General features: G+C 41.8%; 1 pseudogene; it reads right to left on the bottom strand.

Moving 5' to 3' along the window:
* Positions 1-26,358: 26,358 nt before the first annotated feature.
* On the bottom strand, positions 26,359-54,596 carry LOC127576969 (immunoglobulin heavy constant gamma 1-like; annotated as a pseudogene).
* Between the last annotated feature and the right edge of the window lie 6,212 nt (positions 54,597-60,808).

Raw genomic sequence — 60,808 nt, 5'->3', positions numbered from 1 at the left:
TCCTGTCGCTGAGATGTTTTTCCAGTACTACTACAAACAGAAAGAATGAGTACATTATCTAAAGTTCGAGAAGATGTTACTGAGACCAAAAGGCTGAAACATGCACAGACAAAATATGAGGAGATGAGGTGTTTTTATTCAAGCTTACATTTGGTCTCATTGTAGCAGTACAGGAAGCTAAAGTGGGAGTGGGATGGAGATTTAAGGAGCAAGGTACCCGGAAGCTCTGTGCAACTTAACATGAGTAAATACAGGTGTTCCGCAAGAGAACACCCAACCGCCATTTGGTGTATCCAACACAGAGGAGACCTAAATGTGAACATGGAATATATGGAACTAGATTAGAACAACTGCAACCGAATTACTGCTTAAACTGGAGAGACTGGGTCTCTGGATGGTGGAAGGGAAGATGGGACAGAACAGCCATTGCATACTGCAGTTGCATGGGAAAAATGGCATAAGGCGCGGAACTGTTTCTGGGGTGAAAATTGCTGCCCATGGAGCCACTGAGGACGATATGGGGATGGGAGCAGAATTGTGGAATCTTGTTGGTACGCGTGGAAATTGTGAAGGATGATCCGTTGAATTGGATGGTTGTGAGGAACAAAGTAAGAGCCAGGTTGGTTTATCTCTTGAGATGGAGATGGAAAGATCCAAAAAGAAGGGAAGCTTTAGAAATGGACCACATGAAGGTGAGAGCAGGGTGGTGGTGGGGGGGGGGGGGGGGGGGGTGGGGGGGGGGACGAAATCTGCTCGGTGTCAGTGAGCGCAAGAAGCAGCACCAAAACAGTCGCCGAGCTGCAGGGATAAGGGAGATTGGACTGAAACAAAGGCTGTTCCATATATTCCATGAAAGGACACGTGTCGCTTTGGCCCAAGCAACATCTTTTAGCGGTATAGAGTAAGAGGAGTTCAAGAAAAAGTTGTTCGATGCAGGACGATTGCAGCCACGGGAATGGGTGTATTGGTGCAGGAAAAAAGATGACTATTGATCCCGAGTACCCCAAGTCGGACCATGAACACTCTTTGACTTTTACATGACCGCTTTAATTAGGTTGAAGGCTGAATGAAAAAATGCAATGGTGTAACGACATTGATAGTCTTGTGTCCTTTCAAGGTGCTTCGGCGCCAATTAGCTATGCTTGCTGTGAGGTCAAACGAAGTTGCAGCCAAACTGCTTAGAACATTGCTTCCACAGACATGTGCTCCAATGCAATTTACTTGGAAAAACAAAATTATTCTGGACATTCAGTTTAATTTCGCCAGCGTTCGTCTGAACAGCCAATATGGATTCATGTTAATGCTCCTTGGAGAAGATTTTTTTTTTGCAATATGACATTGTTCCTTTATTGCGCAACAGACCGGCCAAGATTGGAACTCAAGTTCCTGGAGATGTATTTAGACCCACATGATTTTGTTTCGTTTTCTTTTATTTTCTTCCATCATGCCAGATGGAGAGTTGTAAAATGAGAGAGGAAAAACACGATGTATTACTCATAATTTTGCCAATTCACATTTTCAGAATTAACTGCTTATTATTTGACGTGTATCAGCTTATTGACATTCGACAGAATCATTATTTCTGTATGAAGTACTCGTTCACTGACAGCTGTGAACAATGTGGTGTAAAACTAAATGTAATTCGTGCAAAAAGGAAAAATGCGGGGAACATGCAGCCGGTCAGGCGGCATCTGTGGAAGATGTTAATTGGTTTCAACATAGCCTTGCAACTTCTTTCCCAAAACCCCTTTGAATGTTGTCATTATTTCTATTTACACCAGCCCCATGAACAGTGAGATCTTGATTATTGAATTCCTCTGCATAAAAGTCCTCGCGCTCTTCTTGTATCCTTGAATAGGGGAAAACTCCCGGAATTTCCCATGCCTTAACGCACCTTGATCTTCCACGCCTCTTTCAGGTTCCTTTTTATTTTAGTGGCTCCAAGAAGAACAGAACTTCTCCATTTTAACACTGAAGCTGAAATCCCTCATCCACGGACTACTTCTTGCAAATGTGCTAATCATAATTGGACACAATACTCCATATTTGAAGTAATAAGCGTTTACAAATATCTAAAATGACCTCCTGTTTTTGATTGGCCGCCTTTATTCCCAAAGTCCAGAATCCAACAGGCTTTATTAACTGAACTTTCAACTGCAACTTTCAGGGAGTTACTCACATTTGTACTCGTCCCTCTCTACATGCACATTCCTTAGTACTCTGTCAGTATTGCTTCCCATCTCTTCATCTGTTAAAATGTATCTCTGAGCACTTATCCGTAGTAATTTTCATCGACCATCTATCGATTAATTCTGCCATCTATGCCTTTTTGCAATCTTTTGCAGTGCATCTCACTTTTAAGCGTATTTAAAAACCTGGTTTCATCTCTCTGTTTGAAACTTTTCCCCGTAATATTCTTATCCAAATCCTAATACACAATTAGTGATCCCTGCACCAACCACTGTGGGGAACCAAAGACGACCATCCTCCAGTCTGAGAGTCAAATGTTTCACACAACTCGCAATATCCGTGCCCCAGAACGGGGCTGAGGTGTTGTTCCTGAAGTTTGCGTTCGACCTCATTGTAACTGTGAACTTGCACTGTTACAATGCTACTCATTGTACTGTTACAATGACGCCCACTGCAAGAGTGAGGAATAGGATGTCGTCTTCTATCTGGACATGTTTCAACTTTCTGGACACTATATTGAATTCTACAACTTCACGTAACTTGATTTCGCTCACTGTATAGTAGCCTGTTGGTAATATTGTCTCAGGCTTGTCCAGCCACAGCCCCCTCCCCCTTTCTTTGGAAGGGAGGACGTGTCCAGCGCAACTTGTCGGGCATATCTTACTGCACTGTATTTCGGAACGGCCACAACCATTTTTCCCAAGTATCACCCTCCTTACTTATCAGATTACAACCCGTAGCCGTTGTGTCCCCACTTATCACATTTCAGCTTCTGTCTCCACCTTTACCCTCCCATCCGCCAACTGGCTCCATCTGTCTTTTCCTTTATTTTATTCCTATTTCCCCTGTTTGCTGCCACCTATCAGCCAGCTCACCTCCCGGGCCCTGTCTTAGCTGCCCCTCTTCTCCTCACACTGGCTGTCTTCCCTCTGCACTCCCATTAGTGATGTATGGTGTCGACCCGAAACGTCGGCAATTCCTTCCCCCTGAAGAGGCTGTCTGACCCACTGAGTTGGTCCAGCAGATTTGATCCAGATTCCAGCACCTTATGTCTCTTATGGTCCATTATCTTGTCCATAAAACCATAACGCATAGCAACTAGGCCATTCGTCCCATAGACGCTGCTCTGCCATTCGATCATGGCTGATTTATTTTCCCTCTCAATCCCATTCTACCACCTTCTTCCCGTAACTCTTAATCCCCCTACCAATCAAGACCCTATCAACCTTTGCCTTAAATACACCCAATTTGCTGGCCTCCACAACCTCTGTGGAAAAGAAATGCGACAGATTCAACATCCTTTGGCTGAAGAAATTGCTCCTTGTCACAGTTTTAAAGGGACGTACCTTTATTCTGAGGCTATGTCCTCGGATCCTAACTCTCCTATTAATGGAAACATCCTCTCCACGTTCACTCCACCCAGACCTTTCAGTGTCCGGTCGGCTTCAATGATTTTTCCCCACAACCTTCTGAACTCCATCGAGTACAAGCCCAGCGATATCAAAAACTCCTTATCTGTTATCTTTAAATCCTGGGATTATTCTTGTGACCCTCCTATGGACCTTCTTCAGGGCCAGTACATCCTTCCTTAGATAGCGCCCCAAAAGTTCTCACGATATTCTTAATGCGGTATGACCAATGACTTATAATGTCTCGGCAGTACATCCTTGCTTTTATATTCTGGGCTTCTTAAAATGAATGTTCACAGTGCGTTTGCCTTTACTACGGATGTTCTTTTGTTCTCACGTTCTCACTCGCTGACTACTCCCATTCCATCTTTGACCAGACAACATTATTTACACGTTAGCCCCATGGTCACTCCTGTTTTACCCCATCAGAGTTAGCACCCTCCCCCACCCTCCATGCATATTAGCAAGCTTCTTTTGTCTCCTTACCACTCTGAGGAAGTGTTTTTTCATTTGAGCTCTAATCTCCTGACGTGGTGCTGTCGTCCTCGTATACACAAACAGCATTTTCAGAAGGATTATTATATGTTCCAGTTAAACACATGGGACACTCTACTTAAGTCCAAAATTACATTGTGGAGACAATATTGCGTGCGACAAGCTTGCGTTGGGATGCTTAATTCGCTACCTGTAACCTGATTACATGTGAAATACACATAAAACATTCGAATCGATTTGCAGCATGTCCATTGTATTATTGAAAGTCTGGCAGTCTTTTGGTGGCACTGTTATGGACTCAGTGAAAGTCCCTTTAAGGCAGAGAGTGTGTGTGTATGTGTGTGTGGGGCGTGCTTACGTCAATAGAACATAAAGGACGTAATGACGTTGTTGAAGAAATAAGAAGAAGAAGAAGGAGAGAGAGAGAGAAGGGAGAGAGACACCAGCCTGCTTGTTTTCTCTATCGATGGATGAGGAACAATAACTGTGTTTGCCACTGAAATCCATGTATGGAAGTTGGAAGTAATCCGGTGGAGTTCACTTTGTTGCTGACCTGTAGAAGGAAACAGTTATTTGTGTGTGGACGACCACGGTTCGGATGCTTTTCGGGGTGAGGAAGTCACTACCGAGTAAACACTGGAGTGTCGTTTGGGTTCCATCGTGGAACATTTGGATTTCGTATGTACTCTCTCTATGTTTTTCTACATCTACATCTTATCTTCAGACAACGGTGGTTGTTGAAGAAGCCCTTGCTCATTTTTCACCTTATGGCTTGCGGAACTGAACTTTAAGAACCGTTCCGGAACTGGGAGTTTTGGACTTTGTCACACACACACACGAAGAGTTTAGTTTTGGGGTTAACGTTCGAGGTTTAACATTTTTGAATTCTAACATACTAACATTTTTACTTTTATTTTACGTATTATCATAAGTAGTGATTAATAAAATAGTTTATTAATAGTTTATTAATAAAAATTTTTGTGACAAAATTGGGGGTTCGTCCGGGATAGTTCCCAAGGTTAACGAGATTCGTCTGGGATAGTTCCCAAGGTTAACGAGTGTCGTCTGGGATTGTTCCCCAGATTGACGAGATTTGTTCGAGATTCAATCCAAAGATTTTTGAGGGAGGTATGATAAATACTTTTGAATTGGCTTGTGTGTGTGGAAACCAGCAGCAATGGATATTAAGGCATTTTTGGAGTCACCAACCCAAAAGGGATTGGAGGTGGCGAAAAAGGATGATCTGATAAAGATTGCTACAAGAATAACCCTTACAGAAGTAAAGCAGTCTATGAGAAAGGCAGATATTCAGAGACTGATAGCTGGCCATTATGTGGAAAAGAAGGTGTTTGAGAAGGAAGTGTTAAAACAGTGTCCTGGCAGTGAAATAGCAATTTCTGAGGCACAGGTGCAGCTGGCAAAGATAGAGGCTGAACGAGAGCAAAATTAATTAGATCCCGGACGAGCCCCCAATTTTGTCACAAACCAGCAACAAAACAAACACACTGTGCATGATTCAGTGTTAAAAACTATTTTATTAATCACTACTTATGATAATACGTAAAATAAAAGTAAAAATGTTAGTATGTTAGAATTCAAAAATGTTAAACCTCGAACGTTAACCCCAAAACTAAACTCTTCGTGTGTGTGTGTGACAAAGTCCAAAACTCCCAGTTCCGGAACGGTTCTTAAAGTTCAGTTCCGCAAGCCATAAGGTGAAACATGAGCAAGGGCTTCTTCAACAACCACCGTTGTCTGAAGATAAGATGTAGATGTAGAAAAACATAGAGAGAGTACATACGAAATCCAAATGTTCCACGATGGAACCCAAACGACACTCCAGTGTTTACTCGGTAGTGACTTCCTCACCCCGAAAAGCATCCGAACCGTGGTCGTCCACATACAAATACCTGTTTCCTTCTACAGGTCAGCAACAAAGTGAACTCCACCGGATTACTTCCAACTTCCATACATGGATTTCAGTGGCAAACACAGTTATTGTTTCTCATCCATCGATAGAGAAAACAAGCAGGCTGGTGTCTCTCTCCCTTCTCTCTCTCTCTCCTTCTTCTTCTTCTTATTTCTTCAACAACGTCATTACGTCCTTTATCTTCTATTGACGTAAGCACGCCCCACACACACATACACACACACTCTCTGCCTTAAAGGGACTTCCTCTGAGTCCATAACAGCACTGTATGGAGTAAGTCGTATCTTGGCTTTTCTCCGCTTACCTTTTAGCTCTTTATGCACCAACCTTTACGAAGACTTCTACAATACTTTCACGAGTATGATTTTGACTTCTAAGTGTCGGAATGAATAGCAGAGCTAAGGCTGGAGCTGACAGCAAGGGTAACGGAGACCCTCAACTCACTTTGGAAGCTATCTCCAAACCGGATAAAAAGCTTGACCAGAGAGCTGCCACTTTGGAAACTCTATTAAAAGATATGGAAGACCGGCAGACCACACTTATACAGGAGAGTGTTAAACAACAGTAATTAATTGCTGAACTGCTTCAAGCTGGCAAAGAGAGAGGTCGCAGGCTGGATTTTCTGGAACAAAGATTTTATGATGACCAAACAAAGACTGAAACAGGAATGTCAGAGGGTTATTGATTTAGAAAGTCTCAGGCGGAGGAATAATGTGAGAATTATCGGTCTCTCAGAGAACGCCGAATCCGGTAATCCCATTGAATTCTTTTCTAAACTTCTGAAGGATGTGTTTGGTCCTGAAGTTTTTTTCTACAAGCCCTATACTGGATCGTGCACACCAAGCTGTAAGGCCAAAACCACCGGCAGAGCAAAAACCACGACCAGTAATATTGAGATTTCATTATGTCAGCACCAAAGAACATTTGATTCGAATTGCTCGTCGTCGAGGAATGATTCAATATAAAGAATGATTGAATATTACACCGCAGAAGTTATGAGAGACAGCTTTACAAACCGATTATGACGCATCTTTATCAAGAGAATTACCAAACTGCATTATTGTTTCCTGCCCGTTTGAGAATCTCACTTCCCGATAAATCACGCCAGTACTTTAATTCCGTTAAAGAAGCGGAAGATTTCCTTTAAGGTTAACTTTTTGTCTCCAGATGGTCAATAAATGTGCTTTTCTTTGACTTAATACTTAATTGTTCTTCTACGCAATGCGTCACTTACAGTTTTAAACGGTTATTATGCCTGGAGATATTTTCCTGCCCTTAGTTAATTTTTTCGTGCTTAGTTCTTGAACATGGATTCTCTCTCTGTATTATTTTACTTTAACATTTTTAATTTTCTGTTTGGGTAATAATTAAGAATTTAACTGAGTAACTTATTGGCTTTTTCTCTTTGGAATTAAAAAAAAGACTGTATATTTTGCAAGTCTGTTTATAATTTGAAAAATTATTTTGGCTAATCTATATTTTGTTTAGTCTATAGATGGTGTCTTGCATTATTTTAAATTTTCAGATGTGCCACCAAAAGGTCGGGGTTAAAGAATAGTGGGTAGCATTCTGGCTGTCTATTGGCCAGTTTTAGGGCTTTGTTGGGTGGGGGTGGGGCTGTTTTTAGCTTCGTTGTTTGGTTTTCCCTCTGGACTGACAAACTACAAATATGTCTGAAACGTCGTCATATCCGGCGTCTCCTTGAACTTTTTTTGCTCTTCCTTAGCAACGTTAACCCTTTACATACCATTTTTTTGTCTATTAAAATTGATTAAATGATTAATTTTGGTACAAGGAATACAAACGACTTGAATAATCCAATTAACGTAAGGAGACCTTTAAAGTTTTTCAAAGACTGAATACTCAGATTATTTTTGCGCAGTAGACTCATATCAGGAACGAGCATAATCAGCGCTTTTGTTAGATTTTGGAGAGGTCAAAAGTTTCATTCTAACTCACAAGCAAAGGTGAAAAGAGTCTCTATTTTTATAGACTCCTCAATTTCATTTGTTCATCATGAGATAATTTCAGACCCGAATAGTAGAATTTTAATAATTACTGGCTTACTCATAACAAAAAGGATTTTTATTGTTAATGTTCATGCACCTAATGTGGATCATCCTGAGGTTTTTAAACATTTATTTGCATTTTTTCCTAATTTTAGCGAATATACGTTGATTATGGCTGGAGATTTTAACTTTTGTTTAAACCCTTCCATAGGTAGATCTGCGTCGAATCTTGCACTTCCTAAAAAATCTGCTGTTTTTTTTTATCAATTCCTTTTTAGTTGATTCTGGAATTTTAGAAGTTTGGAGATTTCTACATCCAAATGATAAAGAGTTTTCATTCTTTTCTCATGTTTATCATAATTGCTCAAGGATTGACTATTTTTCGATGCACAATTCGTTCCACTTGTTACTAACTGTAAGTACGATGCAATTGCCATTTCCGATCATGCGCCATTGAAATTATCAATTAAATTAGTGGACGTACCCTCTGGTGCTGGACAAAGGCGTGTCAATCCTTCTTTATTGCAAGATTTAGAGTTTGTTCATTTTTTAAAGAAGAGATTTCATTTTTCTTCTCAAATAATGTTACTGAAGAAATTTCCAGCAGGATGTTATGGGATACTTTTAAATCTTATATTCGCGAATAAATCATTTCATACTCTGCTGGACTAAAGAAAAGAACTCATAATGAATTGTGTATATTGGCTGATAAGATTAAAGAAATGGATAAAAAATAATCTGATGTTCCTAGTTTGAAGCTGTATAAAATGAGAACAGAACTTCAATTACAACACAGTTTATTATTAACATTTCATCTCCAATTGAAAATCAACAACTCAAAGCCAAAACTCAGTTTTTTATACATGGTGATTAATCTGGTAAATTGTTGGCCAACCAACTGAAAGCTGTTTCAACTAAACGTCAGATTATTAAAGTTCGTAAAGGAGATGATAACTACATGGTAGACCATGATCAAATTAACAAATCTTTTCAAAATTTTATACTTCTTTATATCAATCAGAATCTCCTGTGGATTCTACAATAATGTACGAATTTTTAAGGAATTTGAAGACTCCGAAATTATCACATAATGAACATTTATTATTAGATGCACCAATCTCGGAGGAAGAAATAAAGAAAGTAATTTCTTCAATGAATTCGGGTAAAACACCCGGTCCTGATGGATATACATCTGAATTCTTTAAATCCTTTCTGACCTCTCTCCCTTGTAAGGTTTTTTATTTAAAGACGCCCTATCAGTGGGTACATTACCACATTTTTTTTTAGAAGCAACTATTTCTTTAATTCTTAAGAAGGATAAAGATCCCACTGAATGTGTACCTTACAGACCTATTTCTTTATTGAATGTGGATTCTAAAACTCTTTTCCAAAATATTGGCTACTAGACTGGAAAAGGTACTTACACAAATTATTCCTTATGACTAGACAGGATGCATTAAGAATCGTTATTTGTATTATAATATTAGGAGGTTAATGAATATTATATATACCCCTTCACCTATAATTCCAGAATATGTTATTTTGTTGGATGCCGAGAAGGCGTTTGATAGAGTCGAATGGGAATATTTATTTTACACGCTTGAGAAATTTAATGTTAGTTTAAATTTCATATCCGCGATCAAATTGATTTATAGTACACCTATGTCTTCAATATTTACTAATAATCAGAGATCCCCCTTCTTCCGACATTTTTCGAGCAACTAGACGAGGTTGCCCATGAGTCCTTTATTATTTAATATTGCTTTGGAACCTTTGGCAATTGCAATTCGGGATTCTTGTAACATATTTGGTATTACTAGTGGAATGGGGACTCAAAAGATATCCCTTTATGCAGATGACCTGCTATTTATACCTCGAACCCGGAGAAATCTCCCAGCAGTATTATCACCACTTGCTGAGTTTAGTGTTTTCTCTGGTTGCCGATTAAATCTTCATAAGAGTGAAATTCTCCCATTAAACATGGAAGTCCCAATTTATAGGCAAGTACCATTTAGATTAGTGACTGATTTTCGTACCTGGGTGTTAAAATTACCAAGACACACAAGGACTTATTTGAAGTGAACTGTTTATCTTTAATTAATTACGTTAAACAATTATTCACTAAGTGGTCTCCATTCTCTTTATCATTGATTGGCCGAATTAATGCAGTTAAGATGATATTTTACCAAAATATTTGTATCTATTTCAGGCGATTCCAACCTTTATTTCGAAATCCTTTTTGGACACTATTGATTCCAACATTATTTCTTATATATGGCAGAATAAAAACCCAAGGTTAAGTAAGAAATATTTACAAAGATTAAAAAGGATGGTGGTATGGCTTTGCCTAAATTTAGATTTTACTATTTGGGCAATTAATATTAGATAGTTCATTTTCTTGGGAGCAAGATTTACATGCCACTCAATGTCCCTGAGTGTGAATCAGTACAAGGATTTTCATTAGTGTTTATTTTAGGAGCTTCATTCCCTTTTGCACTTACTAAATTGAGTAAGCAAGTGACTAATCCAATAGTTAAACATACAATACGGATACGGTTTTAATTTCGCAAATTCTTTGAATTGAATAAATTTAATTTATCAAGTCTTATTCAATATATTGTTATTCTTTCACCGATTTAGAATTGACTCAGCTTTGCCATTACGGAAATTGAAGGGTTTTACATGTTTTCGAGATTTATTCATTGATAACTTTTTTTTAATCTTTTGAACGGTTTTATAATAAACACAATCTACCAAGATCACATTTTTTCGATATTTACATATTAGAAATTTTTAAAAGGTTACTTTACCTTCTTTTCCGATACCATATAAAATTGAAATTACCGGAAAAAAATCAGGTTTTAATCCTTATCAGAAGGGCCTGATAGCAATAATTTATGATCGGATCATGAAAATACGTTCAGAGGAACTTGATAAAATTAAGAATGAATGGGAAAGAGAACTCCATATACTTTTACCTACAAAGACATGGAAGAAAATTCTTCATTTATTTAATACATCTTCTCTGTGTGCTACACACTCTTTGATACAGTTTAAGGTGGTTCACAGGACCCATATGTCCAAGGACAAGTTAGCCCGTTTTTATCATCATATAAATCTTATATGTGACAAATGTAATTCGAAGGTGGCTTTCCTCACGCATATGTTTTGGTCCTGTCCCCTTTTGGAAAAATATTGGAAAGGTGTTTTATCATTACTTCATCTGTATTAAATATTTATTTATAACCTCATCTTATTACTGCAATTTTTGGGTTAGCAATGATGGAATCTCGCCATGTGTCTGCTTCTGCTAGTCGTATGATCGACTTTGTCACATTAATGGTCAAGCGATCCATTTTGTTCAAATGGAAAGATACAATACCTTCCACCACTTTTCAGTGGTTTTCTAAAACTATAGCATGTTTAAACATAACAAATAGGAGTGGTACTGTTGAACCTTCGCTTAAATTTGAGGAAATTTGGAGTCTATTTATTCAATATTTCCATATGATATAAGCTGAACTTTTTCAGACCCTTTCAAAAACTCTTGAATGCAGAGGAGTGGAGTTGACGACATAGTAATGTTTCTTTTTCTTTTTAATTGAAGAAATATCAGTCCAGCTTTGTTTTTGAAGTTTTCTTGTGTTATATAATTAAATTTTGTTTCTTTTCAATCTTTACTTTTGTATTTGTTCATTTAATAAGAGAACGGGAGGTCGAGGTTACTTATTTTACTCCTTGTGACTACATATTTTAACTGTTATGATTGCTATCCTGATCTCTTAGCAACATATGTATATTTACTGATGTTATATATATTATTTTGTTCTAATTTCAAAATTACTAAAAAGATTGAAAGAGAAAGAAAGTCTGTGTTACCTTAATAGCCGTTTTAAATGCACTATATATCATACTGATCATAAAGAGAATCACGAAGGTGATAAGTGTAGACGGAGAACTGACATCCTCATACAAACGTTCTAATACCTTGTCACCTGCTGCGTCATCATCCGTGTCTTCCAGGATTTCAGGGAGTTTTGGAATCGTTAAATGAGTGTTATAGATGAGTTGCGGTAAGCGGAATAGACTAAAAACCATTGAAAGACAAAGCGCCAATATAGAGGGACAATCTGCAATTGAACTGTGCCAAAATACGAAGCTGACCCATATACAAAAACCGTTCTATTGATGAAATTGATTCTCAGCGCGGAACAGAGACTCATATTATGTGACAAACCAAATGTAAGGCAGAAGATTGTTTTAAATCGTCACATAAATCGATAGTTACCACGAACCAAAGCGTTAAGACTCTGAAACTGATGTGTAATTAAAACAGATTTCCGTCCAACATTTGAAAGTATCAGCAACAATGAGCACAAAAAATGGACTGGTCCTCTGGTCAAAAATCTCGCAGATAATATCCTAATTTAACACGAGAACTCATTGGTGAAATGGCGACAGGGTAACTTTATAGTTTACTGTTCTGCATTGTCTGAACAGTTACGGTGAACTGCAAAGATCGTCAGTCATTTTGTATCCGAGGATTCTCAGGGACCCAAACAAAATATGTTATTGTGCTTCAGTCCGTTATGATGAACGTGTTTTATATCATTAGCCAGGGGGTGACTTTGGAGGCATATTTCTGTTGTAAAATTGGATCTTGATTCTCGCGACCACATTCTGAACAGAAGGCAGAAGGACAGGAACGACAGCCTGTTCTGTCATTAGCTACAGGATGACCCAAGAGTCTTCGACCTATTTGCCTTGTAAAATGTGGATATCCCAGCATTCTCATCTTCTGGATTAAATCTGAAAATTGACACAATCGCATGTTTTTACGGAAAATTCCAAGCTTAATTCCCTGTTTGAATGACCTGCCTGGCTATACAATGAACCAAAGAGGGGAATTGGTTCTGTGTTGACCTTGTCAATTCCTCTTGATATTTTTGAATAATTGATTGCGACTCCTCTCATGTCCATTTCAGATAATACAATCCCATTTCGTGGAATCGCTCTTTCTAGTTCAATCCTTGGTAGCTGGTCGCGGAGGAGGATGGGGGCCTGGTCTGTGCGTGTTGCTATATGTGGTAGAAATGTGGAATTCTCCTGTCACGTATCGGAAGTTAATTATGTTTACCTGTTGATGTTCAGTCCCATTGTCGTAACTGCAGCTAAATGCATGGAACTGAGGTCAAATCAAAGAGAAAACTGTCATCAGCTTCGGCCGTGGAGGGATGGATGAAACATACTCACTCCTACTTGGCACCCTCTGGAACCCAATACAGCAAACGGGAGGTATAATTCCAATAAATACCCATGACATGCCTTTCCCAAGTCCAGTAAATATTTCTTAAGGGAATACACAGCGTGCTTTGCTTTCCATTGTTGTAGCATGCCTTCCACCTCCTTGTTTTCCATATACAAACTTACATTGTATTGGATTGGTTTCTGCTTTCGTCCCTGACATTATAGTAATCTGAATTCACAAATTTCTCTTGTCTTTTAGGAATATCTACTGCTTCTAACATTTAATCATTTGAAAACTAATTTCTATTACCCTCTACAACTGAGCGCTTGACACCTTACAATATTTGCCAGAATTTTGCCCATTGTCACGAAGCAGTAACAAAAGAAACACACTGAGCATGATTCAGTGTTAAAAACTATTTTATTAATCACTACTTATGATAATACGTAAAATAAAAGTAAAAATGTTAGTATGTTAGAATTCAAAAATGTTAAACCTCGAACGTTAACCCCAAAACTAAACTCGTCGTGTGTGTGTGTGGCAAAGTCCAAAACTCCCAGTTCCGGAATGGTTCAGTTCAGTTCCGCAAGCCATAAGGTGAAACATGAGCAAGGGCTTCTTCAATAACCACCGTTGTCTGAAGATAAGACGTAGATGTAGAGAAACAGAGAGAGAGTACATACGAAATCCAAATGTTCCACGATGGAACCCCAAACGACACTCCAGTGTTTACTCGGTAGCGACCTCCTCACCCCGAAAAGCATCCGAACCGTGGTCGTCCACACATAAATACCTGTTTCCTTCTACAGGTCAGCAACAAAGTGAACTCCACCGGATTACTTCCAACTTCCATACATGGATTTCAGTGGCAAACACAGTTATTGTTTCTCATCCATCGATAGAGAAAACAAGCAGGCTGGTGTCTCTCTCCCCTCTCTCTCTCTCCTTTTCTTCTTCTTCTGACTTCTTCAACAACGTCATTACGTCCTTTATCTTCTATTGACGTAAGCACGCCCCACACACACATACACACACACACTCTATCTTAAAGGGACTTTCACTGAGTCCGTAACACCTCCCACCTAAAAAAAGTTTCCCAAGAAATTTGTAACCGCGCATACTGTTAGTAATGCTAATAATTATCATGCTACACAACTACAGACTATCAGATTAGTACAGATACATGTTTCCCATTTAACATCGGGAAGAGACAATCAGCAAGCACATTATCTTTGCATTTAATGTGAGTTATCATGAGATCAATCTCTTGCAAAATTAAACTCCAGTTTAACAGCCTTCTGTTCTTGTTTTTGACTCGGCTCAGAAACACCAATGGGTTATGATCTGTATACACAGTCAATGGTTTCTGAGCGGTGAAAACATATACACTGAAATATTGCAAGGCTAAAACAAGCGACAGTAATTCTTTCTCTATGGTGGAATAATTATTTTGATGCTCATTAAATTTCTTTGAAAAGTAAGCTACAGGATGGTCAATATCATCAAGGTCACCCTTCTGCAACAACACAGCTCCTGCAGCTTCATCACTGGCATCTACCGCTAAGGAAAATGGCTTTTCAAAGTCAGGTGTTTCGAGCACAGGATGGTAGCATAAAATGGCTTTCAACTTCTCAAATGCTTCTTGACAAGAATCTGTCCAAACAAACTTTACTCCCTTCTTCAGAAGATTAGTTAGGGGAAGAGCAATATCAGCAAAATTTTTACAAAATTCTCGTAATATACAACCATTCCCAAAAATCTTCTAATAGTCCTCATACCTGTGGGAATAGGAAACTCAGATATTGCTTGAACTTTTGCCTGAACACGAGCTTGCTTGCCTTGACCTACAACATAACCAAGAGATGTCACAGTGGCATGGCCAAATTCACTTTTAGCCAAGTTAACTGTAAGGTTAGCCTTGGAAAGTCTTTCAAACAACCTTTCTAACGCAGAGATGTGATCTTCCCAAGTATCATTCCCAGTCACTAAGCCGTCAATGTAGGCATCTGTAAGTTTTAACCCATGAATCACTGAATTAATCATTCTTTGAAATGTTGCCGGAGCATTTTTAATTCCAAATGGCAAAACCTTGTATTCATACAATCCAGAAGGGGTTACAAAGGCTGAAATCTCCCTTCCTCTATCTGTTAATGGAACACACCAGTACCATTTTAATAGGTCAATCTTTTGCCTTTCCCACTCGATCTATGCAATCATCCACCCTAGGAATAGAGTAAGCATCTGACTTTGTTACAGCATTCACTTTCCTGTAATCTGTGCAAAATCTAACAGTTCCATCAGGTTTAGGTACAATAACACAGGGCGAACTCCAATTTGAAGTAGAATGTCTAATAATATCATTTTCCAACATGTATTTGATTTCCTGATCAACAAGTTTACTTTTTTCCACATTCATTCAATATGGGTGTTGTTTGATTGGTTTTGCATCCCCAATGTCAACATCACGGGTAATTATCGATGTTCTGTTTGGAACATCTGGGAACAGATTTTTAAATTTTGAAATTAATTCTCTCATCTGTTGTTTTTGTGAAACTTGTAAATGGTCCAACTTCGTTTCAAGGTTCTCCATGATATTTCGTTTTTTTTTACTTTCGATGGAACAATATTTGGTCTAAATTGGCATTCCTCAACAACAACATCAGGCATTCTAGAGAAAAGCTTTACATCATCCAGCAAGGCCACAACTGAATCCCTCTCATAATAAGGCTTTAGCATGTTTACATGACAGAGTTGTGTTTTCTTGCGTCCATCTGGTGTTTTGATTATATATGTTATTCAGTCACTCGAGATTGAATTACATAGGGTCCAGAAAAACGAGATTGCAAGGGATTATTTTGGCTAGGGCAAAATACCAACACCTTTTGCCCCACTGCGAATGTCCTAGGCCGAGCACGTCTTTCAAAATATGTCTTCATTCTTATCTAGCTGGTTTTCAAATTCTCCTCTCGCTAGCTGGCAGACTCTCTCCAACCGAGTTTTAAATTTTTGGACATAGTCCAACAGACTCAAGTGCACTTCCTCATTAACCCATTGCTCTCTTAACAACTCCAAAGGTCCTCTCACCCTATGTCCAAATACAAGCTCAAACGGCCTAAATCCTATTGACTCCTGAATTGATTCTCTAACGGCAAACAAAAGTAAATGAATACCTTCGTCCCAATCCTTTGTGTTTTCAAAGCAATAAATCTTCAGCATATTTTTGAGAGTAGAATGAAATCTCTCCAGAGCTCGTTGAGATTCTGGGTGATATGCAGATGATACAATCTGCTTTGCTCCCAGCTCATAGACTATTTGTTGAAAAATTTTTGACATAAAATTACTACCTTGATCAGATTGTATTTCTTTTGGCAAACCAAACAAGGTGAAATATTTTATAAGAGCCTTTGACACCGTCTTGGCCTTAATATTTCTAAGGGGTATTGCCTCTGGAAATCTCGAAGTGGCACACATGATGGTTAACAAATACTGATTTCCAGTCTTAGACTTTGGTAATGGACCAACACAGTCCACAATCACCTTCTAAAAGGGCTCCCCAAAAGCAGGGATTGGCTTCAAAGGAGCCACAGGGGGTTTTTGATTTGGTTTATCTACCATCTGACATGTGTGACAGGTTCGACAAAACATCACCACATCTTTTCTCAAACCAGGCCACTAGAATTGTTTCAAGATCTTCCCTACAGTTTTATTCAGACCAAAATGACCACCCAAAGGCTTACTATGGGCCAGGTTTAAAATCTCATCCCTATAAACTTTTGGAACAACAACCTGATGAATAACTTCCCATTCCTCAGTAACAAGAACATGAGGAGGTCTCCATTTCCTCAGTAACACTCCATTTTTGACATAGTATCCAATTGGCACTTTTCCATCTCCACACATGAGAGTGCTTTTTCTTTCAATTCTGTCAACTCAGGGTCCTTTGTCTGTTCCACCATAAAATCCTTCCTCGACAAAGACAAATCTTTAAATTCAGGCTCCCTACAAGTATGTTGATCCTCCAGTGAAGACAGAAAATTCTCAGATAAGGCCTCATAATTTTCTTCCTGTTTAGGACTGTCTCAAGGCAAGACATCAGACTGCATCGGACTGGCTGTCTTGGCTAATTCTCTCGCTCTAGCTCGAGTGACCGCACATGATGGGTAAACATCTGGATCATTCTCAGACTCATAAATCCTTGGTTTGGTTGTTAACCGTACCACAGGAACAATTTCTCCGTCTGCAAGGTCATTTCCCAATAACAAAGAAACTCCTTCCACTGGCAAACTAGGTCTTATCCCTATCTCGACTGGTCCTTCTACGAACTTTGACTTTAAAATCACCCTGTGAAAAGGGACAGACATGGTCTCACCTGTAACGCCTCGTACTAGATTTACTTCACCAGTGTCACTTTCTTCACCAAAATTTAAAACACTGTCCAGCAAGAGAGATTGACTAACCCCAGTATCTCTAAGAATTTTCACTGGCACCTGCGGTGATTCATCATTCAGTGAAACAAAACCCTCTGATACATACGAATGGAATTCTTTTCTCACCTCCTCCAACTTTTCCGCTTTTCCCTCTTGCTAGGACTGATCTTTATCAGCATCTCCTAAACCTTTTTGATTTTTAATTGCCTGAAAGCAAGTATTGGGCACAGCTTCCTTCTTTTTCTTCAAAAGGGCACAATTAGATATCACATGGCCAGGTTTCCTACAGTAATAACAAGTACGCCCAACATGTTTCTCCAGCCCTGGCTTCTTTTCATCTTTTCCTTTTTGATTACCTCCCAATTTAATCTCCGCTTTACCTGGATTGTCTTTGTAACTCTTTTGAAAGGTTTTGGAGTGTCTCCATTTGGATTTATGGGTTAAAGCATAATCATCTGCCAACCTAGCAGTTTCTTGTAAAGTTGCCACTGCCTTTTCATTTAAATATGTTGTTAATTCAGCTGGAACACATCTTTTAAAGTCCTCCACCAGTATCAATTCTTTCAATTTATCAAAATCCCCATCTACATTTTTAGCCATGTACCATCGTTCAAAACATATTCTCTTGCCATTGGCAAATTCCATACAAGTCTGATCTGCAGATTTCCTCAAGTCTCTAAATTTTTGTCTGTAAGCTTCAGGTACCAATACACAGGCCTTCCATATAGCTTGTTTTACCTTGGTATAATCAGCTGCATCCTCAGCAGACAAAGCAGAATAAGCTTTTTGAGCTTTACCTTTATTCACACTCTGTACCACAAGAGCCCATCCTTTCCTTGGCCAGTTTGAACTCACAGTAACCTTTTCAAAATGTTGGAAATACTGATCAAACTGATCTTCCTCAAACGGAGGGACTAATCGAACCTCCCTGCTGGCTGAAAAACCATCTTCAGAATCAGATTCCAAACTCCTACGCTTCATTTGTAACTCATGCTGCCTCTGTTTCTCCTTCTCCTCACTATCCAGCTCCATCCTCTTCAATTCCATCTGCTTCATTGCTAGATCAGCCTCTATCTTCATCTGAGTTATCTTTCGTTCGGCCTCTAATTTCTTTTGTTCTCGTTCAGCCTCTATCTTTAACTGGGTCTGTTCACAATCAGCCTCTATCTTTGCCAGCTGCACCTGTGCCTCAGAAATTGCTATTTCACTGCCAGGAAACTGTTTTAACACTTCCTTCTCAAACATCTTCTTTTCCACATAATGGCCAGCTATCAGTCTCTGAATATCTGCCTTTCTCATAGACTGCTTTACTTCTGTAAGGTTTAGCCTTGTAGCAAACTTTATCAAATCATCCTTTTTCTCCACTTCCAATCCCTTTTGGGTTGTTGACTCCAAAAATGCCTTAATATCCATTGCTGCTGGTTTCCACACACACAAGCCAATTAAAAGTAATTTATCAGACCTCCCTCAAAAATCTTTGGATTGAATCCCGAACAAATCTCGTCAACCTGGGGAACTATCCCAGACGACACTCGTTAATGTTTGGATTGGATCCCGGACGAATCTCGTTAACCTTGGGAACTATCCCGGACGAGCCCCCAATTTTTTCACGAACCAGCAACAAAAGAAACACACTGAGCATGATTCAGTGTTAAAAACTATTTTATTAATCACCACTTATGATAATACGTAAAATAAAAGTAAAAATGTTAGTATGTTAGAATTCAAAAATGTTAAACCTCGAACGTTAACCCCAAAACTAAACTCGTCGTGTGTGTGTGTGGCAAAGTCCAAAACTCCCAGTTCCGGAATGGTTCTTAAAGTTCAGTTCCGCAAGCCATAAGGTGAAACATGAGCAAGGGCTTCTTCAACAACCACCGTTGTCTGAAGATAAGACGTAGATGTAGAGAAACAGAGAGAGAGTACATACGAAATCCAAATGTTCCACGATGGAACCCCAAACGACACTCCAGTGTTTACTCGGTAGCGACCTCCTCACCCCGAAAAGCATCCGAACCGTGGTCGTCCACACATAAATACCTGTTTCCTTCTACAGGTCAGCAACAAAGTGAACTCCACCGGATTACTTCCAACTTCCATACATGGATTTCTATGGCAAACACAGTTATTGTTCCTCATCCATCGATAGAGAAAACAAGCAGGCTGGTGTCTCTCTCCCTTCTCTCTCTCTCTCCTTTTCTTCTTCTTCTGACTTCTTCAACAACGTCATTACGTCCTTTATCTTCTATTGACGTACGCACGCCCCACACACACATACACACACACTCTCTATCTTAAAGGGACTTTCACTGAGTCCGTAACACCATTCTTAAGAAATTGATACCCCTGATATGTTTACGTATTTTGCAATGCTGCCAGTTTTGTGGCCATCGATTATCTATACCTCTCTAACCTACGTGTTTAGCCGTTAATACCTGCGGTGAAGATTTCTAAACATGGTGATTGGGCCACACCACGCAGGACCTTACATTCTTCTGAGTCAGTGATCAGACATCTGCCTATGAGCATTGCTGATACTAAACTAACTTAAAAGTACATCTGGCTCATAGTGGCCCAATACTAGAATGATAAATTGATTTCTGCTGCGATTCAGCCTGCTGGCACGAAAGTAACCACAAATGATGTCGTTCTTTAGGTCAGATAATTCCTGATCTTCACCCGCACATCGAAATGCCGAATTCAGGAACAAGCAGCAAATCTGATGCCGGGGCATCGGAACTCCCGCTTCGCTCTGTATTAGCAAACACAGTGGCCATCTGTTCAATTGGACGATATTCACTGAACGTCATAGTTCAGAAATAGAAGCATAAATTGTCAATCTGCGTGCCTTCGCCAACATTCATTGAGATTATGGGGGAGTGTTTTGATTTAGTTGCACTTTCCTGCAATAAACCCACATCCCGCGAGTCTCCAAGTACATAAAAATCGACCAATCTCGTTCTTTAATGCACTGTACTGCCCTCACTTGTAAATAAATAAAAAAAATGAGTTTCTCATTTCTGCTTTGAATGGTCAACGTCTTTATTTTGAGGTTATGTTCTCTCGAATTGGAAACTGAAACCAAAGGAAGCATCGCCTCTTAATATCCACGATCAAACCCATCAGAATGGATCATCTCCTATGTTGCCAAAGTCAAGATAATATAGGCCCAGAGTGTTTAATCTTTTCTCATGGGAAAACCCTTCCGATGAATCAATCTTCTGGACTTGCATACCCTCCATCCTTCCTTAGATAGAGAGAACAGATCTGTGCACAACTTTCTACCAGGGCTGTTTATAGTAGTTCTCAAATACCCTCGCGTATAAGGTATATACATGTTTTTGTTAAAGTAATCTAAAACTGTTTTATTAATTTCTGGTAATGTTGGAGTTTTAGATGTATTTTGGTAAATCTTATTTTTAATGTTTACAACAATAATATTTGTCATTATTTTAATTAATTTAACTGATTTTAAATGTTCAGCAGAAATATTTAAAACGGTTTAAGGATATTTGATCTTTCAATAGACTATCAGGATAATACAGGGTTTGGCTATCACAGCTGAGACCGAGTTGCCAGTCGCTGTCCATTACAGTTCACAGTTTAACCATAGCGCCCAGGCCTTGAGCTCAGTCGTATACACAAAGTTGAAAAACTCAGTGCGGCCACAACACATACGAGCACGTTTGTGACAGTTGGAGGTAAGACGGCAAGCCTACTTTATTTGTATTTATTTCACCAATTCAGGACCTCACGGGAATGTCACCGGGCATCACTTAACAGCAAACGCCATGGGTTAATAAAACAAGTATTCTAAAAAGCTGGATTAGAAAAAGAACATGCAAGGGATGTCAGGGAGGGCAAAAGGAGGATGTAGAGCGGAAGGATGGGCCCGTGCAAGCTTTAGATTCTCGGATAAAAATGGTCACAGTTAGTACTTGCCTCGTAGCTCGTGTATGACATTATGCACAGGTGTCATTGGAGAGACTGAATACCTCTTCAGATGGGACAAGACAGCAGACGATGGTCTGAAGTACATAAATAATGAGAGATGAGCAGGAAAGGAACGCCGCATTCACCGGTGATCAGAACAAGTGCACGAATAAGTGTTTCAATTGCAGTTCAATTGAGATGGAGACAGACGCAGAAGGTAACTAACATGAAAGGACAACGAAGATGAATGTCTGATTATGTTTCCACCAGTTACGGGGATTAAGGATGGTTTACAGGGCAATGATTTTCTTTTTGGGGCGGGGGGAGCGACCCTGAAATCGAAGGTTTCGGTCTTCCCAATACTCATGAACAATGGATGCAGGATAAGCAGCGACAGAAACAAAATGGAGAGTGAAGGACAGTGCGAGAATTAAATTAACTATTTACGTGGAATTTGGTGTTTCCATATGAAACCAGCAAGGAGGCAGCGTGTATTTACAAAGTAGGTGAGGCACTGGAAAATACTCCCTCGGTAAACGGTCAAGTAATCATCCGGCAGTAGGAAGAGGCATTATTTCAGGACATGTTCTGATTACCCTTTGGGTAAGCAAAAGAGACACGAGAAAACCACAATATTCGGTGCAATTATTTAACGTCAATTCTGATTTTTATCCACCTTTATTTGCAAACTCTGGTGAGAAATACCTCGTGCACGAATGAGACACACTAATCTTTCTTTTCAAACGTTTTATTAGTTTTCAAATTAATATAGGTTCATATATAACATCAATGTTTCTACATGTAATACAAAGAGATCAGGAGAACAATCATGGCATAAGTAATCATAAAGAACAATAAAATATATTAAAAAATCCCTCGATCTCTTAGTAAATGAATATAACATAAAATAAATAAAAGGATTTCTTATCAATATATTAAAAAGAAAGAGAAAAAATCCCAAATCAATAAGAAAAATTATAAGCAATATATCAAATCAAACTAAACAGAAATATTTCAAAAACAACACAAGAAAAGAAGAAAAAAAAGACTGGACTAAAGTTTCTCAGTAGAAACAGAGCAATATTATGTCGTCAACTCCGTTCCTCTAAATTGGAGGATTTTTGAAAGGGAATCTATATCATGTGAAAATATTGAATAAATGGACTCCAAATATCTTCAAATTTGAGCGAAGGATCAACAGTACCATTCCGATTTTTTTCCAAGTTTAAACATGATATAGTTTGAGAGAACCATTGAAACGTAGTAGGGGATTTTGGATCCTTCCATTTAAGCAAAATGGATCGTTTGGCCATTAATGTAACAAACGCAATCATATGGTAAGCGGAAGCAGATAAATGGCCACAGTCTATCCTTGGTCACCCAAAAATTGCAGTGATAGGGTGAAGTAGTAAATCAATATTCAATACCGTTGAGATAATGTTAAATATGTCTTTCTAATATTTTTCCAAAAGAGGACAGGACCAAAACATATGTGTCAAAGAAGCCACATTCGATTTACATCTGTCACATATAGGATTTGTATGGCTATAAAAATGGGCTATCTTATCATCTGAAATATGGATCCTGTGGACTACTTAAACTGTATCAAAGAGTGTCTGGCACACATTGGAGCGATGGGTAAGCCTAGTAATTTCTTGGGTAGGGATATGTTCGGCACAGATTTGTGGGCCGAAGGGACTGAATTGTGCTGTAGTTTTTTCTACGTTTCTATTTCATTGTAAGTAAAGATGTCTGTAGTTCACTTTCCAATTCATTCTCAATTTTGTCCAGTGATTCCGGACGTATTTTCATAATTAAATCATAGATTATTGCTATCAAGCCCTTCTGATAAGGATAAAGACCTAAAATGTTTCCGGAATTTCAGTTTTGTAAGGTGTCGGAAAAGAGGGTTAAATCACCATTGTCTGACATCAAAGGATACCTCTGGTAATTTAATTGACAGTTTCAATGGTGCATGATCAGAAATGGCAATTGCATCGTATTTACAGACGTAGTAAGTGGAGCTAGTCTAGCATCAATAAAAAAATCAATCCTCGAGTAATTATGGTAGACATGAGAAAAGAATGAAAATTCTTTCTCATATGGTTGTAGAAATCTCTAAACACCTAACATTCCGGATTCAACTAAGAAGGAGTTAATAAAGACAGCGGATTTGTTTGGAAGTGCAGAATTTGACACAGATCTATCCATCATAGTGTTTAGGCAGCAGTTGAAATCTCAACCCATTATCAAAGTGTATTCATTTAAATTAGGAAAAATGCAAACGGATGTTTAACAAATGCAGGTTGATCTACGTTGGGTGCATACGCATTAACCATAATGACTTTTTTATTATGAAGTAGACCAGTCATTAATAAAAATCTACCATTTGTTTCTGATATTGTCTCATGAAAGACAAACGAAATTGAGGAGTCTATGAACATAGATTCCTTTCACCTTTGCTTGTGAATTTGAATGGAACTGTTGACCCCTACAAAATCTAAATAAAAGTTGATTATCCTTCTTCCTGATGTGAGTCTCCTGAGCAAAAATGACCTAAGATTTTAAGCTGTGAAAAACTTTATAGATCTTCCTGCGCTTGACCGGATTTTTAAGCCATTAACATTCCATGAAATAAAATGAATAGCCTTATCCATTTTAACAGATTAAAAAAACATTTGGTATGTAGAGGGTTAATCTTGCTATACGCGAGTCTCACCAGCAGGAAGAAGTAAAAAAAAAGTTCAAAGAGGAAGCGCATATCACGACAAATCAGAAAACTTTGTAGTTTAGTCCAGAAGGAAGAAAAAACCTAAAAACAGCTCCACCCCCTCCCCCAACAGCCCGAAAACTGGCTAATAGGCAGCCAGAAAGCTACCTATATTTGAACTAACCCCAGATATGTTGGTTCCAGTAGTCCAAGTTAAAGAAAATATATCAACCACCCATGTTTAGTCTAAAAGCTATCGACATAGTCAAAACAAAGTTATCGAACTAACAACCACAGTTGTGAGATTAAAACAGAGCCAAACGGCGTTAACAGTCAACATTTAGAAGGTATAGTTTAACAGTTATTACGAACAGAAAGCAAATGATCAGTCATTTTGTTAATTTCTTAATTATTATTAAAACAAAATATTAGAAATATTAAAAGAAGGAAAAGAAATGGTTTAAGTCTAAAAGTTAATTGATAATAAGGCAAGTAGGCAGTAAATCAAAGGAAAAGCATTGTGTCTCTTCTCATCTCTGAGCTTATAAAATTAAAAGCTAGTTCATAAGAAATTATTCGGCCTCTTGGACAGATGTAAACCTTTTGCGAGATTTATCAGGTAGTGTAATTCTCAACCTTGCTGGGAATAATAATGCAGGCTGATAATTGCTTTGATAGAGATGAGCAGTAATTGGTTCTCAGGTCAGCCTTACTTTCATAACTTCTGGGGTGTAATCTTCAACTATTCGAAACTTCCGTTGTTTAAATTTAATCATTCCACTCCACGAGCGGTACGAATCAAGAGTCCCTTGATGTTGACATAATGAAATCTCAATATTACTGGCCGAGGATTTGGAATGGAGCAGGTTTGGATCTTATTGCATTGTGAGATCTATCGAGAATGGGTTGAAGCGGGAACATTTCGGCACCAAACACATCGACCAGAAGTTTAGAAAAGAATTCTGTAGGGTTACCAGTCTTGGTGTTCTCTGGAAAAAAAAACATAATTCTTAAATATTTCCTCCTGCTGCGTCCTTCCAGGTCGATGATCATCTGTTGTTGCTTTTCCAGGTTTTTATTGATCGTAATTAAGGCTGTTTCAAGTGAGTGCAGTTTGGCATCTCTCTCTTTACCAGCTTGGTCGAGTTCAGCAATTAGTTGCCCTGTTTGGCGTTTTCCTGTCTTTAAAGTCCGTTCAAATGGACTTCAATTCGGCAAAGCTTCGGTCGAACTGTCTATCCATATTAGAAATAACTTCCAAAGTAGGTTGATCTCCATTACCTTTACCATAAGCTGACGCTTTAATATCAAGTGTTCATTTCAACAGTTAAAAATCAAAATTTAGCTTGTGCCAGTATTGCAAAAATAATTATTAAAGACGGTAAATAGAAGGTTAAAAAGTGATTGGACAAAAGCCAAATTGCAACTTATTCCATAGAGCGCCACCAATAAACTCCACACTAATCTAATGAGTTCTCAAATCTGATCTACCATGAACAGCAAGGATCTGTGTAACCTGATAAATTCCTTGGAGATTGCCCAATCACAGGACTCTCCGCCTCATTCAACGTTTGTGAAAAGCGAGAGAATGGAAGTGTACCACATATCAGGGAAATTAATGCATAAAGCTGAAAAATCGATTTCCTCTTAATTACAAAGATAAAAGTAGATATCGGGAAGCCAGGAGGTTTTCATTCTGCATTTATTGCAATGGAAGGCTACATACAGGATAAAACGCCATCTTCTGGCGATTCAATAACTTGCTAATATCTCTGAAGTATTTTCAAAATTACTACAAGATCAAAACCCGTTTAATGTTTTCGGTTGCTGGTCACAATTTTCTCGGATGATGAGGTTCGTGAAATATCTCAGCAGTTGAAGCATAATCTGCAGGGTGACGACGGTTTGTAATAAAAATTAAAGTGACCGATTCGGAAGCACAAACAACTGTGAATTTAACTTAAGAAGACAACACTTCCAAATTATTAGCCAGTAAATCACGGAGAATTAGACGCAGTATTTAAAACTGTCGGTTAGAAAGAGTGACAAATGAACGTAGGTTGACCGCGAGATTTACTTTACTTCTGACCAAATTCGTCGTGAGGGACGGATCTCAAACCAAACAGCTAAAGGTGGTCCCCTTTTCCCAGTCCTCTGCCGTCACGTTTAGTTTGCTGGCAACTGAGCTGGAGCCGCTTTCCTTATAGGTGTCAGGTTGGATGGAGTATCACGAATCCAAAAGTATGTCATTGTCCATCCAGCCGATGTATATATCTTCCAGGTAAAAACCGGTGGCTAGGCAAAGTAGGGTCCCTGATTTCTTCGCTTGAATCTCATCCGATGATGGGTGCAGTAAGTACTTTTCGGACGTTGCATTTCAGCAACTGGACAGAGAGCAAAATCTGTTAAACTTGTTCCGTCTGTGACCTGAACTTTATTCTGTCTCTTCACGGGACTCAGCTGAGGTCAATTAACTCAACGTGAATATCAATGAACTCAACAAATGAGATCAGCATTCTGATCCAGCGCTTGCACGCTTGCCAAATAAATAGAGTTGTATATAACCTCTTGTCAATAAAATTATCGTTTAGAATTTTGCAGTTGCATTTCTGAGAAAGTGTTTATTATTATCCAACGCAACCAGATGTGTTTTCAATATTCTTTTCTATTTGGGTTGATGTCTAGCATTATATGTTGAACGCAGACCAACAGCTGAAGGACGATTCAATTTTTCATTCTATTGACTAGATGATGACTGGCAATGTCCCAAAGTTAATTTTATGGACAATGTGGTGGTCTCTGATCGACTGTTAATTGCGCTTACCCTTGGAATTTTTGGTGGAGACTTTCACTGGTGTTGGCAGTTCACTGTCTTCTACGAGACATAGGTATTCAACCCCACTGTTCCAATCCTCCACGCTGACCTTCAGCTTGCTGACGATGGCGGATTTACTTTTCCTGCACTCAGGACCATGGGTATCTACTCCTTCCATTCTTAGATGCCCCGCAACACGCCAGGAGTCCTTGACGTTTTGTAAATCGGCACAAATCACTTCACAAACGATGGTTGCTCTCCGAAGCATCCAGATCTCTTCAAAGGATGGTTTATGTATGGTGGCAGTAAGGTCAGTCTCACTGCAATCCTCTGGAGACAAAAGAGAGAAATTATTATTTTCAAATTGCCATGTTCAAGCTGCGGATAATAACAATTGCAACCAGGTTAAGATAACCTAATAGTCCCGCTTACTGTATTTTCTCCGATTATTTCTTCTTAGCCAGTAATGCACACCCGCCTTACCAGCTCGGATCCTCTGTTTTCGTTGGATAATTTACTCAATAATATTTCCACTCATTAATACCACAATGCAGGAATTATGTTGACATAACTGTAACTGTCACTAATTTCCCCCGTTCCTCGGATGCAAACGTTCAGCCATTCGATTGACTAAAGATCCAAGGCAAATGTTATCCGTAGCCTGAACGTGGCTGCCTCTAAGGTGCTTCACATAAAATGGCCAAATCGTTTCCCTCTTCTAATCCATAGTTTGATTCTAAAACCAGATTGGCCGGCTGGTACAAATAAGCAGAAAGTCACACTCAGTGTCAACCATTTTCTCCGTTATGAATGGAGTATAATGCGCTTTGAAAAATAAATCAAAAGCATAAAATAACTTCTAAAAATGAGCGCCATTGTTTGGTTGACATTCAGTGCACCATCAATTTACAGAACTGACATTCTTCTGTCCAATATTTCCCGAAATGTTTCGTGGAAGTGATTGCACCAGAAATATGAAAACGTGCCTTTAATTTCAAATTGAAACGGTTTCTATACCTTATATTTCTATAAAATGTAAGGGAGTGAACATATTTCTGGTGAGTTCTTACTGAATGTATACTCTAAAATTATCGAAACCTTCTGCAATTTATTTACCTATAAAAATAACTTTAATATCCAAAGCATTCCATAAAGTACAATAGGATTTAATTTTTTACACTTAAATTTGCCCAAGTCATTCCATGATGCCAATCCGACAGAGGACAATGTGGAGCAAAGTGTTTATGGGGCAATGAGTATAACTTGCTTTTTCGTTCGGGTTTGAACAGGTAATGAGATCCCTGATTTAGCTGCATTAATTGACATCAATCCTTAAATGCCATAGCACACATCATAAGATCTGTTGTATTAGATTTGGATATATTTTGATTTCCAAAAACTGCTGCTCCTTGGTGATGATGGTCGAGGTGTTGGAAGGTCGCTTGGATGGCGAGGGGCAGCAAATGTATTAGCAAGTGAGAAATAAATGTGAATCCTCCAAATGATTTAAACGCAAAGGAGGGAGTGAAATAAATAACAGCAGAAAACGTATCCTGTGAATTGTATTATGTGGAATCATCCTACTATTAAAATATGCGCGTCAGTCTCCTTATAAAGAAGCAGCTCGCAAAATTACCTTAACATACATTTATTTTCTTGCAACTCCTTTAGCAGTGTGAGCCCCTAAAGATGCTTTATATATGCGGGCTGAAGTTACTCCAGGACAGCCACCACGAACGTCCCCTGAGTATGTGTCCAGAAGAGAACGTTCTTGCTTGGCCACCAGAAAATGCAATGATCAATAACCTACTTTGCAGAGATCGTGTTGCGTTCTATTCAATCCTTGCGTCAACGGAGTCACAGAGATGACGACTTCTACCAGAAAAGGGATCTGGGCTCTCCTTGTTAACCTTGACGTCCATGACCCTGTTTAACTTGCAAACATCCATAGTAAACTCAGCGAAAATCAAAGCTGAAAAAACTGGCCGGTAAAAGATGAATAATTTACATTCAAAATAAACCGGTATTTGATGATTTTTTTAAAAGAATCATTTTGTTACGGAGCATGGATGCAGCTGGTATGACAAACATTTATTTACCATCCAGAATTTCCTTTGACAAAGTGAGCTGAATTCCTGAACTGTTGCAGTGTTTATGCTGAGTCAAAACCAGCACTGCTCTTGGGCAACATGTAGACCGAGTGAAGATGAAGGAAAGACGATTAATTTCCAAGTGAGAATGTGATGCGCCTGGAGGAGAACATATGAGTAAAAGCATTCTTGTGTATCCAAAGCCCTTGTCCATCTTGGTGGCTGGGGTTTGGGGGATACTGTCAGAGTAGTGTTGGTAAATCACAACAGTGCATTTTGTATATGTTACACGGTACAGCGGATCTTCGCCATTGGTGGAGGAAATCAGGGCTTATGGCCGGGATGGCTGGAGCTAATAGGGGATCGCGGCGATCGGTACTGGGGCCTCAGTTGCTCTCAGTCTATTTCAATGACTTGACTGTGCGGACTATGTGCAATATGTCCATGTTTGCTAAGAATACAAAGCAGGTGGCATTGTGGGCTGTGATGAGGACTCAGAGCGACTTTAGTGGGATGTGGACAAGAAAATAAATGGACAATTACTTAACAGAAAGAACATAAGGGGGCAAAGGGAGGCCATTGACTTTACTAGAAATGAGTAGAAAGACAGGGAATACGGTAAATGGTCAAAACTGAGAAGTGTTTGTGTTCAGCGTGAAACGTTGAATGTTGAGTAGGTTGTTATAACTGTATTTCAGCAGATAGTTATTGCCTGAGACGTACGTGGTATAAATATTACTTGGCACTCGCAGCCAATGTTGGAATAGCAAGCAGGCATGGACAGCCTCATTTGTTGAAGTGTTGTGAATGGATTTGAACAATATGAATTCAGAATTGAATATCTGACCTTACTATGGAAAGAAGTGCATGAATGAAGTAGCTGAAGGTAGTTATGCGCAGCTCCGAGAATCACTTACGATGATGTAATGGTGCTTGGGTAATTGATCCTCATTATTTTGTTACGAACCAGCAAAAAAAGAAACACACTGAGTCATGATTCAGTGTCGAGAACTATTTCATTAATCACTACTTATGATAATAAGAAAAAAAAAGTAAAAATGTTAGTATGGTAGAAGTATAAATGTTAAACCTTGTTATTAACCCCCAAAACTAAACTCTTCGTGTGTGTGCGGCAAAGTCCCAAACTCCAAGTCCAGGAATGGTTATTAAAGTTCAGTTCAGCAAACCATAAGGTGAAACATGAGCGAAGGCTTCTTCAACAACCATTGTTGTCTGAAGATAAGACGTAGTTGTAGAGAACAAAGAGAGAGTAATTACGAAATCCAAATGTGCCACGATGGAACCCAAACGACACTTCAGTGTTTACTCGGTAGTGACTTCCTCACCCCGAAAAGCATCCGAATTGTTGTGGTCCACACAAATACCTGTTTCCTTCTACAGGTCAGCAACAAAGTGAACTCCACCGGATTACTTCCAAATTCCATCCGTGGATTTCAGTGGCAGACACAGTTATTGTTTCTCATCCATCGATAGAGAAACTGGCCGGCTGGTGTCTCTCTCTCTTCTCTCTCTCTCTCTCTCTCTCTCTCTCTCTCTCTCTCTCTCTCTCTCTCTCTCTCTCTCTCTCTCTCTCTCTCTCTCTCTCTTCGACAGACTGATTTCTTCAACAACGTCATTACGTCTGCTACCTTCTGTTGAAGTGAGCACGCCCCACACACACTCACACACACACAACTATCTCTTATCTTAAAAGGACATTCACTGAGTCCTTAACACCTCTCACCTAAGAAGAATTTTCCCAAGAAAAATTTTAACCGCACATATTGTTAGTAATGTTAATAATTATCATGCTTTACAATTACAGAATATAAGATTAGTAAAGATATATGTTTCCCATTTAACATCGAGAAAGACAGTCAGCAATCACGTTGTCTTTGCCTTTAATGTGAGTTATCACGAGATCAAACTCTTGCAAAATTAAACTCCAGTTTAACAGCCTTTTGTTCTTGTTTTTGACTCGGCTCAGAAATACCAATGGGTTATGATCTGTATACACAGTCAATGGTTTCTGAGCGGTGCAAAAACATACACTGAAATGTTGTAAGGCTAAAACTAGCACAGAAGGCTGTTAACGTTGTGGTTCCAGCCATCGCACTTTTTTTCCCATAGTCAATCGATTTCAGGTTTACCACATATGTGGTCCACGTTTGACCCAATGTTCTGATAAGTTTGGCCTTTTCATGGTCCTGGCGAATCCCAAATTTGGCATTAATGAGCACGTTGCTGGTGGGTAATTGCGGTTTGGCAATGATTTGGAATGCACTGGCTGGTCGTTAATTAAATGGATTCGAATCGCCTTACTTTCGGGGGACAGGAATTGCCTCGCCAATTATTCACAGTGCGGCGTAGGCTTCTGTGCTGTAATTGCATTGGACCAATTAGCTCTGGGCTCGAAGACACAAGGGACTGTAGATTCTGGAATCTGCAGCAACACACAAAAAGCTGAAGTAACTCAGCGGGTGATGCAAGGTTGAAGGAGAGAAATGGGCAGGCAAATTTTCGGACGGAGATCCTTCATCTGGACTGGGCCAAAGCCCTTAAGAACTGTTTCCCTCGATTGATACTGCCTGACCTGTTGTTTTCCTCCTGTTTTTTTTGTGTGGAGCTATAGGCGCTTCTTGTTCCCCAGAGTAAGTTTTCATTACTGGAACAATTGTTGCTCGAGTACACTGTCTTCCTTGTGGAATGGGACCAAATGCTCCAAAGGACTACAGTTTATAAATATGACTTCGTATCGATATTCAAAGTACTACCTTTCAGTTTTCCCACAACACAGTCACAGTCTAGTCAGAACTAACAACTTCGTGGCCTGACCATCCCCCTGTTCACGGAGGTGTTCTTGCTACGTAAGGGTTGGATATCATCGAAACCCCGGCTATCACCAAGCGAAATGCAAAAGAAAACTCGCCAAAATTAGGATGAAAAAGTCCATAGAACCATAGAACCATCGAACAATACAGCACAACACAAGCCCTTCGGTCCACCATGTTGTGCAGACCTTTAAACGATGCCAAAGACTATCTGACCCCTTCCTCCCACATATCCCACAATTTAAATTCCTTTATATGCTTATCTAACAATCTCCTGAACTTCACCAACATATCTGCCTCCACCACCACCCCAGACAGCGCATTGCATTCAGCAACCACTCTCTTGGTGAAACACCACCCTCTGATATCTCCCTTGAACTTGCCACCCATTGTTTGAAAGCCATGCCCTCTTGTATTGAGCATTGATGCCCCGGAAAAGAGGCGCTGGCTGTCCAATCTGTCTATTCCTCTTAATATTTTGTATTTCTCTATCATGTCCCCCTCATCCTCCTTCTCTCCAATGAGTAAAGCCCTAGCTCTCTTAGTCTCTCCTCACAATCCATACACTCCAAACCAGGCAGAATCTTGGTAAATCTCCTCTGCACCCTTTCGAACGCTTCCACATCCTTCCTATAATGAGGCGTCCAGAACTGGACACTGTATTCCAAGTGTGGTCTAACCAGAGTTTTATAGAGCTCCATCATTACCTCGCAGCTGTTAAACTCGATCCCAAGACTTACGAAAGCTAACATCACAAAAGCTTTCTTAACTACCCTATCCACCAGTGGTAAAGGAACCAATAGCAAAGAGTGATTGAAATCAGTTTCAAATGTGAGAAGGAGAAGCTGATAACTGGTGATTCTATATATCAGTGGAACAAAGGAAATTAGAGTGGCATGAGAGAGGTGCTGGTCAATATTGATTGGAGGGACGGCAGAGCAGAAATGGATGGAATTTCTACAAGAAATAAGTAAAATGCATGTTACAAGAAAAAAAGGTTTTGAAGGGAAAAAAGGCACTACAAGGAAGCAAAAATTAGTGGGAAAACAGAAGACTGGGAAACTTTTAAAAACGTGCAAAAAGAAGCTAAGAAGGTCATTAGGAAAGAAAAGATGAATTATGAAAGAAAGTTGGGAGATAACATTCGAAAAATACTAGGTTTTTTTTTAAAATAGATAAGGAGTAAAAGAGAGACACGGGTTGATATAGGAACAATCGATAACGGTGCGGGAGAGATTATAACGGATGATAAAGAGATGGCAGACGAACTAAATGAGTATTTTGCATCGGTCTTCACTGTGGAGGACATCAGAACTATAGCAGATAGTCAGGGGTCTCAAGGAATGGAACTGAGTTCAGTTAAAACTACTAGAGAGAATGTACAAAGAAAAGTAAATGGACTAAACACTGATAAGTCTCCCGGCCGGATGAGGTGCATCCCCGGCTTCTGAACGAGGTGGCTTTAGAGATTGCAGAGGCACTGGTGATAATTTTCCAGGAATCGATAGACTCCGGCATGTTTCCGAAGGACTGGAAGGTCGCAAATGTGGTTCCGCTGTATAAAAAGGTGGGAGGCAGCATAAAGGAAATTACAAACCTATTAGTCTGACATCGGTGGTGGGAAAGTTATTAGAATTGATCCTCAAGGATGAGGTTATGGAATACCTAGAGGTGCAAGGCAAGATGCGTCCAAGCTAACATGGTTTCGTGAAGGGAAGATCCTGCCTGACCAACCTATTGGAGTTTGTTGAAGAAATCTCAGGTAGGGTGGATAAGGGAGGGGCGGTAGGTATTGTTTATTTACACTTTCAAAAGGCCTTCGACAAGGTGCCGCACAAGAGACTGATTAATAAGATGAGAGGTCATGAAATGACTGGTAGGATAACAGAATGGGTGGAACATTGTCTGGTTGGCAGAAAGCAAAGGGTGGGAATAAAAGGATCCTGTTCTGGTTGGCTACTGGTTACTAGTGGTGTTCCGCAGGGGTCGGTGTTGGGGCCGCTTCGTTTTACTCTGTACCTTAACGATTTTGATGATGGAGTAAATGATTTTGTGGCTAAGTTTGCAGATGACACTAGGATAGGTGGAGGAGTAGGGAGTATTGAGGAGAGAGGAAGGTTGCAGAGAGACCTAGATAGTTTAGGAGAATGGGCAAGTATATATGAGATCAATGTTGAGAAATGTGCAGTTGTACACTCTGAAAACAGAAATAAACGGGCAGATTATTATCTAGAAGGGGAGACAATTCAAAGTACAGAAGTACAAAGGGACTTGGGGGGTACTCGTGGAGGATACCCTAAATTTTAACCACCAGGTCGGATCGGCGGTAGGTAAGCGAATGTTATGTTAAAATTCATTTCGAGAGGTGTAATGCATAAAAGTAAGGAAGCGTTGATGAGTCTCTACGGGGCACTAGTGAGGCCTCATTTGGAATACTGTGTGCAATTTTGGACCCCATATCTTGGGAAGGATCGAGAGTGTTCAGTGGAGATTTACGAGGATGATTCCGGGAATGAAAGGGCTTACATATCATGAGCGTTTGTCGGCTCTTGGACTATACCCACTGGAGTACAGAAAATGAGAGGGGACCTCATAGGATAATTTAAATAGTTGAAAGGACTGAACAGAGTAGATGTGGCCAAGCTCTTTCCCTTGGTGGGTGAGTCGGGGACCATAGTGCACAATCTTAGAATTAGAGGGTACAGGTTTAAAACAGAGATGAGGAGAAGTTTCTTTAGCCAAAGGGTAGTGAATTTATGGAATACCTTGCCACGTACAGCAGTAGAGGCCAGATCATTGGAGGAGTTTAAGGAGGAGACAGATAGATATCTAATTAGTCAAGGTATCAAGGGATATGGGGATAAGGCCGGGCATTGGGGTTAGAATAGTTTCTTGTCTCATGGAGCAGACTACCCCCGCCCCCAATTTCTTTTTTTCTTTTTCTCCTTTTCTTTGGAACAGACTCGATGGGTCTAATGGACCACTTCTGCTCCCTTGTCTTATTTCATCTTGTGATCACCTGAAATATAACTTTCAGTGATCTGTGGATATGAACCCCCAGATCCCGCTGCTCCTCCACACTACCCAGAATTCTGTCATTAACCTTGTACTCCTCCTTGGAGTTTGTCCTTCGAAGCTGTAACAACTCACACTTCTCTGCATTAAACTCCATCTGCCACTTCTCAGCCCAGCTCTGCATCCTATCAACATCCCACTACAAGGTTCCACAGCCCTCCACACTATCCACAACAACATCGACCTTTGTGTCGTCTGCAAACTTGTTAACCCACCCTTCCTCCCCTTCATCCAAGTCATTAGTAAATATCACGAAAAGTACAGGTCCCAGAACAGATAATTGTGGGACACCACTAGTCACAGCCCTCCTATTTGAATGCACTCTCTCCACCATAACTCTCCACTTTCTATAGGCAAGCCAAGTCTGTATCCACATGGCCAAGCCTCCCTGGATCCTATGTCTTCAGACCCTCTGAAGAAGCCTACCATGTGAAACCTTTTCAAATGCCTTACTAAAATACAAGAAGACCAGATCAGCTGCTCTACCCTCATGAATATTCCTCGTCACTTCCTAAAAGAACTCCTTCAGGTGTGTGAGACATGATCTTCCCTTTACCAAGCCATGCTGGCTGTCCCTAATCAGTCCACGATTCTCTAAATGTTCATAGATCCTGTCTCTTAGAATCCTTTCCAACAGCTTGCCCACCACAGACGTAAATCTCGTTGGTCTGTAATTCCCTGGACTATCCCTACTACCTTTTTCGAATACGGGGACAGCATTTGCCACCCTCCAATCTTCCAGTACCAATCCCATGGACAACGAGGACTCAACGATCCTAGCCAACGGTTCAGTAATCTCCTACCTCGCCTCCCGAAGCAGCCTGTGGAAAATTCAGTCAGGTCCTGGGGACTTATCTGTCCTAATATTTTCTAACAGCTCCAACACATCCTCTCTTTTGATATCTACACGCTCTAGAACATTTACCTTACCAACACTGTACTCAGCGTCATCAAGACCCCTCTCTTTAGTGAATACTGAAGAGAAGTATTCATTGAGAACCTCACCCACTTCCACAGCCTCCAGGCCCGTCTTCCCACCTTTGTCTCAAATCAGCCCTACCTTTATACTTCTCAGCCTTCTGCTCTTCACTTACGAGAAAACAGCCTTGGAATTCTCCTTAACCCTCCTCGCCAAAGCCTTTTCATGCCCCCTTCTTGCTCTCCTCAGCCCCTTATCAGTTCCTTCCTTGCTACTCTATATTCCTCACAAGCCCTATCTGATCCTTGCTTCTTATACATTATGTATCCTGCCTTCTTCTTCCTAACCAGTTGTTCCACCTCTCTTGACACACATGGTTCTTTCACCCTGCCATTCTTTCTCTGTCTGATCGGGACAAATTTATCCCTAACATCCTGCAAGAGATTCTGGAACATCGACCACATCTCCATGGTACATTTCCCTCCAAAATTGTCAACCCAATATACACTCTCAGGTTCTAGCCTTATAGCCTCATAATTTTCCCTTCCCAATTAACTATCATCCCATCCCCTTTCCTCCTATCCTTGTCCATGACAATGCTAAATGTTATGGAGCGGTGGTCACTGTCACCCTGATACTCACCCACTGAAAGATCTGTCACCTGACCCGATTCATTACCTAATACTAGATCTAATATGGCATTCCCTCTAGTTGGCCTGTCAACATACTGCGGCAGGAATCCGTCCTGGACACACTTAACAAACTCTACCCCGTCCAAGCCTTTGGCATTAAGCAGGTGCCAATCAATATTTGGGAAGTTGAAGTCGACCATAATAACAATCCTGTTATTCATGCACCTTTCCAAAATCTGCCTCCGAATCTGCTTCTCAGTATCTCTGCTGCTACCGGAGAGCCTATCGGATACTCCCAGTAGAATATATGCTCTTTTCGTGTTCCTAACTTCCACCCATACTGACGCTAGAGAGGATCCATCTACATTATCCACCCTTTCTGCAGCTGTAATAGTATCCCTGACCAGCATAGCCACCCCTCCTCCTCTTCTCCTCCCACCCTTTTCCTTTTAAAACACTGAAGTCCAGGAATATTCAATATCCATTCCTGCCCTGGTGACAACTAAGTCTCTGCAAGAGCCACAATATCATAGTCCCATGTACTTAACCAAGCTCTCAGTTCATCACCCTTATACATGATACTTCTTACATTTAAGTAAATGCACGTTAGTCTGAAATTTTCCCCGTCTCTCGGAAGAATGATTATCATATGAACATTTTTATCTAGTTAGAAACAAAAGTTTAAAAAATAAACATATGTGAGATGAGTTCGCTCTCGTCAAATGGAATATGCTCCAAACAGACGTTATTCGGCTCGCCCTTGCGAAAGGTTTTAATTCTTCATGCACAATGCCTCACATGAATTAGTTCCACCCATTGTTTCTCCAATCACTGAACAGTGCCATTTGCAAATTGTCTACAATCGCAAAGCTGCCCAGCAGTGAATTTATAAAAAAAATTGACTGGGTCCTCACTCCGATTTGCGCGCCACACACATTGAGGACTTATCATTAAATAATTTATTTCCTGCCTGTAAGTTATTAGTGCGCTAATTCATGTCCATGAATCATATTTCACCTTAACCTTAGAGTGTAATTACAAGTGTGATCCATTAATCGATGTTCGCGGATTTCATTCAAAAATCGCAAGGAGGCATGTTGTTATTGATCAATTACTGTCCACACATTTGTTCCAGCTTTACCTTACTGGGATCCTATAACTCGTAGAGCATATTAATATTTCCATACAGTTGCACTCCCCATATTCAACAGAAATCCCATTATATGTTTGGCATCTCAGTTGATGTGTATACATGTTGTTCCACCGGATGATGACGGAGGCCTGATCACTACAGCCGCACGTTAAAATTCAATCTGCTCTTCCCGTGCCCGATTTCTGACCATTTCAGACTGTTGTTGAATTTTAGCTGTTAACTGGGATGTAGACAGCGGATTGCATGTGTGTGCTTTGACCAGTTGGACTGACATTTGGGGGACCTGATGTTTTCCCTCACGGTGGGTTTTGAATGTTAGTGCGAGACGACACATGAGTATGTTGCATCCTTCTTCCACTCAGCTGCAGTCAAAAAGGGAAGTCTCTTCGTGCTGAAGGTCATGTCCTGTTGAAGCGCCGTGGGGAACCTGGCCGTGTTTGAGCGGAACGTAGCTCCGTCCTTCTCCCAAGAAATCGATATGTCGTCGGAGTAGAACCCTCTTATCAAGCAGGTGAGTGCAGCGGTGTTCGCAGCTTGAGTCTCCTCTGGATAAAGGGGCAAGAGGCGGAGCTTTGGCTTCACTGGGTCGACTGCCAGAGAAGGTTAATATTCCAAGAACTGCTTTTCGGAAACATGATTGAAATGAAACCCTGGAAGTACCCAACAGAACTTGTAGGAACTGTTGAGGAGTAAACAACGTCCTCTTTTCCACTTCATAAGTTTCCTAACTGAGAGCTGGTCTAATTATTTCAGACACCTGGACTCCAAAGACTCCTGGCTTATTGGATCCAAAATTGGCTAGTTCTGTCACTGGACATCAAGTCTTTCACTGGAGGTGTACCACAGGGACTGGTGCTGAGACCTTTGTTGTTTATGATATATATTAACGACTTGACTATGAATATAGGAGGCATGACAGGAAATTTAGTGGTGCTGTGGATAGCAAGGAAGGCTTACAAAGGCTCTGACAGAATATTGATCAGATGGAAAGTTGGGCGGAACATGGTATATGGACTTTATTTCCGAAAAATGCGAATTGATGCATTTGAGAGTTCAAAATGGGCTATGACCTTTACAGTAATTGGCAGGGAATTAAGGAATGCTGATGCACAAATATACCTTGGGATTCAAGTCCATGATGGCAGCACATGTAGATCGGGTGGTAAAGAGGGAATATGGCATGCTTGCCTTCTTAGGTCAAGGCTTAGAAAATAAACTTTTGGAAGTTATGTTGCAACTGTTCAAGATACAATTTAAGCTGTGCTACGACTATAATGAGCAGTTCTGGTCGCCACACTATGGGAAAGATGTGACTGCGCTGCAGAGAGTGCATATGAGATTAACCAAAATGTTAACTGGATTGGAGAACTTCCGTTGGAGCGAGGGATTGGATAGGTTGGGCTTGTTTACTCTGGAGTGAAGGAGGCTGAGATGTGACCTGATAAAATCATATATATGTATGTATGTATATGTATGTATAAGGTATTACAACAGAGACAGAGACTACATGTTAGTAATACACACACACACGCGCGCGCGAGCGCGCACGCGATTTTATCAGGTCACATCTCAGCCTATAATATATATATGGCAGATCGTCAAAATATTTTCCCCATGGTAGCGATATCAAAAACACGAGGATATAGTTTTAAGTGAGAAGAAGATTTTTTAGAGGGGATGTTCTTGAAAAAAAGTACACAGAGAGTAGCTGATATCTGAAACGCTCCAGCAGAAGGGTTGGTGGGGACAGCTGTAATCACTACGTTTTAGAGGCATTCCGACACACAATGAAACATGCAAAACAAAGAAGGAAACTTTTCTGCCACCGGCAAGTAGAATTAGTGTAGATGGACTAAAAGTTCGGCATGGTCGTCCTCGGGCGAATGGCCCGTTTTTGTGCTGTATGATTCTATGTCTATTACTGGAGTGGGGCGGCACAGTGGCTCATATATTAAAGTTGCTGCCACAAAGCTAAAGCAACCCTGGTACGATCACAAATTAGGATGCGGGAATTTACATGATTGTCGTGTGACAGCGTGGGTTTCCTCCAGGTGCTCCGGTTTCCACATCGCAAATACAAGCCAATGGCTGGCTTAACTGGCCACTGTAAATTATCCTACGTGTGAAGGTGAATGGTAGAATCTGAGGGGGGGGGGGGGGGGGGGGGGCGTAGGGTGGATTTGGTGGAATTGTGGAGGAATAAAAATAGAATTGCTGTCCAATTAATGTAAATGGGTGCTTGATGACCGGATCAGACTCAGTGGACTCAATGCTGTAAGACTCAATGACTAACATTTAGCTATTAGCTGCACCGACTGTGAGAAAATTGCCACTTTCGCCCTCAACAAGAAAATATAATCACCCTTGCTCCACCCCTCGTTACTTCATGCCCGTTTCCCTCTGCACCCTGCTGCCTGACATACAGTAGTTTATGTTGCTTTTGCAAGCATCTACATGGTTTTCCATTTGTATTGTTGCTAGCTGTGCCCACCTTTGTGTCTTTCCTGCCCGCTTTGATACCAGAGCGACTGATTTTCTCTCACCGAGCATGTGTATTCCATCCAGCTGTATCCATTCCGCTCCGCTGCTGGTCAAGCGGCCGACTGTCAGATACTGGTTTCTGGTCTTTGTTGCTTGTTCGATCTGAACACCGACAACCCTTTCCTTTCCACCCACTGTACAAAAGACGGAAACCTCAATCGGGGTTGTGGAGTTCACTTCACACACCAGGATGGCAGTTTTGTTGATCCAGATTTCTTCAACGCTTCAGATATCTGAGAAGTATTGCGTGTTCTGGAATACACAATTGAGACAATGACTTACTGCTGACCAACCAGAAATTTAGTAATCATTCAACTGCATAAAAAGTCATTACATGCTAAGACGTCAACGTGGCCCAGATTCGTTCTTAGAGTGTTTAATTCATCTATCACCTTTTGATTCCTAGATTAGAGTTCTAATGACGTGGCCGCGCCTAAGGTACGGATTGTTGGGTAACCACCAGGTAACGTAGAGAAAGCAGGCCGACCGTGCAGGATTCGCCTGTGGTCATTCCCATCAGCAACAAGTTTACAGCTTTGGATACTGTTGGAGGAAGACCTATCAGGGCACAGCAGCAGCAGCAGCATGTCGGAGACACTGTTACCTGCCTCAGAGGCTCTGCAGGGAAGGATGAAGTCAGGCAGAGCAATAGCGATTGCAGACAGGATATTCTGTAGCCACAACAGAGACACAAGAATGGTGTGTTGCCGACCGGCTGCCATGGTCGAGGACGTCTTAGAGCCGCTGCAGAACATTCTCAAGGAAGTAGGGTGAGCAGCCGAGAGATCGTGGTGCACATTGGCACAAACGACGTAGTTAGAAAGGGAGAAGAGGTACTGCGCAGTTGAGTATAGGGAGCTAGGAAAGAAGATGAATAGCTTGCAGTGTCACGTGCTAGTCAGGGCATGAATAGAAGATAGAACAGATGAATGTGTGGCTGAGGATCTGCAGCGGGGGCAGGGTTTCTGGTTCTTGGATCATTGGAACCTGTTCTGCGACAGGGCGACCTGTACAAGAGGGACATATTGAATCTTAACTGGAAGGTAAGCAACATACTGGCGGGTAGGTTTCCTGTTGCTTCGCAGGAGGTGATAATCAGAGCAGAAAATGAAGGGATTGAGAGAAAGGTAAATCTTATGACCAGTAAGTCTGTAAGGAAGGATGGGCAGGAGAAAGTTAATAGACACGATGAATCGGACGGGCTGAAGTGTGTTTATTTCAATGGCAGGAGTATTATGAGTAATGGTGATGAACTTAGAGTATGGATCAGTACATGGAACTATGATGTTGTGGTCATTACAGAAACTTGGTTGAGAGAGGCGCAGGACTGAATGATTAATGTTCCAGGATTTCGGTGTTTTAGTAAAAATAGAGTGCGGGGTAAAATGGTGCGTGGGAATTGCACAATTAATCAGGGACAACATCACAACTGCACTCAAATGGGAAATAATGAAGGGCGCCTTCACTGAGTCGATATGAGTAGAACTCAAAAATAAGAAAGGTGCAATCAATCTGATTGGAGTATACTACAGACCACCCAATTGCCACAGGGACATTGAGGAACAGATATGCATGTAGATTCGGGGAAGGTGCAAAAAGCAACTCGGTAGTGTTTGTGGGTGACTTCAGCTTCCGCAATATTGACTGGGACCTTATTTGTGCAAAACGTTTAGATGGAGAAGAATTTGTTAGGTGCATTTAGGAGGGTTTCTAAAATCAGTATGTATATACCCCAAAGAGAGGAGGGACCATACTGAATATGGCATTGGGAAATGCCGTTGTCCGGCTGACTGAGCTTTCAGTGGGAGAACTTTAAGGAAATAGTAATCAAAACTCCTTCAGTTTTGAAGAAAGCTATGAATAATAATAAGTATGGACCTTGCAGGGGAGTATTAAATTGGGGCAGGACAAATTACGACAGCACTAATGTGGAACTATAAAGAGTTAATTATGAACAGCTGTTTTGGAGCAAATCATCATAAAACATGTGGAGGCTGTTTAAATCCCAACTACACAGAGCACAGGACAGGTATGTTATGGGAAGAAGGTAGGACAAGGATGGCAAGTTAACGGATCCGTGGATTACAAAAGAGGTAGTGAATTTAGTCAAGAAAAAAAAAACAAGCGTATGCAAAGTTGAGGAAGCTAAAATGAAACAGTGCCCTTGAGGATTATGAAAAACCCAGACAAAAGCACAAAAAGGGAATTAGGAAAGCCAGGGGGCCCATGAAAAGTCATTCGCAAGTAACAGTAGAAATAATACCAAGGCGTTGTATACATCCAAAAGGAGCGAAAGGATCACACGGGAGAGGGTGGGACCACTCAAGGATAAAGGAAGGAAGATGTAGTTTGAGACAAAAGACGTGGGCGAGGTCCTAACTGAGTACTTTGCATTGGCATTTACCAAGGAAAATTACTATCTTTGATTAGTGAGATTAGTGTGAAGTGTACTGATACTCAGGGGCATTTTGAGATAAATAAAAAGGTAGTGTTGGGTCTGCTGAAGAATATTAAGCTAGATAGGTCCCAGGGAGTGATGGGATATATATATCGGGATACCAAAAAGGCAAGCCGTGCGATTGCTGGGGGCTTGACCAAGATCTTTCAGTCTTCTCTTGCCGCATGTGATATCCGGGAGGAGTGTCGAGTAGGGAATGTTGTTCCGCTGTTCAAGAAGCAAAATAAGGATTTGTTTCTTGAACATACTATTGACTAGTGAGTCTCACGTCAGTGGTAGCGAAACTATTGTAGAGGATTCTTGGGGATAGGATTTATGAGCACGTGGAAAACCATTGCTTAATTAGGGACAGTCAGCATGGCTTTGTGCGAGGTAAGTCATGTCTTACTAACTTGATCGAGACTTTCGATGATATGACGAAAGTGATTGATGAGCGTAAAGCTGTACAATGTTGTCTACATGGATTTTAGTAAGATGTTTGACAAGGTCCTTCATGGTACGTTCATCCACAAGAATGAGATGCATGGACTCCACGGTGACTTGGCCATTTGGATTCAGAATGCGCATACCAATAGAAGAGAGAGGATAGTAGTCGATGGGACTTATTCTGGCTGAAGGGCCATGACTACTCGTGTTCCGTAGGGATCCTTACTGTGACCTCCGCTGTTTGTGATATATAACTTGGATGAAAAGGTGCATGGGTAGGTTAGTAATTTCAGAAAGGATACTAAGATTGGTGATGTTACTGGATGGTGTAGAAGATTGCCAGAGGATACAGCTGGATACAAACTAGTAGCAGATATGGACCCAGATGGATTTTAATTCCGCGCAAATGTAAGGTGTTGCACTTTGGGAAAGGGACAATGCAAAGACAATGACAGGGCGCTTAACAGCGTTGATGTAAAGAGGGGCCTTGGAGTCCAAGCCCATAGTTTCCGAAAACGGGTTGCATAAGCTTATCGGGTGGTAAAGAAGGAGTCTGGCATGCTTGCCTTTATGCGACAAAGCATTGAGTTAAAGACTCAGGAAGTTACTGTTGCAACGTTGTAAAACTCTGGTTATACCGCACGTGGAAACTTGCGGAGAATGCAGAAGGGGTTTACTAGTATGTTGCCTTGAAAAGAGGTCATGTGCTATAAGAGAAGGTTGGACAAATATGGTGTGTTTCCTCTGGAGCAGCGGAGCTTGAGCGGAGACCTGATCGAAACTTATAACATTATAAGAGGCACAGTTGGAGTTGACAGCCGGTATCTTTTTCCTAGGATCGGTATGTCTAATAGAAAGGGGAGTGCATTTAAGGTGAGAGGGGGTAAGTTCAGAGGAGATGTGCGGGGTAAGGTTTTACCCTGAGAGTCGTGGAATACTGGAAGGCGCTGCCAGGTGTGGTAGTGGAGGCAAATATGATAGAGGCCTTTAAGAAGCTCTTAGGCACATCAATATACAGAGAATGGAAGAATAAGGACCTTGTGTAGGCAAAGAGGACTAGTTAGTTTCGCAATTAAATTACGTTTAATTAGTTCGGCACTGCATCGTGGCTGGAAGGGCCTGTTCCTGTGCTGTACTGTTCTATGTTCTAGATTTTCCTGAACCCCCGGGTCACATATAAGTAATACAGTAATACAGTACTTATACATATATAAGTAATACAGAGATAAGCGGAGAGAAAGAGGGGAGAGGTGCATGCAGCCAGACCAAATTTGACGCAGTTGAAAAGAATGAGATGAAGCTGAGAGGTGGCCGAACAGACAGAGGGATAGGGGAGAGAGAGAAAAATCAGAGAGAAAGAAGGTGAAAGCCAGTGATAGAGGGAAAAGTTCCTCATTAAATCTGAACTGCTGAAGATCATTTGGCCTGTTGTGTCCAATTGTTCCCTGACATTTAAAGACTGTCTTTGAAAGAATGATAGACCGGTTGAGCACGAGGTTTTGCTGCCGTTTTTCTCTGATTAGTCCAGTGGTTACCCCGCCATACAACACAATTCACTAAGCCCACCGCTGAGTGGTGAGTGCGTGGAATGGGCTGCCGGAAACGGTGGTGGAGGCGGATACGATAGGGTATTTCAAGAGACTGTTATATATGTACGTGGAGCTGGATAAAATAGAGGGTTATGCGTAAGCCTAGTACTTTCTAGGGTAGGGACATGTTCGGCACAGCTTTGTGGGCCGAAGGGCCTGAATTGTGCTGTAGTTGTTCTATTTTCTATGTTCTATTTGTCCTTTTACAACCCTTAATTTTGCATGCACACGTACTGAAAGACAATAGATATAATAAATCTGCACAACATTAACGAGTACCAGAACTCCAAAGTTAAGGAATAAGACTAATATTGTTCACCACCCTTCCCCTTTGTTCGTATTTTAAGATGCCTGAATCCATTGGAATTTTTTCGCACATACAAATTCATTTGGGTGATCATAGTACCATATTCCTCTATGTATCAAGAACTCTTATAACTACAGTTTGCATAATTTACTGCTAAAGCATTCTGAATCGCATTTCAGAGACAGACGAAATTGTACAGATGCTGGATGCATCTGGAGCAATACAAAAAGGTGCTTGAGGTACTCAGCAGGTCAGGCGGTATCCATGAAGGGAAATAAATATTCGACGTTTGGGGCCGAGACCCTTCATTGGGACTGCAAAGGAAGCGAGCAGAAGCCAGAACAAGAAGGTGGGGGGGGGGGAGGACTACACGCAGACAGGGTATAGGTGAGTTCAGGTTATAGACGTCCAGGCTGAGAGGGGTAAGGTAGTGGGTGGGGGAGGTGGAGAAGATGTAATAAGCAGAGAAGTGATAAGTAGAAGAGGCCGAGGGCACAAGAAGTATGAATCCGGTAGGAAGGCGCAGTGGACCATGAAATAAAGTATGGGGAGGGGAGGAGATGAGGTTGGCGGGTAACCAACATGGGGCAAGGGAGACAAGAAAATAAGGGAAGATAAAGGAGTGCAGATGGGACAAAAAGAAAGGGTGGGGTTACCGGACGTCAGAGAAATCGATGCAAAGGCCATCAGGTTGGGGTCTCCCAAGGTGCAATATGAGGTGTTGTTCCTCCAACCTGCGCCTAGACTCAACGTGGTAGTACAGGAGGCCGTGGATAGACATGTCAGTATGGGAGTGGTATGTGGAATTGAAGTGGGTGGCCAGAGAGAAGTCCTGGCTGTTGTGGCGGACGGAGGGAAGGTGCACGACGAAGCAGTCACTCAATCTGCATCGGGTCTCACCAACGTACAGGAGGCCACACCGGGAGCACCGGATGCAAGAAATGACTTCTCGGACTCACCTGGAAGGATTGTTTGGAACTCTCAGTGGTGGTGAGGGAGGAGGTGTAGGGACAAGTGTAGAACTTGGTGCGGTTGCAGGCACAAGTGCCAGGGGTGTTACTGGTGGGGAGGGCCGAGTGGACAAGGGAGTATCAGAGTGAGAGAAGAGAGAGAGTAAGCTTAGTGGACAAGACAGGCAGGGAGTGAAGAAAGACTGATGGATTAAATTGCATTTGTTTCAATACAAGAGGCCTGAGATGTAATGCAGATGAATTCAGGGCATGGGAGGTACATCGGACTGGGATACTATAGCCATTACAGAAACATGGTTAAGGGAGGGACCGGACTGGCAGTTAAATGTTCCAGGGTACAGCAGCTATAGGCGGAATAGAGATGGAGGGAATACAGGAGTGGGGGTTGAATTCCGATTCGGGAGAACATCACGGCGGTACTCTGAGATAAAATTAATAAGGAGGGGTGATGACCTTGTTGTAATTGTACTATAAGTCGCCTAATAGTCGACGTAAATTAGAGGAACAAATATGCAGGGTGATTACATAAAGTTGCACGAATAATACGGTTATCATAGCAGGTGATTTTAACTTTCCTAATATAGACTAGGACTGTCATAGTGCTTAGGGCTTAGACCGGGTGAAATTTGTTAAGTGTGTTCAGGAAAGTTTCCTTAAGCAATATATTGAAGACACAACCAGGTCAAGGGCAAAGCTTGACCTTATATTGGGCAATGGGGCAGGGTAAGTGGCCGAGGTGTCTGCGTGAGAAGCTAGGGAAGAAATTGTGGGAGCCCTGGTTGAGATATGTGCATCGGCGTTGCGATGGGTGAAGTGTCGGAAGACTGGAGGATGGCTGGTGTTGTCCCTTTTTTTAAGAAGGGCTGCAAGGAAAAAGGTGGGAATTGTGGACCAATAAGCCTAGTATCTGTGGTAGGTAAGTTACTAGAGGTAATTCTGAGGGAAAAGATGGACAAGCACTTGGAAAGACAGGGGTTGATTAGGTATAGTCAGCACGGCGTTGTGCATAGGAGATCGTCTTTCACGAATATGATTCAGTTTTTTTAAAGAAACAATCAAGAACGTCGATGAGGACAGGGCGGTAGACGTGGTCTATATGGACCAGTTTGGACTTTGACAAGGTTCTACATGCAAGGCTGCTATGGAAAATTAGATCGCCTGCGATTAAGGGAGAGGTAGCTCATTGGATACAGAATTGGCTTGAATGTGGGCATCAGAGGGTGATGGTGGAAGCTTGTTTTCGGACAGAAGGCCCGTAACTATTGGTGTTCCTCAGGGCTCGACGCTGGGCCCATTATCAGTGATTTGGATGATAATGTATAAGGCACCTTTCGTAAGTTTGCAGATGATAGGTCGTGTCGTTGACAGTGAAGATGGTTATCTAGATTTACGGGAGGATCTTGATCAGCTGGGTAAGGGGGCCGAATAATAGAATATGTTTTATCCGGACAAGTGTGGGTTGTTGCATTTTGGGAAAGCAAATGAGGGTCGGATGTTCACAGTTAACAGTACGGTCCTGGGAGTGTTGTAGAACAGACAGACTTAAACGTACAAGTCCGTGATTTCCTGAAAGTGGCATCACAGGGAGACCGGGTGGTGAGAAGATTTTTGGCACGTTGGCCTTCATCAGTCAAGGAACTGAGTTTAGAAGTTGGGCTGTTATTTTGCATTTTTACAAGACATTGCTGAGGCATCTTGGAGTATTGTGTTCAGTTTCTGCACACCCTGCTATTAGAAAGGTGTTATTAAGCTGTAAAGAGTTATGAGGAGGATGTTGTCAGGACTCAAGGGACTGCGTTATGGAGAAAGGTTGAGCAGGGCTGGGACTTTATTAATTGGAGCATAGTAGAAAGATGGATGACCATATAGAGCTATAAAAATTACGAGGGGCAGGGACTGGATGAATGCTCACAGTCTTTTTGCCCCAGGGATGTGGTATCAAGAACTAAAGGGCATAGGTTTAGGGGGAGAGGGTAGATATTTAATGTGAACTCTTTCACCAGAGAGTGCTCAAAAATGGAATGAGCTGTCAGAGGAAGTTGTTGAGACAGGTTCATTAACGATATTTAAAATGCACATGGATAGGGAAAGATTGGAGGGATAAATACCAAACGCAGGCAAATGGGATCAGATGGAATCTTGGTCGGCATAGACCAGTTGTGCCGAAGGACCTGTTTCCATGCTGTATGACTCTGAATCTAATATGACATAATTTATCTCCTTGAATAAAAAAGCAGGCTTGGCCAAAATCTACTAAACGATAGCTGGGAATGGAAGGGTTAACAACTGATGATGCACGGGTTAATTGTATGCTTCTCACTGTCAGCTTCTTCCCATGGTAAAGCATTACCTCAGCCCTGGGGTGATTATAGTTATGGCTGAAAGTGAGGGCCAGGTGTGGGTAGGAAAGACATAGTTATTTTAGACATATTTTGTTTCGCAAGCTCACTGCAAGCAATTACCGTCGTGAGTGCAACTTCCCACGAAGATTTCTCACGAAATAAGTAGAAGAGATACACACTAACCGAGGCATCTTCGAGTGGTATTAGAACAGAGCTCAGGTTACACTGTTTACTCTTTCACTGTATTCCCCACTCCCGCTAGTGTTACCTAATAAAGCATTAATCGTAAGTTCTTTTGTTCTGCTGTCGTCTGATTTATTACAGAGCGCGGGTCGACTTTTACAAACTAACAATGAAAGGCACTTACTAGGTTTCACAGTCAGCGTCGTGCCATCTCCGTCATGGGTGACCCAGTCCACATCAGTTCCTTGAGCACAAGAACTCCACTGTTGCAAACAGTACATAAAATCTCAAATGTTCCTAAATGTTGATTAATGATGCAGTGGATATGGTTCAACTCATTGCCTGGACGTCATAAAATTCCGTGGACGATTGTAACCCTCGGCAGAACAGATATCATGTAAAATGTCAAGGCTATGTAATGAATATGAGTATAACATTTGAACAGCAATTAATCAAATATATATAGATAAATTCATACTTTAAGAGGGCCCTTGGGCTCCAGCTTGGTGTGGCTACAAAAAAGGCCTTCCACTGACTCTGCCAAGGGGTAACAAACGGTGTGATTCCCATGTAGCTGCATATGTATTTTGTAAAATAAATTATCCTCTGACGCCCATACAAGAGTACTGGTAATGGTAAGGAGTCCAAATTTAAGAAGTATGATCTTTCCTCCGGTGGCCATCGTTTACAGTCGCTCAGATAAATCCAGCGTTCCTGGCCTTTCACTTTCACTGCGCTGTCGGTGTTTGGAGTAGTATCTGGAAGGGGACTTCCCACCGAGGTCCCAGTTTAGGGCGCTCCCAATCCCGTATCAGTATAGAGTCTCCGATTTGTAGGTCAGGCAATTCCTTGTTCTGCCCTTCAGGTGGTTTAAAGGCACTCTGCACCTGTGAATTAAGAAAATTTAAAGTGGAAGTAAGTTGACTGAAATACCTTTGTAGTTCAGCCCCCATGATATTAAGGTCAACCTGTGTGGGGGGTTGGGTGTCAGGCGTCCCATAGGATTCTTCACGGACGCCCATAGACAATTTCGGCAGCCGATACCCCGATGGCCGAATATGAGGTGATTATCATATGGTATGATGCTAAGGAGAGAACCTTCAACCAGTTTAGACCTGTCTCTGACACTAATTGGTTATTTTATTCTTAAAGGTGCTGTTAGCTCTCTCTACTACACCCGCTGATTGAGGGTGGAAGGTGCAGTGGAACTGCTTGTTCGATATGCAGTGCCTCGCACAATTCCTTATTTCTTTTCCTATCAGGTGGGGGCCATTGTCAGAACTTATCCGTCGGGGAACCCAAACCTATGGTCTAACCTCTGTAAGCAATAATTTACCACCGTTGAGTCCTTATTGTTGGTGTTTGGAAAAGCTTCAATCCATCTACTGAATACATCAACAATAACGAGACAGTACTTGTACAATGTACACGCCGTAATTCAATAAAGGTGAATTGTATACATTCCAATGGACAACCTGGCAAGGGGGTTTTGTCTGGGGTGCACTTCACCCCTTTCCCAGTGTTGGTTTGTTGGCATATCAAACACGACCGTATTTTTCCTTTGCTTCTTCCTCCAATATGGAGTGCCACCAGGTACGTAATAAAATGTTACTGATTCCCTCCTTGCCAAAGTGGATGTCAGCATGTCGGCAGTCAATAAGAATTGGTAACAAAGAATCAGGTATTCATACTTGACCGACTGGAGTAACCTAGAGGCCGTGTGGCGCAGAGTGCGTACACCCGTGCGCCTTCCACATTTGTTTTTATGAGTCAGGGGCGTCCCCCTGTAAGTGCTGCACAGTGACCTTGTCTGGCGTGCCCGGCGTTGCGACCTTTGGCTTGCAAACAACTGCTTGTTTTTCTACAGTGGAAACGATTTTAGACCCCTGGCATGCTGCCAATTTCTCTTCTGTATCTGCCTTGTTATTGCCCTGGGTTACTGGGGAGGCATCTGAAAGGTGAGCGGAACACTTAATGACGGCCAATTTTTTGGGAGGAGGATGGCTTGGACGAGGTTCTTTACATTAGCCGGATTCTGTATGGGGCTACCTGTAGAGTTCAGAAATCCTCTGTGTGCCCAGAGTTGGCCAAATCATGGGCAACTCGAAAAGCATAGCAGGAGTCAGTGAAGATGTTAACTAATTTGTCCTTGGCTAAAATTCAAGCTCGGGTCAGTGCAAAGAGTTCTGCTTTTTGGGCAGAGACTGGGGCTGCTGAGATGCAGATTCTACACTCTGGGATCATTTAACACGGCATAGCCACAAAGGCGGGTGCCCTATTCAGAAATGTAGGAACTACCGTCGACGTACAGGTTTAATTCGGCTGACTGGATGGCCTTTATCTGAAAGGTCCGGACGGGGTGCAGTTAAAAGTGGTTACACATTAGACAGTCATGAGGTGGGTCCGCAAGATCCTCAGGTGGGGCCTCTAGGAAGGTGGCAGGATTAATGGTCGTGCAGTAGGCAAAAGAGAGGAGTGGTATATTCAGGAATGCTACCTCGTATTTGATTAGCTGCTCCTGGTTAAGGTGTTGCGTCTGGTGGAGGTTAAGAGTGTCGTTACGCTATGGGAGGAATAACCCAACACTGCTTGTTGGAAGGTTATATTGGAGGCTGCTGTTACTAGGAAATAAATGGCGGGAAGCATTTGTGAGCATGGTGTAAGTCCCCTCGCAACTGGGGTCCAGCCGAGTGGAAGTGTATGCCACCGGTCTTTTCCTATCCCCATGAGTTTTGAGTAAGGACGGCTGCAGCGCAGTCCTCCAGGTCATTCACGAATAGCTGAAATGGGCGATCATGCAAAGACCGTCCCAGGGCCGGGGCGCTGGCAAGGGCCTGTTTGAGGCTGTCAAAGGCCTCCCTTTGTTCCTTCGTAATTTCAAAGGATCCCACAGACTGGCTTGAGGCCAGCGGTGTGAGGTTCTTATTCAGGCGCGCCACGTTAGGTAGCCATTGCCTGCAGAAATTTACTAAACCTAAGACTGCGCGCATACCCTTTGGGGTAGCTGGCGGTGGGGTGGCAATGATGGGTGCAATACTATCGGGAGTGAGCTGCCGCTCGGTAGCATTAAGAGGGTACCCAGATATTTCTCCTGGCGCTGGTTTCGTTTGACTTTCTGTGGAGGTATTACGTATTCCTCAAGATGGAGCGCGTTAAGTAGTTTATTCATGTCCTGATGTGACCGGCTCCAAGGGGCTTTCTAGTAAAAGGTCATATACATAATGGACAACGGTGGATTTATCGGAAGAGTGCAACCCTTGGAGTTGTTTCTGTTAAACTTGGGAAAAATAGTCCAGGGTGTATAAAACCTAGCGGGAGGCGCGTCGAAGTGTATTGATGACTTTGGAAGGTGACAGCAAACAGGTTACAGCGAGTCGGGAGAGAGGGAATTGCGAAAATTGTATGCTGCAGGTCCACAGTGGTAAAAACCAAGAGTCGGCAGGAATACTGCTGAGAATGGTAGCTGGATTCGGGACCACGGGACGTAGTGCTCTACTCTCTCGTTGACCTTACGTAGGTCTTATACAAGGCACCACTCTGTCCGTCCGGGTCTGGGGACGAGTAAAATTGGGGTGTTACAAGGTGATTGGCAAGAGCACAAGGATGCCCTGTTTGCAGAACGAATCTATTAACTGGGTTATTCCGTCGACTGTCTCTCTTCGAAGGGGATACTGTGGGACGGAACACAGTTGTTCTACCGGTCCTACACGGACCTGGACTGGGGTCGCTGGAGCATACCCTACCTCGGACTTCGATGCGGCCCATAAATTGGGGGTGGGCTCATCCGAAGGGAGTCGATGGGGTTGGTGGTGTAAACAGCCCGTCACCGAGAAAGGGACGAGGTAATAAGTCAGGGTCCCCTCTAGCAGAGCCTGAGGAACCCCGAAAAGGCCTTTGTGTGCATGATACCTCAAGACGTTGGGCTTGGAATCCCAGTTCCTTCGGTTTATTATCCCTTGTTAACTGACAGGGTAATGTGAGGGGACATCAAGCCTGACTCATTCCACAATTCATGAGGCACTTGGACTAGAAGTGCTGTCCCCTCCTTTCCACTACTTCCCTAAAATAGTGACAGTCACCATGCCACCCAGGAGAGGAGCATGCAACCCTTCTAGCTCTCTTGAGGCCCCGGTGGGGTCATAAGCTGGCGTTACATGCGGGTCAGTGGTTTCAAGGGTGGGTCAAAATCGCTGCTCGTGAAGTTCACCGTCCACCACTGAGGAGGTTGGTGAATCCAGAGGATCCTATGGGTTTTTGGATCAGTAATGGTAATACCTTCATCCAGGCGATGTATTTTGAGTCGGAGGGAGCAGAGCAGGTCCGTCCCAGCCAGGTTAATCCACAGGGTTTGTGGTACCGGAAACTGGATCAGGCATTCCCGATCTTCAAATTTAACTTGTGAGGTTTCAGTTAAGGGGTAGGACCATTTCTGTCCCTCCAGCCCGCTCAATGGAACTGAAGGAGTGGACAGTTTAAAATCATGCTGGCAAATACAAGGGGCTTCCAGGGTCGAAGTATTTGTTCCCGTAAAGAGAATCGCTTTCCTTCAACTAAGAAATTGACTATGGGTTCATCGTCCGGTTATCGGTGAGGGCAGGTGTACATGGAAAGGTTACTCTCCACGGCTCGTCATGCAGAAAACGGTTTTGTTAGTTGAAAAGTTTGTGGTCTACTGGGAGGTCTCTTCTGCCGATGACGGTATTAGGGGCAGTCCCTCCGCCAATGGTCAGGTGTCCCACAAAGGTAGCATCCTGTCGGCTTGGCTCTCGCCGTTACGGTTTGTTGAGGTCCCCGGGTCCTAGGTAATTACGAGAGGGGTGGTGGTCCACTAGGGGGTCGGTACACTGGTGCTCAAGTCATTGTGGTACAGTGGGTATCCTCTCCCGGACAGGTCAACCCCTTCTGGATCACAAAATTGCTGCTCCATTTGATAGCCCGTATTGTCGGAGTAGGGAGGTTGGGGGCCGAGGGGTTCTCGGACCATTTTCCTGTTTTTACCTTTGTGGACTAAACGCCCTGCTCATGGCTTTCCGTGTGTGGTCAGGCCATGTTGATGTTGCCTAGTGTGGACAGTTGACGCCACTTCCTCAGGGATGCATTGTAGTAGGAGGGCGTTAAACTCCTCTGTTGTTGCATCGTCCCCCGCATAGTTACCGTAAAGTGAACAGAAATGGTCCCAAAAGTCTGGGCCATCCTCACCCTGTTTCAGTAGGCATTCTAGAAGCTTAGTTATCTCAATAGGCCGTTGAAGGGTTTTGCGAAGGACAGTTCTAATTGTGGCCACCAGGTCCTGAGGCCGGACGGCCGCCTGAAAGGCTGTCCAGTCGGCATAGTTCCCCAGGTGTTCTTTCCACCGTACCGCCTCATTAGTTGTAAGGGGAATGCAACAAAGACTGAAAAGGTCTTGTGTGGGGTGTGGGGGGGGCGCGTCCTGGTACATCTGAATTGTTCCGATCACATAATCAATGAAATACTCGGGTTGGTTTTACGGTTGGGCGCCTGACATGATTAAGCACATCTCCTGAGGCTTCCAAGGGATGTAAATTTGGATTGGAGGATTAGCGCTGGCCTGGGATGGATCAGGATTGGTAACACTCTTGTTGGAGAATTGTTTCTTAACCTTGGCTCCCTTAACCCCGTTCAACATGGGTGGTGGGCTGGGATCTGTAGGGTCGCCATAATCAGGGGTATAATTAGGGTTGGGGCTGCTGCTGAGAATATATTGAAGGACTGTCCCTCTTCAAAAAGTTTCGTCGCTTGTCTGTGGCCTTAGAGCCACCCGTCTGTGGGATTACCTTCGTCTAAGCTGCAAACTGGTTCGGGACGCAAGAGGACCATGGACTTGTCCCGGGGGCGGTACTTGGCTTGCAGTCGCTGGTGGTAAGGGTGGAACAGCTTGCGGGCTAGCCGCATTATATGGGGGCGGCAATGAAACGGGGTGGGGGGGAAGTAGCTAGGGGCTGTGGGTCGGACTACCTAATCCTCCTCATCTTCGTCCGTATCATTACTTTGGAACAAACAGGGGCACGCCAGCATGTCGGGAGGTACCTCCACTTCATCCTTACTTATTTATTTTTATTTCTGATTTTCTCCTGATACACCTCATTTACCTCTTCTCTCTCCCTTCTGCTCCTTTCAGCATCGTGGTCTCAGCACTGAGACTTCAGGACTTCCCAACTCTTAGGATTTCCTTTCATCACACACACTAATTCCCTTCTACGCGCATTATGTTCCCAGCTAGCCTGCTTAGATTTATTTTACGTCTTCGGCCGTTTTTCTCCAAGTGGAGGTTAATATTTTCGATTTTCCCCTGTATTCCGCTCCCAAATTGCCTTTTCTGCCTTTAGGCATTTATCTACGTCCCAATTCCCCCAGTGGCCATATCTCGTTTCCCAATTTCTTTTGGAGGCATGCTGATAATTTACGGAGGTTGTCTCGTTCTTCGGATCGTCTTTACGTAACTTAGATAGTGGGGTATTGGACACAGATATCGAGAGTTTGTCCCATTTTGTATTCTTTCCGATCGGACGGTACGAATCGCTGCGATTACCTATAAGAACGGTCACTTTCTTCACCCACTTCAGGTTCCTGACCTCCGTGGAGGATTTCTCCCTTTTAAGAATCGGTTTAGGCAGGGTGGTAGTACCGGAGAACCGAACTCAGAACTAGAGCTCAAAACTTGAAATTCACAAAATTAAAACCCCGAACCCAAAACTGCGGACTCGAACCCCTAACAGAATTAACTTAACTGAGGACTCGAACCCCTCCTTACCTGTAGGACTCGGACAGGTTCGCGAGGAGTCCGGCAGAGGATTTTCGATAAGCGAAGGGATCTATCAGGTGTCTGACTCCCTGAGAGGGATCAAGGTGAATCGTGCCTTGTGGGCCCTTCTGTATCAGGTGGCCGTTATCCCCGTAGGTCGCTCACGCCGCTTCCGAAACCTCGGCTTGGACTCCTGGCTGGCTCGCCAAATTGTAGTCCGAAATTAATTTTCCTCTTCTGTCCGCTGTAAGTAACACAGTGCCGCGAGGTTGATTCGAACAAATACCTTTATTAGCAGTGCACCGCTGCGAGATTCTCTTCAGCACTCACTAAGAGTCGCTCCCCAAGTTCTCCCCGCACAAAGGGCAGTCAAATATTTACAATGAATTGTTGTGCACATCCCATGCATACGGCGCCGCAATTTCGGTCAAGCTATAGAGATCCAGAGACAGCTATCACACCTCTTGTCTTAGCATAGTTGAGTTATAATCAAGGCATTCAAAGGCAGGTATCACCCTTCGTTGTTTAGACCAAGCCTCCACTTCAATGTTAATTACACCCAGTATCGCCACAGTCTGAATATCGAAATGGTCCATCACCCTAAACAATTAACATACTTAACATTCCATTAACTAGTGGGTCAGCAGCTTGCTAGTCCTGGCTTCGAGAAATATAAATGCATATTTATAATATATATATAAAATGTGCGTGTGGTGTGTGTGTGTGTGTGTGTGTGTGTGTGTGTGTGTGTGCGCGCGCGCGCGCTCGCGTGTGTGTCTATTGTTACGGACTCAGTGAAAGTCCCTTTAAGATAGAGAGTGTGTGTGTATGTGTGTGTGGGGCGTACTTACGTCAATAGAAGATAAAGGACGTAATGACGTTGTTGAAGAAATCAGAAGGAGAAGGAGAGAGAGAGAGAGAAGGGAGAGAGACACCAGCCTGCTAGTTTTCTCTATCGATGGATGAGAAACAATAACTGTGTCTGCCACTGAAATCCACGTATGGACGTTGGAAGTAATCCGGTGGAGTTCACTTTGTTTCTGACCTGTAGAAGGAAACAGGTATTTGTGTGTGGACGACCACGATTCGGATGCTTTTCGGGGTGAGGAAGTCACTACCGAGTAAACACTGAAGTGTCGCTGGGGTTCCATCGTGGAACATTTGGATGTCGTATTTACTCTTTCTGTATTTCTCTTCGTCTACGTCTTATCTTCAGACAATGGTGGTTGTTGAAGAAGCCCTTGCTCATGTTTCACCTTATGGCTTGCGGAACTGAACTTTAAAAACCATTCCGGAACTTGGAGTTTGGGACATTGTCACACACACACACGACCAGTTTAGTTTTGGGGTTAACGCTCGAGGTTTAACATTTTTGAATTCTAACATACTAACATTTTTACTTTTATTTTACGTATTATCATAAGTAGTAATTAATAAAAATAGTTTTTAACACTAAATCATGCTAAGTGTGTTACTTTTGTTGCTGGTTCGTGACAAAATTGGAGATTAGTCCGGGATCCAATCCAAAGATTAACGAGTGTCGTCCGGGATCGTTCCCAAGGTTAACGAGATTCGTTCGGTATTCAATCCAAAGATTTTTGAGGGAGGCCTGATAAATTTTTTTAATTGGCTTGTGTGTGTGGAAACCAACAGCAATGGATATTAAGGCATTTTTGGAGTCACCAACCCAACAGGGATTGGAGGTGGCGAAAAAGGATGATCTGATAAAGATTGCTACAAAGTTAAACATTACAGAAGTAAAGCAGTCTATGAGAAAAGCAGTTATTCATAGAATGATAGTTGACTATTATTTGAAGAAGGAATGTTGTTGAGTTGAGTGAGGTAGTTGAGTTTCCTGAGAGTAATCCAATAATTTATGATGTGACTTTTCAACCAGTGAAGTTGGAGGATCTGGAGGAGGAAGAATTAGAACAGTTAGAAGAGATTTCTGGGGGTGAGTCAGAGAGACCTGTTATACAGGTGTAGATAGCAAAGATGGAGTTAGAACAAACACGACTGAAGGTGGAGTTGGGACAAAAGAGATTAGAGGCCGAGAAAAATAAATTAGAGGCTGAACGAGAGATAACTCGGATGAAGATAGAGGCTGAACGGGAACGGAAACTAATTCGGTTAAAGTTTGAGGCAGAGGAGAAGGAAAAACAGAGGCAGCATGAGTTACAAATGAAGCGTAGGAGTTCGGAATATGATTCTGATGATGGTTTTTCAGCCAGCAGGGAGGTTCGATTAGTCCCTCCATTTGAAGAAGATCAGGTTGATCAGTATTTCCAACATTTTGAAAAGGTTGCTGTGAGTTCAAACTGGCCAAGAAAAGGATGGGCTCTTATGGTACAGAGCGTGATTAAAGGTAAACCTCAAAAAGCTTACTCTGCTTTGTCTGCTGAGGATGCAGCTGATTATACCAAGGTAAAACAAGCAATATTGAAGGCCTATGAATTGGTACCTGAAGCTTATAGACAAAAATTCAGAGACTTGAGGAAATCTGCAGATCAGACTTATATGGAATCTGCCATTGGAAAGAGAATATGTTTTGAACGATGGTGCCTGGCTAAAAATGTAGATGGGTATTTTGATAAATTGAAAGAATTTATACTGGTGGAAGACTTTAAAAGATGTGTTCCAGCTGAATTAACAACATATTTAAATGAAAAGGTAGTGGAAACTGCTAGGTTGACAGATGATTATGCTTTAACCCATAAATCCAAATGGGGACAACCTAAACCTTTCAAAAGAGTTACAAAGACAATCCAGGTAAACCGGAGATTAAATTGGGATCTAATCAAAAAGGAAAGGATGTAAAGAAGCCAGGGCTGGAGAAACCGGTTGGCATACTTGTTATTACTGTAAGAAACCTGGCCATGTGATATCTAATTGTGCCCTTTTGAAGAAAAGGAAGGAATCTGTGCCCAATACTTGCTTTCAGGCAATTAAAAATGCTAAAGGTTTAGGAGATGCTGTTAAAGATCAGTCCTTGCAAGAGGTAAAAGCGGAAAAGTTGGAGGAGGTGAGAAACGAATTCCGTTCTTATGTATCAGAGGGTTTTGTTTCACTGAATGATGAGTCACCCCAGGTGCCAGTGAAAATTCTTAGAGATGCTGGCGCTAGTCAATCTCTCTTGCAGGACAGTGTTTTAAATTTTGGTGACGAAAGTGACACTGGTGAGGTAAATCTACTGCGAGGCGTTACAGATGACACGATGTCTGTCCCTTTACACAGGGTGATTTGAAATTCAAAGTTCGTAGAAAGACCAGTCGAGATAGTGATAAGACCTAGGTTACCAGTGGAAGGAGTTTATTTGTTATTGGGAAATGACCTTGCAGATGGAGAAATTGTTCCTGTGGTATGGTTATTGACCAAACCAAGGATTGATGAGTCTGAGAATGATCAAGATGTTTACCCATCATGTGCGGTGACTCGAGCTAGAGCTAGAGAATTAGCCAAGACAGACAGTCCGGTGCAGTCTGATGTGGTTCCTTTGACAATCCTAAACAGGAAGAAAACTATGATGCCTTATCTGAGACTTTTCTGTCTTCACTGGAGGATCAACATCCTTATAGTGAGCCTGAATTTAAAGATTTGTCTTTGTCGAGGAAGAATTTTATGGTGGAACAGACAAAGGACCCTGAGTTGACAGAATTGAAAGAAAAAGCACTCTCATGTGAGGAGATTGAGAAAGTTCCAAGTGAATATTATGTCATAAATTGTGTGTTAATGAGGAAATGGAGACCTCCTCATGTTCCAGTTACTTAGGAATGGGAAGTTATTCATCAGGTTGTTGTTCCAAAAGTTTATAGAGATGGAATTTTAAACCTGGCCGTTAGTAAGCCTTAGGGTGGTCATTTTGGTGTGAATAAAACTGTAGGGAAGATCTTGAAACAATTCTATTGGCCTGGTTTGAGAAAAGATGTGGTGATGTTTTGTCGAACCTGTCACACATGTAAGATGGTAGGTAAACCAAATAAATAATCCCCTGTGGTTCCTTTGAAGCCAATTACTGCTTTTGTTGAACCCTTTTCGAAGGTGATTGTGGACTGTGTTGGTCCATTACCAAAGTCTAAGACTGGAAATCAGTATTTGTTAACCATCATGTGTGCCACTTCGAGATTTCCAGAGGCAATACCCCTTAGAAATATTAAGGCCAAGACGGTTTCAAAGGCTCTTGTAAAATTTTTCACCTTGTTTGGTTTGCCAAAAGAAATCCAATCTGATGAAGGTAGTAATTTTATGTCAAATTCTTTTCAACAAATAGTCTATGAGCTGGGAGCAAAGCAGATTGTATCATCTGCATATCACCCATAATCTCAAGGAGCTCTGGAGAGATTTCATTATACTCTCAAAAATATGCTGAAGACTTATTGCTTTGAAAACACAAAGGATTGGGACGAAGGTATTCATTTACTTTTGTTTGCCGTTAGAGAATCAATCCAGGAGTCAATAGGATTTATTCCGTTTGAGCTTGTATTTGGACATAGGGTGAGAGGACCTTTGGAGTTGTTGAGAGAGCAATGGGTTAATGAGGAAGTGCACTTGAGTCTGTTGGATTATGTCCAAAAATTTAAAACGCGGTTGGAGAGAGTCTGCCAGCGAGCGGGAGAGTATTTTAAAACTAGCCAGATAAGAATGAAGACATATTTTGATAGACGTGCTCGGCCTAGGACATTTGCAGTGGGGCAAAAGGTTTTGGTATTTTTCCCTCGCCAACTTAATCCCTTGCAATCTCGTTTTTCTGAACCCCATGTTATTGAATCTCGAGTGACTGATCTAACATCTATAATCAAAACACCAGACAGACGCAAGAAAACACAACTCTGTCATGTAAACATGCTAAAGCCTTATTATGAGAGGGATCCAGTTGTGGCCTTGCTGGATGATGTAAAGGTTGTTTCTAGAATGCCTGATGTTGATGTCTAGGAAGGCCAATTTAGACCAAATATTGTTCCATCAAAACTATAAAAGCAAAATAGCCTGGAGAACCTTGAAACGAAGTTAGACCATTTGCAAGTTTCACAAAAACAACAGATGAGAGAATTAATTTTAAAATTTAAAAATCTGTTCCCAGATGTTCCAAACAGAACATCGATAATTACCCATGATGTTGATGTTGGGGATGCAAAACCAATCAAACAACACCCATATCGAATGAATGTGGAAACAAGTAAACTTGTTGATCAGGAAATCAAATACATGTTGGAAAATGATATTATTAGACATTCTACTTCAAATTGGAGTTCCCCTGTGTTATTGTACCTAAACCTGATGGAACTGTTAGATTTTGCACAGATTACAGGAAAGTGAATGCTGTAATCAAGTCAGATGCTTGTCCTGTTCCAAGGGTGGATGATTG

The sequence above is a fragment of the Pristis pectinata genome, chromosome 12 (assembly GCF_009764475.1).
Source record: "Pristis pectinata isolate sPriPec2 chromosome 12, sPriPec2.1.pri, whole genome shotgun sequence".
Lineage (NCBI taxonomy): Eukaryota > Metazoa > Chordata > Chondrichthyes > Rhinopristiformes > Pristidae > Pristis > Pristis pectinata.
The sequence above is the reverse complement of the archived record's forward strand: the minus strand, read 5'-3'. Positions and strand labels throughout refer to the sequence as shown.